The sequence below is a fragment of the Acinonyx jubatus genome, chromosome D4, assembly GCF_027475565.1.
Source record: "Acinonyx jubatus isolate Ajub_Pintada_27869175 chromosome D4, VMU_Ajub_asm_v1.0, whole genome shotgun sequence".
Taxonomy (NCBI): Eukaryota; Metazoa; Chordata; class Mammalia; order Carnivora; family Felidae; genus Acinonyx; species Acinonyx jubatus.
The window spans coordinates 43,827,818-43,899,906 of record NC_069391.1 but is presented as its reverse complement, the minus strand read 5'-3'; the positions used below and the strand labels follow the sequence as shown (position 1 = coordinate 43,899,906).

The 72,089-nt window shown below is 40.5% G+C and overlaps 1 long non-coding RNA gene across 3 annotated transcripts; it reads left to right on the top strand.

Moving 5' to 3' along the window:
• Positions 1–37,816: 37,816 nt before the first annotated feature.
• LOC113593650 (uncharacterized) lies at positions 37,817–52,846 on the top strand. 3 transcript variants are annotated; one of them, XR_008291155.1, is made up of 4 exons: positions 39,527–39,562; positions 41,594–41,660; positions 42,594–42,663; positions 50,292–52,846. It is a non-coding gene; the product is annotated as an uncharacterized LOC113593650 (long non-coding RNA). The 3 variants fall into 3 exon arrangements; XR_008291156.1 differs by lacking the exon at positions 42,594–42,663 and having other exon boundaries at positions 37,817–39,562; XR_008291154.1 differs by lacking the exon at positions 42,594–42,663 and having other exon boundaries at positions 37,817–39,562; positions 41,594–41,711.
• Positions 52,847–72,089: the final 19,243 nt, after the last annotated feature.

The following is a 72,089-nucleotide window of genomic DNA, read 5'->3' as shown; positions in this document are numbered from 1 at the left end:
AAAATCTCCTGTGACTTGTGTAGTAAAAGTATGCACATCTGGACTTATTGTGCTACCAAGACAGGCTCACATAATAGAAAAGAGAGAAGTTCTCAAAAAGAAATTGGGGTGGCAGATGCTGAGTAATCAGAACATATGCTGTTAATAACTGTAATGAGAACCATTTAGGTTAATATGGGGGAAATGAATTAGTAGTTGACTTATAGGTTAGTCATTTGTCTTTTCCTGCAGTGACTAGAATGGCTTTTGGACATGGTAGACTGCCCAAACACTGACTGATTTTGCTCTTTCATTTTAAGTCACATGTTTGAGCCAAATCCAGGAGCAGTTGGGGAATCTTGGCTTGTGCACCTAGGCTAGGTTGCCCCACAAAAACAGACACTGCAGGGCAGGCCCAATAATGAACCTCATGGAGAATAATTTATCCCAAAGGAAGAGATTGTCAAGAGACACAAGGACAACAGGCCAGAAACATCAATAAAAGACAATTTTGAGGAAAGCACCGTATCCACCACCAAAGTTGTCTTGAAGGCCAGCTCAGCCCCCTGGGCTCAGTCCTGAACCTTAGTAGAAATAGTTGCAATGTATCTAAAAGTAAAAGAGTGCTTCTAGTTAAGACCGGGTAAGTTCACAGTCGAAGCCTCCCCATCCCCACCACACTTTGCTCCAAACAAATAGCAATGATAAACATCTTTAAAAGAAAATCTAAAACACACAGTCATGTTTTTATAGAGAAAAAAGTGATCTAGAACACAAAGCAGTGAGTGAGGCTAAAGCTGCAGACCCTCTGGGTCCTGGGTCCAAAGTCTGTTAGAGGCTAAGAAGGGTTAGAATAACCCCACCACCATCAGCACCACCTCCTGTATACACCACAGGAGACCTAAGCTCGAAATCAAGAACTATGGTGAGACTCTCTCATCATAAAATAGTTTAGCCACGTGGCACTGTGCTGTGTTGGACTATGTTCTATATAATACAGCTGCATAACCAAGAAAGGTAGGGAAAGTTGAGACCAATACAGCCTCTCTGTCCGGTTCAACCCACCTCCAGGTTCAGTGACCAAACAGAAGCTTTAATAGAAGATCTGAGGCTGCCATATTTGGAAGGGCCCACTTAAAAGGCTGGGCCCCTGACTGGGCGTCTGGGAATTTGGCACCCAAATCACTCCTTAACTAATAAGAGAGGCTCATTGTACTTAGACTATTTGTACAATGTGATTTATGCCTAACATCTGCTTTCCTTCTGGGAGTCTGGAACTTTAGTCCATGCTCAGGAGAAGAGGCCTATGTAATCAGCCCCCAATAAAAGTCTTGAACTCTGATTCTCTAATAGGCTCTCTTGAGCAGAAGTATTGCACACATACTTCCACACATACTTCCACATTTGTTTGCTTTAAACACACACACACACACACACTTGGTATTTCTCTTTATGGGAGAAAAAGAGTATAAGGAAGCCTGTTCATAGATTTCTCCAGAATCTTCTTGTGTCTTTTTTCCTTGATGACCCTGTTATATATGCTTTCACTGTAATAGACCTCAGTTGTTAGTCCAACTACGTGCAGAGTTCCCTAAGTGCTTCTAAAAATTCTCCAAACATCTGTGGCCTTCAGGATCCCCAAAGTGGTGCTGGCCACACCACACTAGACCAGCTCCAATTTGCTCAAATATGGCTACAGAATTATTTGAGGTGGGGAGGGCAAGGGGGAAGAAGAACAGCAGGGGATGACAAAATCCTGGTGCATGGATGATTATGGAGTTATTCAGAGCACAAAAGAGCAGCTTAACTGCTATCTGTTGTGAGAGGTGAAACTCACCCGTGGAATTTGACAACAGATTTAAGCCCAGGAGACTTGACTCATTGGACTCCCTGACTTCTTTGGGCCCTGCTAAGCTAAAAAGAAGGAAAAAGAGAAGCCCAGGTGATGCCTTTGGTTTTCTTGGTGCTCTCCACCTGGTGGGAGGAAAAAGGGATCAAACATTCCCACAGGTTGGGCTTTCAATGGGCTAGAGACCATAAAAATTACCTGGTTAGTTGCTCTCACCTTCCCTTCAGACAGAAGAAAAAAAAGTAGGGAGCACTCAAGCCTTTCATGCAGCCTGTCTAAAGCACCCCAACTCTTTGTATTCCAGCAGTAGCTGTAGTTTTAACCCTGTAAATGCTGAATTTACTGCTAGGGCCTGGAGCAAAACTTGCAATGGGGGAAAAAAAGATTTGCATAAATACCCTTGTGTTTTATGGCTATTTCATCTATGTACAATTAAAATTTATTTAAAAATTATCATACACTTACAATTTCATGAATGCTAGAGAGGGATCATCACAATCATGGAAAGACTCTAAGAAAAAAAAATGTCAGTGGTACACAATTCCTTTGATTTTTGCCGTGAGTGGTTAAGTGAAATTTAAAGTCTGGGTATGAAAAACGGGACAAATCTCCATAACTGATGATTTTTGTTATAATTTTTGCTTATTGGAGCCTCTTTTTTTATTTTTTTAATGTTTTTATTTCTGAGACAGAGAGAGACAGAGCATGAGCAGGGGAAGAGCAGAGAGAGAGGGAGACACAGAATCTGAAGCAGGCTCCAGGCTCTGAGCGGTCAGCACAGAGCCCGACGCGGGGCTCGAACTCACGGAATGTGAGCTGAAGTCCAACGCTCAAACGACTGAGCTACCCAGGCACCCCTTATTGCAGCCTCTTTTAAAGGGGTCTCCAAATGGAAGTATGCTGTTTATTAGCTTTAAAAAGCAGTTTTTAGTTTGCTAATGAGTTCCTATTGAAACCAAATGCCGACCCTTAAAGACTGATGATTCTTTTCCTGCCTAATGTGCATATTTTAGAGTGGGTCAATCTGGACACTCAGACAACGGGAAAAAAAGGCCTTGGGAAAGCCTCATTATTTGGACTTTGAACACAGTTCTCTGGCCTTGCAGTGTCTCGGGTTTGCTACCGCAGAATAAAATTGGTTGCTGGCAGTTTTGTAATTTTGAATTCAAACTCCTAATTGCCTAGACTTAAGCTGAAATCTTACACTGTCTGCTATGGGCTATTTTAGCCTTAGTACTCAGCTGTGCTAAACTGAAATCAGATGAGATCTCTCCACTCAATGAATAAGACCAAGACTCTGGGACTGTTGCAAATTTAGAACAGCCCTCAGTGGGGTGTAAACTGTAAAATCATTGTAGATGCTGGCTGGTCTGAGTTAGATACAGATGTCCATGGAATGGGATTTGTTCCCTGATATCCATCTGATATTGAGCGGACTGACTCTTTAATCCTGATACAGAGACTAGTTGCATTCATAACTTCCAGTGCCTGCCCAAAGCTGTAAATTGAGGTAGGCATATCACTCAAGGAAGTCACCAAGCTTTCTAAGATCTTTATGGTTAAGTGGGATTTGTTTAACTGGCTAAATCTAGGACTCTGGAAGGCACAACTGAAATCAATATTGCAGGGTGGTCCCTAGATTGTGGGTTCCTAATGATACTAATTTTGCTATAAAGATATCTTGAATATCTTTATCAGGTGAAGTGGGTAGACTTCACAGAAAAGAGCTAATATAGCAGACCTTAGGTTGGCATATTTTGAAGGGCTTGCTTTCAAGATTGGCCCTGAGCTGGCATCTGGGAACTTGGCATTCAAACAGGTCCCCTACTTATGAGGGAGTCTCACTGTACCTGGACTGTTCATACAAACAGTGTATTTTATTGTGAACACTTGCTTTTCTTCTGGGAGTTTGGAATTTGGGTACATACCAGGCAGAAGGTACCTATGTGATCGGTGCCCAATGAAAACCTTGGGCACTACAGTGGGTTGAATAGTGGCCCCTCAAAATTCATGTCCAAGCCCTCATACCCAGAACCTGTAAATGTGATTTATTTGGGGAAACAAGATCTTTGTAGATGGAATTAAGTTAAGCGTCTTGAGATGAGATCATCCTAGATTTAAGATGGTCCCTAAATCCAAAGGTAGGTGTTATTATAGGAGAAAAAGCAGATAGAAATTTCAAACAAAGAGAAACACAAAGGCCATGTGAAGACAGAGGCAGAGACTGCTGTGTCTACAATACAAGGAACACTAAGGTTTGCCAACAGCCACCGCAAGCTAGGAGAGAGGTATGTAACGGCTTCCCCTTCATAGTCGTCATAAGGAACCAAGGCTCCCAACACCTTGATTTCAGATTTCTGGCCTTCAGAATATGAGAATACACTTCTGTTGTTTTAAGCCATCAAGCTGTGGTAACTCATTATGGCAACCTTAGGAAACAAATACAGGCCCTGAGTCTGTAATGGGCACAGCCTATTACACACATCTTTCTGCATTTGTTACCACTAGAGAAGGAAACATGCTAGGTGTGTCTCTTCACAGAAGAGAGAGGGTATAACAAAGTCTGTGCATTTCTCCAGACTCCTCCCATGTCTTTATCCCTTACTGATCCTGCCATGTATCCTTTAGCAAAAAGAAACCTTAGTCCTGAGTACGACTATGCACTGAGTCCCATGAAGCCTTCCAGCAAATCACTGAATATATGGGTGGGTCTTAAGGACCCCCAAAATAGCTGGATATATAACATCCTCAATATCTAACAGAACATGAGCTGTAAGTCATTATTGTAAGATCTAATGGTGAGCTAGAGAACCCAGTGGGGCAAAACATAAAAAACCCTATTCAGAATGAAGTTAGTAGAGAGAGGAGGAGAAAACACTAACTCAAGGAAACCTGCAAATAACGGTCCAAAATACATGTGAAAACTAATGCTGAGAGAGTGACTAGAAAATCAGCAATAGGCTGTTAACGCCCCTGATCTACCATACCAGACAAAATTAATGCAGAAATTACAAAATGATTTTAAAATAAGATTTAACATTCTTAAAGATATAAAAGACTGAATAAACCCATTAAGAATGAGACATATTGACACAAAAACAGGGAAAAAAGGAAACATTTTTTTAACGTTTATTTATTTTTGAGACAATGTGAGAGACAGAGTGTAAGCAGCGGAGGGGCAGACAGAGGGAGACACAGAATCTGAAGCAGGCTCCAGGCTCTGAGCTATCAGCCCAGAGTCCGACACGGGGCTTGAACTCACAGACTGTGAGAGCATGACCTGAGCCGAAGTCAGAAGCTTAACCGACAGAGCCACTCAGGCGCCCGAAACACACATTTTTTAAAAAGAACCAATCAGAAATGCTAAAAGAAATATAAATTAAGAGGATCCAACATGAATCTACAAACATTCAATGAGAGACCAAGAAGAAAAGAACAAAGGGAATGGCAGAGAACCAATATTGAAAGAGTAAAAGTCTGAGAGGTGAGCAGATAAATCTACATTAGCACATCCAGTAAAATCTAAAACAGTAAGGGGGAGAAAACCTTAAAGAACAGCCTTAAAGAACAGTAAGGGGGAGAAAACCTTAAAGAAAACAGCCTACAAACTAATGACCAACTGACTGAACATAGACTTCTAATCAGAAACAATAGATAGCAAAAGACAATAGAGCAAATCTCCAATGTACTGAGAGAAAATACCTGTTTACCAAGAATTCTAGATGCAGTTAAGCTAGTATTCAAAATATACATTTTTATATACATAAAACTAAAGGAGCTTCTACAGTCTCTTGCTTAACAATTACTAAAGGAAGTATTTGAGCAAAAAGAAAAGATAATCCAGAGGGGAAAAGAAAGATGAATGAGATATGTGGTGCACAGATATTAGGAAAATAAATTGCTAAAGTTAGGTAAATTTTGCTATTAAAAATGATACATTTTTGTATTGAAATCAAGTGACACTAAAACTCCAGACAACAACAAAGAATAAGTGAAGATTTATCAATATCTATGTAAAGTACACTGAAGCTCTTATACTATTAAAGAGAAGAGCAACACTGAATGACTTCATATCTTGTTAGGAAACTTTATAGTTAAGTGTGTGTATTAAACATTTCAGAAAACTATGCCATAGAGTATATGTCATACATAATGCAAATATATATTTAATACAAATAAACGTATGTGTGAAATACATAAATATGTATTTAATGTATTACACACTAAATACATAAAATGTATATATGTATTCTATACTTATGTGATAAAATACATAGCTTCCAACCTAGCAAAGAAAACCAAAGAGGAAATAGAAAAAATATTAATAATCCAAATAAAGGCAGAAAAGTAGAATAAAGCAATCAATAAAAAGATTGACTTAAAGACTAGAAGAAGACAATAGAAAGAACTCTAAATATACCAGTAACATAAAAAAATAAATGAAAGCAAATTAAACTCACCAGTTAAAAACCAATCCTTGGATTTTGTCTTTTTAAGAACAAATGGGATAAAAAATGATGATAGACAAAATAGAATTTAAAGATGAAAATCATTGATATGTGTCAAGCAAGACAGTAAATAATAAACCTTTGTCAGGAAGTTGCAAAACCATGCAATAATGTATCTATCAGTATATCCCAAAATATACAATACAATATATGACAAAAGTTACAAAAAGAAAATGACAAATCAATCATAAGAGCAAAAGATTTTACTATACCTATCATAGAAACTAATATAATATGCATAACTGATATAGCCTATAGAACATTTTTTTAAAATATAATTAATAAGCTTGTTCTAAGAGTGATACACAGAACTCTACACTCAATAACTAAAGATAATGTATTCATTTCCAGGACACATGAAAATTCACTATGTACCAGTTCACAAGGAAATTTTCAATAAATGTTGAAGAATCAATATCTAACTACATTCTCTAACCACAACACAATTTTGAAGCTATGTTTTAAAATAACTAATCTTATGTTTGAGAATTTAAAAATACACTTCTAAACAACTTTAGTGAATGATTGCCATTCCCAAACATATATAATTAAATAATAGTGAAGGAATGACATATCAAGACTTGCATAATCAGGCAAAAGCAGTAGTTAGAATTAAACTTATAGACCTAAATTAACGACTTACAAAAGAAAAGATTAAAATTCAATTAATTAAATGTTCAATTTAACAAGCTGGAAAAGAAACAACAGTATATAACCCAAAGAAAGTCTTCCATGAAAATGCTAATAAAATAGACAAATAGTAAGACTAATCACATAAAAAGAGCAGAAAACAAACAAAAAAGTGGTATGGGCAGCATAAATCAATAATATTAGGACCAAAAAGAAAACATAACTAAAGAGACTGTAGATTTTTTAAAACATTCAATAAATACTACAAATAACTTTATGGCAGTAAAGTCTCTAGAAAAAGTATAAATTATAAAAATTGACTCAAGAAATAACTGAAAAGCTGAAGAAAACAATAACCATCATAATGATTGAGTCAAGAGTCAAAAATCACCCCTCCCCACAAAATAATAGGCTAACAGAGTTTTATAGATGGATATGACCAAACTTCTTTGTCACAAATTACACCTATACCCTATAAGCTATTTCAGAAAATAATAAAAGAAAGAACTTTCCCAAATTATTTCCATTAGGCTAAATAACCTTGAGACTAAAACTAGACAAGAATAGTACAAGTGTAGAAAAAGCTTACATATGAAAACAGATGCAAAAATATTACATATTAACAAATGGATGGTGTTATGGGTTGAACTTGTGTCCCCAGAAAAGATATGTCAAAGTCCTGACCCCAGTGTCTCAGAAAATGACCTTTGGAAATAAGGTTGTTTGTAATTAGTTAAGATGAGGTCATACCGAAGTAGAGTGGGTCCTTAGTCCAATATGACTGATATCCTTATAAGATGATGACCTGAAGACAGGAGGAGAAAATGCCATGTGATGACGGAGACAGAGACTGTAGAGTAGAGCAGCTACAGGCCAAAGAATGCCAAGAATTGCCAGCAACACCAAAAGCTAAGAGAAGGGCATAAAACAGCCATTCCCCTAGAGCCTTCCCAAAAAACTTGGCTTTGCCAACATCTGGATTTCAGACTTCTAGCCTCCCAAACTGTGACATGATAAATTTTTGTTACTTGAAGTTACCTGGTTTGTTACAGCAGCCCCAAGAAATTAATACAAGTTGCAAAGTAGTAAAATAATTTGATAAACATGGGTTATAGAAATACAGAACTAGTGTATGTTATAGGATATTCTACATATTTATTTTCTAAATAGTTCATAATGTTAAAAAAAAAAAAAAAGTCCACTCTAGATAATAACCAACGGTGAGAACACAGGGCAGCAGTGTTTGGAAGGAGGGCTAAAAGACACTTTTCCAACTTGGGGTGACTATAGGGACTCAGGAAAAAAGCAGTAACCTCAGCCATGAGCCATACCCACAATGTATGGAATGACAGAAGCAAATGAGAACCCAATTCAAAGGGTTTCATGGCACAGGCACATGTATCAATTATATATTTCTACCATAACATTGCAAAACAACCAAAATGCAGTGGTTTAAAAAATTAACATTTATTTAGCTCAAGAGTCCAGTGAGTTGACAGAGTAGTTTTACTGGCCTGGGCCAGATTTGGCGGATTTTAGCTAGGCTCACTCAAGCAATCTGCATCCTAGGATCTTAAGCAAGCCCCCAAAATGGCCTCAGCTGTAATAAACTGGCTTTGTTCTATATGGCCTCTAATCCTCCAGGAGACTAGCCTAAACATGTTCTCACGACAAAGGTAGAGGGGCCAAAGAAGAAACAAAAACATTAAGGTGTTTTGTAAGCCCCCTTGGTCAAAGCAGGACACATGACCAACCTCAGAAGCAGAGTGGGAAGAGCCTACAATGTTACAGGACCAAGAAGCCAGGGGAAGGGAGTAGGGAGGGCAGGCATTAAATGGGTCATCAATGTAATCAATCCACCACTACAATTTCCATTATATTAATATCAGACAACCAGAACAGGAAAGGAGAGAAAAAGTGAACACATGTGGTAGGTTGAAATGATCACCCAGAAATACCCCCTAAACGCATCGGGAGAAATGCAGAAACAAGATTTCTGCAGAGTATGGGGATTGAGAGAGGGCTGGGCAGAAGCAGAGCAATACTCATCTCCATTACTGCTATCCTATTTTACCCCATCCAGATAACTCTGGAAACATTAGTGACATTTCCACTATTGAGTCCTACAAAACTAGAGGCCTAGAGATCTTCCCAGTGTTAGGTCATAGTATTTCCCAAGGTTACCCAGAAAAATTAACCATCCCCAGCAATGACCACCATTAATGCTTCAAAACTAAGACTAATGCCCAGAGAAAAAATTTAAATACGATCTTCTGACGTCTTCATTTCTTTTCGTCACTACTATGACTCTTCTGCCAAGTGTCAAAAAAACACAGTTCACAGGGAAAATTTGTAAGATACGAATGAAAATTGTGGCTGGCAATTAATAAAAGAAAAAAAATGACAAAATGACACAATGACAAAATATCAAACTCAGACTACCAACTAGCCTTGTGTCAACTTCCATAAGGAGATATGACAATTATTTTAATTAATGACAATATTCAGAAATAATTCACTCTGTCTCAAAGAAAGCCCTGTGAAAAATTTCTCCATCCAATGTGTCCCTCCTTTATAGAAAAAGAAATGTGGCCTCTCCCTCTTCGATCCACAACTTGACCTACTGGAATTCCAGGTGAGAGATACATTCTAATTGAGAAGCAGCAGCTGATAGAAGTAGAATTGCCTATGGAGAACTATTTACTCAGTGGCCTGCATTTGGTACTTGGTGGGAGTGGTGCAGAGTGACAGAAACAAGAGAAATCTACTTTTATTGATCGCTTGACTCCCATCTAGAGTCTACTAGCCTTGACCCCATTCTTGTCCCATTGTCCACACAGAATCTATCTATCAGAAGTGGCTGATTTATTCTGTACTATCTTTATTCAGTACCACACGTATGTACTTCCTGGCAAAGTAGATATGATCAATCTTTATTTTGTAAGTTAGACCCTCTCTGCATATCTTCTTTCTTAAATGCGTAACAAAAAACAATGGATTTTCTTTCCTTATGGCTCCATCTTATACCTTTGTGGACCAAAACTGGCAAGAGTTAATAGCAACCAACAATAGTTAGTGGCCAACTAATGAGTCTTGCCCTCATTGACCAGTTGGGACTAATTTAACTAAAATGGTAAATTAATCTCTATGATGCAGTTAATTTCTACCTCCTCCATAATAGTTAATTTCTGTCTGTTATAGACTCTTGAGGACATACATCCATTTTGATCCATCCAATGGAATAAAAGATCTGCTTATTTACATGGGTTTACTTGCTTTGCAACAGCATTGATAGTATGGGATTCTTTCTTGAGGTTTAACTTATATCAAGCACACGTGTCTTAAGCATAGAGCTCAATTACTTTTTACATATGTACACATGCATATAGAATCACCCAGATCAAGATAAAAAAATTTCCAGCATCTCAGAAGGCACCATTATGCCCCTCCCCTATTACTGTTCCCTAAAACTAAATACTATTCTGGCCTCTGTCATTTTAGATTTGTTTTGCCTACTAAGAGGTCTTTTGTATATTATACATGTCTCTACTTAACATGTTCAATCTTTTATCTTTTTGAGCATACAGAATAAGGTTATAATAACTGTTTTCATTTCTTTGTCTACAAATTCTATCATCTGTGTGATTTTTGAATCAGTTTTGATTGATTTTTCTCATTGTAAGTTATATTTTCCTGGGTATATAAATATATTTTTGCATGCCTGATAATTTTTCATCAGATGCCAGATATTGTAAATTTTGCCTGTACATGCTGGGTATTTTTGTTTTCCTACATATATTCTTAAGCTTTGTTCTGGGACATGATTGGAAACAGTTTGATTATTTGGGGTCTGTTGGTAAACTTTAGTAGGTGGGACCAGAGCAGTATTTAGTCTATGGCCAGTTTTTCCCAAATCTAAGTTCTGAGTTACAACTCTACCCAATGCCCTGAGAATTAGGAGGTTGTATATTCTGGGTGGTAGGAACAGAAACCATTCTGGCCCTGAGTGAGCTCCAACGATTCTTCTCACTAATCCTTTTGGGCGATTCTTTTCTTACATGCAAAGAACTCACTGGTACTCAGCTAGACTCAAAGGGGACCCTCTGTAAATCTTAGGGATTTCTTCCTCTGTCCAGATTTCTTCTCGTACTTGGCCTGAGAATTCTAGCCACTGTGACAATCAGGTTCTCAGCTCCATCTGCCCTACGATACGAGGCTCACTGGCAGTCTCCCCCCTAGGACTGCAAACTAGAAACTCTCCTGGAGGAGACTGAGGTTCAACCTATTTTCTTTTCCATCTCTCAAAGATCCCTGTCCTTTGTTGCCTGACATTTAACATCTTAAAAAACATTGTTTCATACTTTTTGTCTGGATTTTAGTTGTTTCAGGCAGGAGAGTAATTCTAATCCCGGTTACTTCATCTTGGCCAGAAACGGAAATCCTTGTTTTGCCTACTATTGAACTTCATTTGCATGCAATCATATTGCAGGTTTTCTTCCGTCTCTTACTTCATTGACTGAACATTATGTCTGCTCCATGTCTCTGAGTGCAACAGTAGTTTCTTTTTTGCTTGTTTTATTTTCTTTCCCAATAGTATTTCCAGCAATAATATTTTAAAATTGGGATTGAAATCAATAATTACTCACAAAACATTTTATAAGAATGATGTTAATCATGGCCGTGGTGTTCAAAAATTATGGATTTTAACCCTTAGTTAGACATTTGTTTAGTTAGAAGCCCTTGAACATATCACTGAGCCTCCCTGCACTTGCTGGCTCAAAATTAATGATTTGATTCAAGTACTTTATAAACTGTAAAGTACCCTAGAAATATAAAGAAACTTTAATGTATGAAATCAATGTTTCCTGGTTTGTTTGTTGTTATTGCTTACATCAAATCAAGAATTCTGGTATTTACTCTATCCAAATAATTGCAGTTCTCATAAAAGACTGCATTGAGTGATGAGTGGAAATAAGTACTTTCCATATACACAGTACAAGGAAACTCTACAATGATCACATAGAGTAGCCCAGATATTATTACTCAGTTATCACAAAATTAAGAGACTTAATTTGTCCCAGGAGATCAATGAGGGTAAAGAACAGTATGTTAGATTATGAATACCTAGATTGTGAATGAATATCTTTTAAGTTCGGAGGTATATTGAGTAGGCACCAAGAGGTTGTTTTTTGGTAACATAATTGGGCTTCAAAGGGCAGCAAAAGTAGAGTTTATGCATTTTCCTTTCTGGATAAAACTTTCATTATATTAATGAGGTAAGAAATTTCATTTATATAAAAGATGAGTGTGTTCTGATAATATGGTTATAATGACACTGAGTTTGGTAAAGATAAATACACTGCAGGAATCTATGCTGCAAATATAAATTTGATTTCTCTCAATGCTCTCAGTTTTTCTTTTTTTCTTAATTTAAGTGCCTGAACATTAATTATTCCAGTATCAGATAACATACTTTCATCAGTTTGAGGACAAACTACTCCCATATCAAAGTGTTTTGAGAAAACTTCACTTGATTCAATGTATTCATTGAAAACATATGAGGTCTTAGCTTTCCTTGCCAGTGAGGATCCCTCAGGATTTTCAAAGGCACTGGTCTTCTGCAGAGATCTACTGCTCATCTACCACTATCAGCTCTCCCAACTGGCAGTCAGTGTGGATGAGCTACAGCCTTTTTTTTTTTTTCAAGTGGTGGTTAATTTGGGACAGTGATTGTTTCTGCCACATGTTAGCTAAGTGATGTCGGGAAAGTTACTGGCCCTCTGAGTTTATTTTCCTAACTGTAATAGTAGTAGACTTACATAACAGCAAAAAGATTAAAGTTCTGCAAAAATGGCTTTTGTTACCAAGCCTAGCACACACAACTAGCTCTGATTATTAGCATTAGTAAACTTGTTTGGCATCTCCATGAATCTTCCTTTTGAGAATTGTTGCCCAACTATTGTGGCCAAGAAGGGAATCTCCCTGATTCCCAGGTAAATCCAGCTGCTCACCCACAAATCCCACATACACTGAAAGACTACTCAGAATGACAAGTCTTTGGGGCACCCGGGTGGCTCAGTAGGTTAAACAACCAATTCTTGATTTCCACTCAGGTCATGATCTCATAGTACATGAGTTTGAACCCCACGTTGGGCTCTGTGCTAAGAGTGTGGAACCTGCTGGGGATTCTCTCTTTCCCTCTCTTGCTGCCCCTTCCTCTCTCTCATATATATATATATATATATATATATGTATTATATATATAATATCATATATAATATATATAATATCATATATATCATATATATAATATATATATAATATCATGTATAATATATATATCATATATATAATATATATATCATATGATATATATAATATATATTTGAAAATATATATATGATATAAATATATATATGAGATATATATATATATCTCATATATATACATGATATATATATATATTTGAAAAAGAAAAAAGAAAAAAAGAATGACAGTCTTCCTTCAAGCAAAATTTTCCCGGTTCCAAACTTTGCAGTATTGCTATGTGGCTTCTTCTGCACCCTACTTGTCTTAATTTCCTGAGCATTCTCACATTGACTTTGGAAAGCAAATTCTGGAATCCAACTGCCTGAGTTTAATCTACATCTACCACTAAGCATCTGTGAGACTCGAATAAGTTAGCTACTTAACCTTTCCAATGCTGTTTCCCATGTGTAAAGTGGGGATAATAAAAGTACCATGTTGGGTGACTGTGAAGACTAACATTTTCCAAGTAGTAGGGACTTAGCACAAAGATGGCACTCAGTAAGCACTCATTAAATAGTATCTTCTGTTAAGAGATGCTTACGATTCTATGCTACAACCACAGACAGGATTGTTTCCAGGTGGTGTATTATCTGAAGGTAACAGGAAATCCCCTCCTCCAAGGTAGTAGAAATAAAAGCTCATTAACCCAGAGAAAATGGTCTACTTAAAATATCCTGGTCCTCTTGCTCCTATTTTGAAGACATTCTCCTTCTACCAATGATACCTTCTATCAAATTTATATTATTAGTAGTATATTATCATATTTAGATATATAGATGTATGTATGTAAAGATCTACATGGTAGTGATGGGAAAATTATAACATGTCAGTCAGATGAACAAAGTCTGTACTATAATGGTGGCTATCCCTATAAGAAGTTAACTACCTCAAGCCTAAACATTCAACTGAGGGTAATCCTGGGGTCCACCTTCCTTTGTAGAAATATAGAGATCAGTGAAAAACAACTTCCTAGCATCCAATTTTGAGGAAAAGTGGACTGGTATGATGCCATTATAACAACCCAAACGGACTTAGAAAAATCCCACTATCCAACTGTGGGTTTTCTGCCAAGGTCCCATCCAGAGAGGCATCCCAGAAAATTAAAAACTGCTTTTGTATCTTAAAATTTATTTTGTCAGAGGGTGATGAGGAACCTCCTCTGTTATTCTTTGGCCCTGTTGTTTAGTTTTTCTGTAATCATTTTGCTTATCCCCTAGATCCATTATTTTCTTCCAGAATAATCAGATGGGCATTTTTGGTCTTAGTTTTAATAGAGATTCAGAGATCCCTGGAGGGCAAAACATCATGCCACTGACTCTGTGTGGTTCAAACTTTGGGAGAGCAGGATTATAGGTGGACCTTCTACAGGTTAGCTCTCTCCTTTCCTATTCCCCCATTACACCCTCTCTTCTTACATAAATAGATGTGTAGCTGAAGGAAAACTTGGAGTCTGGAGCAAGAGGTGCAGTTCCCCTGCCTTTATTCTGACCCTGCCAGGGACCTCCCACTTGTCAAGTGCTCTCTGCAACAGCCCAGGACACTGTTGCTCCTATCTCCATACAGGACTCTACTGTACTCTGGATGGGATGCCATCCCAGGTCTGTGTGAACTGCCCTCTGTCTTTGTGCTCTTACTACCTCATACTCTCTCACCCTGTCATCAAAGTTCAACCTAGAATTTTAAGTTGAACCAGATTTCTGTTTGCTCCCTCTCAGCCAAATGATCACATGCCACATGGAGCTCAGTGACTTGTGGGTCTATGTTTTTTAAAGAGTTTTCAAATTCTCAGTAAAAATACATTATTTGAATATTGGATTTGTTATTTAAAACAGAAGTTGGCAAGGAAATAAGAGAAGGGCAGGAATGCTTGATTCTGTAGACTCAATTGTTGAAACTTTACTTCCTATTAAGCCATTGGTAGGAGAGAGACAATAAGGGCATTTCTAAGGATTCCCTACATACATACAGGAAAGGTATGTGTTGCCCAAGACAAAAGAGGGGACAGGAGAAGGTGGCATATGGGGGATAAAAGTCAAGGAAATTAACTACCAATCACTCACCTTAATTCCATGTTTGTGAACCTGAGTTTGCCTGTTTGAAAGAGACCATTTGGGGCACCTGGGTGGCTCAGTCAGTAAGCATCCAACTCCAGTTTGAGTCATGGTCTCATGGTTGGTGAATTTGAGCCCCACATCAGGATCTATGCTGACAGCTCAGAGCCTGGAGCCTGCTTCAGATTCTGTGTCTCCTTCTCTCTCTGCCCCTCCCTTGCTTGTGCTTTGTCTCTCCTTTATCATTTTAAATAAAATGTAAAACAAAAAATTAAAAAAAAAAAAAGAGAGAGATACCATTTGTTCAGCCATTTTCAGACCACCCTACATATTATACCCTCTCCTTCATGGCCAGAAACCTACTTAGCACTCGTGGCAACTGTAATAAATGACAGATTCAACACTTCAGAAAATAAGTTGGGAAAATATTCCAAAGCCATAAAAACATTCATTTCCTTCGACCCAATAATCCAACTCTAGGGAACAAAATCAAATGAAAGAAGCATTATTTACAAAGATGTTTATTTTTTAATATTTGTAATAGCAAAAGAAAAGGGGGAAATAAACAATAGAAGAAACCAAAATATGTTATGGTTTATGAAATCAATAAAATCCTATATTGTTGGAAACATTCATTTGACGACCATAACAATACAGAAAATGTTTAATGAAATCTATTAAAACAGCAAAATTGTATCCAAACTTTGATTGTAACTACTTAAGGGTCATATCTACATATTATCAGATATCATAAACGACAATAGAAAATGAAAGTGGAAAACTTTTCATGATATTTTGTTTTTATTATGTTAGAATAAAAAAAATTAGTGTTGGGAGGATATAAAATAAATGTTCATTTGTAGATCTAGTTACCTGAGAAGTATACTGAATGGGGATAACCTCTGCCCTGGTCAGTCATTTGTACCTTCTCTGACAAAAAAAAAGGTTGGGACTATATTGGAAGTAGAAAAATGACAGACTGATCTTCCCAAAAGAAGGAAACTACTTATCCTAAATGCAGCTATATAATGAAAGACATCAAAAATGGGCCAGTGGAGAGAACTTTTCCTTGGGGGGAAAAGGGCATTATTTGGGGAAGTATGAAGTGAGGACCTTATACTTCTGAGTCTACTCTGGAGTTCCAGAGAAGATTAAATACTTTTTTTTAAATTTTTTTTAATGTTTATTTAATCTTTGAGAGAGAGAGAGAGAGAGAGAGAGAGAGAGAGACAGAGCGTGAGTGGGGGAGGGGCAGAGAGAGAGGGAGACACAGAATCCAAAACAGGCTCCAGGCTCTGAGCTGTCAGCACAGAGCCTGATGTGGGGCTCGAACCATGAACCGTGAGATCATGACCTAAGCTGAAGTCAGACGCTTAACCAACTGAGCCACCCAGGCACCCCTAAATACTTTTGAGAAGGGACCTGCCAGAGTGGTTCTCAGGAGGGCTGATGCTGCCTGGTTCACTGAGAGGGGAGCCCCCTCTCTCATGATTTGCTGAGTTCACCTCAATGTCAACTAAGTGTTTGAGCACCAAGAACACACCAAGCAAACAGACAAGAGCCCCCAGCTTTAAGGGATCATCCTGAGATATACTTGGTCCCAAACATGAAGAGACTTAAAAAAGCATCTGGATCATGAGGAGATCAGAGAAGCTGTTCAATAGGGTAGGGGAAGGCATGGAAAGCCAAAAATGAATAGATGGGGGAGTTTTTCCCTCCAAAGAAAACAGTAACGAGAATCTACAATTGCAAACTTCAAAGAGCATAGAAGAGAGCCACAAGAAGCTCTGCTGTCATTGACTTTCAGTAGGGGATCAAACTGAGGAAGCACAGATCTCACGAAGGACTCCCTCCCTAATGTTGCCTGGATCTGCAATCCATGCCTGTATATATGCCACAAGAGTGACTCTTTTAACAGACACAAGAACTGTGGCTTAGTTAAATGGCAACCAGGGGAGCAAAGATGCCTAACTAGGTACGAATCAGTATCATTCCCTTGTGTTTAAAGAAGAAACTGAGGCATAGAAAAGTAAATTCCTCTATGAAAAAGGAAACCACTCTGCACAAAAGCTGACTGGCCAGGTCAGAGGAGCATGGCCCAACAGTGGTCTGCCTCTGGCAGGGACTGAGAGCAATCTGATGGATGCCAGCAGCCATTGAGAATGCTAATCAGGTTTCCTAATTTCTTTTTTATTTTTGCTAATTTAGAAAGGCAACAGAAAACAAGTAAATGTCCTTCTCCAGAGTTCCAGATATAATGAGATCATGGAGCTCTCTCCATTCCCTTGCAAGGAAATTGCTCATTGTAGCTCCACAGTAGCAAGGAGCCTCCTAGATGCATGATGCTGGGACAAAATGGGAGAAAAGATCAGGATGCAGTGGGTTGGAGCTAAGACCAAGGTGGCAGAGGACAAAAGAGAGCTGAAGAGGGCTAGACAGTAACAATGGAGACCACATAAGCCACTGCCACCCACCCAATGACCGTGAAGTGGAGGTAAGAATCAGGCAAGATCCAAATTCTGTGTAGACTCCAATTCCAGTACAAACCTAAATCCTTCCCTCAGGGAAATGGAAAAGGTAGGAGGAGTAGGGACCTATCTAGAGGATCTCTTGGGGTAATCAGGAGACAGCATCAGAATAGTAGGTGGCTAATGCCTCTTGTTCAGCAACCCTTGATGTGTCACAGCAGAAGTAAAATCACCAGAGGTGAGATTAGCATAGGAAATTCCAATTCATAAAGGCCACTATATAAAAGCACTCAAAAAAAAGTGTGTGTGTGTGTGTGTGTGTGTGTGTGTGTGTGTGTGTGTGTGTAATTCAGTTCTCAGGGGTTCTGAGGGCAAAAAAACCTAAGGATCCCCCAGCCAAGATGTTCAAAGGTCACAGAGTCAAGATAGAAAGGGGAATCCCTACACTTCAAAAACCTTCCTTTACTTGGGAGAAGCCTTGTGGTTCACTTCTAACCTGTCCCCCAAGAATGGGGCCTGGAAATGTGCTACATGTATCTACAAAGGAAGAAAAGGGACAATTTGAACACGTTTATAAGAAACTGTGGGATTTGCTTACAACGAAGACTATGGTAATTACCATCTGATTTCCCATTACCCACCACAGACTTTTGACCAATAATGAATACTGAAAGCTACTGAATAAGAGACAACCAGAGGAGCCCGCTTAATGACCTAATAATGTGCCAAAAGAGATCCAAGACAAGGATCTCCAACTCTCTAACTCCTAGTGAGAGTGGCCCTCTTAGCAGGACCTTCAGGCTTCTGTTCTCCAATCAGAAGCACAGTCCAGCCCTTCTGGAGCACATAACACAAGGTGAGATGAGGCTTAACTACGTAGGATAAAAGTTTGGGCACCATCAAGGCAAAGAGTATGGTGAAGATAAGTAGAACAGCTCCACCCAAGAGGCCAGTTCCTGGGAAAGCCTTCAGGAAGTGTCACTGTGATGTGCTTGAGCCCATATAGAGCACCCTAAACAGGAAGAGTTCTGAAATGGAGAGTGGCTTTCACAGCCCAGCCACTCCAGTCCCCAGAACACCCCCACCAATATCCAACAGCCACACCAGTCATGCCAGGATTGAAATATCTCCATTCAGGCCACCCACTGCCCTCACAGAAGGTGAAAAGACCAGATCGTCCTAGAGAGAAGCAAACCCTCAATGAGGTTATTTTTTATAAGAAACATAGTCACCATCTCCATCTCCATTGCTGAAGGGCCCACCTCATTGCCTATTCTGTGGGCAAGAAACAAAAAAGCACCAGGAACAGTAAGAAACCCTCCTTAGAGGCCCACAGGCCCCTAAATGGAGCAAGCAAGGGAGGTCCATCAGCAGAAGGTTCCAGTGAGGTCCCTGCAGCGTCTGGGTCACCCACCAGCGAGAACCAGTCTAACTGCCCTAAGAGCCAGCAGATTCACATCCTGGGTATGGAATCCTATATAAACTTATGACTTCCTTTATAATCCAAAGGGATATACACAAGTCCAAGAGGAAACGTTCCACAAATGGATTGGAACTGCCTTTGGAGATTTTGTTTCTATCTTCGTACCATGAGAAGATTGGGATGAATTTTGTAACAGAAAAGAGGTATGTACACAGGGCTATTCAGGCAAGATGCCTGCTCAGAGTCATTTTCCTCTCTTGTGCACCCTTTTGTGCCATCTCTGGTATATTTCATAGTCATTGGCATGGAGCATATTGTTGAATAAATGAAACCCACACCAAATTTAACTCTGATTTTTACATCCCATGAAAGATCATAGAAACCAGGAAACCTAGGGGAAAGTAGGGGGTGAGAGGACACAATCTGGAGCATTTTAGAGCAGGACAGAGTATAGGCCCAAGAATAACTAAAATCTAGACATAGAGAGTGCAGGGCCTAAGCAAACCATCCAATCAATAGGAACCATGCAGCCAAAAGGCTTTGAAGACCCAGAACAAACCCCTCCAATTACTCCTCCTGTAACACCCAACTCCACATAACTGGTATACATTGAAGTTTGGTTAATATTAATTTCTCAGACAGTACCATAGGGAAGGAACCCAAAAGTTCTATGAAGACAGGTCCAAATAGAAATGTCACTTAGGTCTCAGTCTCAGGAATGACTGTGCTGCTCCTGAATCACAGGTCTGTGATAATGATCACAACATCCTTCTTTAAGTTATCCCTCTTGTAAGTGGAATAACTTAATGCATAGAGCTAAATATGTATCTCCTCTTTATAATGAGATAGCAGTATTCACCTACTTAGCGCTATCTCTTGGCGCCAGGGTTACTATGACCTTTGTTTTCCCTTTGGCACAAGTTCTTTACCTGTTTTTAATGTCATGTATCTCATTGTATTCTAGTATCTTATCTATGTGTGACACTTTTGATCCTTTTTAGAACAAAGCAATGGCATTTTCTAAAGAAGTCCTAAAGCCCAACATGCAGTCTGAGGGCACTTGGGAAAAGGTGATGGCAATTCACCTTCTTCATTCCAGTAATGCAGGGCCCATGTGTTCACTCCGCATGAGAGCAGTGGCCTTTTCTAGCAGTGGCTGGGGTAACCTGACCTGTTTTCCTTACTGGATGCATCAAAAATTTTCTGTCTTCCCAACCTTCAGCAGAAGGAACCCCAAACCAGGTTGCCCAAGAAGATGGACAGATATGTGACGGACCTAGAAGAGTTCTGAGTAGCTGAGAGACAGTGACTGCAAAAGGACACGTGGAAGTTAGCCTAGGATGGAAAAAGATAATGAGCATCCCAATGAAAGGGAACAGAAGGCACAAAAATTTGGAGACACTGTATGGTAAGTGTGAATCCAAAGTCCATGGGAAAAGCAAAGATGGGACAAGACATAAGAAAGGCTGTGCAGGAGTCACATCAGTAACATCTTTGCTAAGGAATCTGGATTCTTACCCTGTAAGCAATGGGGAGCCACTGAAGGGTTTTAGGCAGAGGAATATCTGGATCATCACTGAACTTGAGAAAAAGGACTTTAACCAGGGATTAAACATTGATATTTTGTAGTAAGGGCTGGAATCAGAGTCACCCAAGCAAGATTTAGTGAAGGCCTAAATTAAGGCAATAACATTGGGGTGCTGAGCAAACTCCAGGGATGTTTGTGATGTCATAGAATTGGCAAAACTGGACAGCCACAGTGAAACAGAGAGTACCAATCTGATTTTGGGAGTAGACTCAGGTTTGTCAGACTTAAAGAATTTATCAGGTGGCGATGTCACTCATATTGGGAGGTGGAGAATGTTGAGCAGAGGATGAGTGGAGCAAGATACTGAATGAAAATAGTTAAGATGAGATGCTCAAGATGCCTTCTATGGAGAATGATAGTGGGCAGATAAACTGTTATCACATTTCTGCAAGAACAGTTATATTTATTTGCACTAAAAACCTGGAGAAATAACATTAAAAAGAGAGCACAAGGGTCTAGAAAGGTACATACAAAGATGTTAACAGTAACTGACTCCATGTCAGTATTCTTTTTGCTCATCTGCATTCTCTGGTCTTTCCAGTAATGACAGTGTTTTACTCCTATAATACAAACATGGCCTTAGATTTTAAAAATTAAAGGAAATGTCCTACCCCCATCTAAAAAAACAGACCTGCGGATGCTGAGCACAAAGCACGTAGAAGTCACCATGGTTGCACCCATGGCAGCCCAGAAAGCATATGCAGGGTGAGATAAGAGCTATGAATAGATCTCGTAGGCCCTTGGAGGGGCCAAGCAGGTATAAGGACCCAGGAGAAAATCTGGAAGAAAGCAGTGTCCTAGAAGCCAATGTTCCTGAAGATGTTATTATTGTAGCTTCTAAGTTCTTGATTGTGGGACAATTTCTTTTTCATAATTGGACTCTACCTCACTGGAACTCTCCATCTGCTAGCCAGAATCTACAGAGCAGTGGCTGAATAAATGCTTGTAAATAAACGTGATCCTAATTCCCTCTTAGCCTCTCCATCCTCTGGACTCTTGTGGAATATGCTCTCTGGGACATTTTCTCTTAGAATATAGTTAGAAAGGGTTTGCAGAGCCCATAAAAGGAGAAGGAAAATGCCTCACCCCTTAGGAGACTCATTCTCCCTAAGAGAGACCACTTAAAGCTTAAGTCAGATGCCATATCACTGATTTGGTGGTCAGACATTGGAGCACTAATAGTAAGATCCAGAGACAGAGTTTAAGAGGCAGGTATCACTTCTAGTCTTATTAAAAATACCCCTCGTACAAGTGACCATAGGCAGAGAAGGGCCATGTGTCTGATCATCAATATTGACAACCCCTCAGTCACCCCTAAAGTTGATCCCAGCAGCAGCAGATTATACAGGACTGTAAAAATTGTATTCAGAAAAAAAAAATGCATTCAGGGATCAGAACTACATAAATATCTCATCCACTTACGAACAAGGGAGAAAAAGAACATGAAAAAAATGAAAAAATATTTCCGGGCTTATTGGATTTATATCTTCTCACTAATAAAATATTTTTAGTATTATAATGTTGATACAATATGATTTAAAAAAAAAACAAAAACATAAAAGTTGAAGGAATCATGGCAGAAAAGGGGAGTAACTGCACCCTGGGGAGTCTAAGCTGCTGGAAGGTAAGAGTGCGTGGGAAGGGCATCTAAACTGAGACACACACAGAACATGGCTCAAAGGATTAAAGGGAAGGTGGAGAGGGGAAATCAAAGTTCTTTCTTTCCTAATACCAGGAAGCTATTCATGCACACATCCAGTAATGGCTCAGAACATGGAAGTGTTCTCCATGGAAGATTTCCCATTGATAAAAGGGAACTCCCCCTGCCCCAGGACATAATTTTATCCCCATGGAGACTGCTACTTTTGTGTGGTGGGTGAAAATCATCTCAGTTGGAGGTACATCATTACCAACTAATTGTCTGAAAGTCAAGAACACACCAGCTATGGAGATAAGCGGACCCTCATATGAGGAGACTTCCCAGAAGCCATTCATGTCACTGCCCACAAAGCTTCACCAAGAGGAAGAGCCTCAGAAAAATGATGCTGTGAAATGAGCTGAGCCACAAGCCAAACGGAGGTAGTCAAGACACCTTTGGGCCAGAGGGCTAGATCAAGCTTTCCAAGAAGAGTGAAATGGAGAGATCTCAGCATTCATGTTGGAATGAATGGGGCCATATAGGTGACTATTTTGTCCCTCAGAAAGCCTCCAACCTTGCCTGAGGATTTACAGAGCTTACAAAGCCTCCAGTACCTGCTTCTTGAAGGCTTTTCCAACACTGAGCACCTCAGGGGCTTGTGCCTGACCTTCACGACCAGCACAGTGCTACTGGCTGAGCAGAAACTAAGGAGCTCCTGCTGCTCCTGCTTCATTAAAGTCAGTCACTGCCAGGGACCACCCAGGCAGCAAACTGGGACATAAATACTCCAAGTTCAGTCCTTAATTTTTCAAAGGATAAAATCAAGACCCATTATAGGAAGCCCTGAAGATTTAAACAAAGGAATGGAAGACCCAAATAGTGGTTTCTCTTTGACAGTGAGAACTCAGTGGGGCATTCTAGTCTGTGGTGATAGGTGCCACTGTGAATCTTGCTGGCAGGCTCTGGCAGCTCCATGTTTCCTGATCAAAACATAGATTTTTATATGGGATAATTACAGAGGACAGATGGATATGAGGCACTGGCCTTAGGAGTTCATGGCTAGTTCAGTATTCTCTCGGGAGAAAGGACTTCACTGATGACTCTAGTTTGTAAGTAGATGCCTGGCAGGATCCCAGGGTAAATGTAGGTAAATGGGGATGAACAAGAGAAAGAATGAGACTGATAGATAATGAGGAACCCAAGGACACAGGGGCAGTAGCTATAATAAATTATTAGAAGAACCAGAGTATTCCCACAGGACAGTGAAAATGTCTGAGTTATAACAAATGATCTTATAATTGATGGTTGGAGAAAGGACAGGTAGTGGGTTGTGGGGGGGAGTGATCTTGGACCAGAATGAGGAATATTGAAGGGTTCCTATTGAATTCTGCTTTATCATTGGTTGAAATAGAGCAATGGTGATACCAGGCTTGCCAAGGAGAGCACTGCAAACTCCCAGGGCAGACTACCAGTGTGGAAGGCCAAAGACAGGGAATGGAAGAGAATGTCCCATCTCCCCAACAATCTCTAAAATTCTAAGGCATGAGGGAGATGATCACAAGAAGTGAAATAACCAAACATAGTACCTAGTACATAAGAGACACTCAAAACATATGAACAGTTTATGGATGTATATAGAAATCAAAGACCTTCTATTTCCTTCCTCAGAAGCTTGGAGAAAGGGAGAAGGTCCCTAGGCTCTTTAGAGAGTTCAGCATATACCCAGAATCCAAATCCAGAAGAGAAGAGGAATTCATCTTTCTGAATATTATTGTCTCTCAAATTATGGTCCCTGAAAATCCTTTCTGGTTATATTCCAAGAGGAAAAGACCCAGCGATACATTACAGGTCAGTTGAGGACAGATAATGAAAGGTGGTGTGGCCGAGATTATATCAAGTCACTTTATGAGGAGACCACCACAGATTTCCCTCCCTGAGAAGATGAAGGTTCAACCTCTAACATCCTTAAAGCCAGTGAGCCCCACAAGGAAGAGGAAGACATCGAGGTAAGAGCATCTGTGAAAACACTGCCCTGATGCTGACTTGACAGGTCTTCCTGAACGGTAACCCTCTCCTGCATGCTTAGCTGCCACTAATGGGTCTTCCATGCTGAAGGCACTTCTGGTGCCCTCTTAGTTCCTAATCAGGTGAGGACTTTCCCTGCTCTGTAATTCACTTCATTAAGTGATAGATCAGATGGACCAGAAAGAAGGATGTATCAAGATCAAGACCTTTACCAGGAGGTCAGAGGGCCAGTGCTGTGGAATGACCACTGTGAGTGTTGGTCCTCTTTGTATGAGCCTCCCCAGGGTAGCTCATAAAGTAGAGGTGTCTTTTCAACCATGGAGACCTGACTTTCTAGTCTCCCACACACGTGTCACAGAACAATAACATCCTTCATATCAAACATCCTTCAACCATACTAAGATTGAAATGCCTCCAGATCCAGTCCACAATATATCTATAATAAAAGAAGGTGAAAGTTACAGAGTTCAGATTATATGGAGAAGCACATCTTTTCTTCAAGACCACAGGTACCATCTTCACCTCAGAGTGCCAAGAAGTGAGAAGGCTGCCATTGTTGAGAGCAAGAAGAGAGAATTGTAGGAACAGTGCAAAACCCTTCACATGGCCCCTGGGCCATTGGTTTCATAGGCTTTAAAAACCTAGCAGTCAGAACCTCCAGCGGAGTTTCCTTCCTATTCATGTCAGATATCAGTAGAGATGGTCTATCTACCCTAATGCCCAGCTGAGTGTCTTCCCATGTCAAGGATCCCACATACCTAGGTTTCACTTATGACTAGGCATTAGGCTGATATCATTCTAATGAAGAAACATTACAAATTGATCAGAAATGTCTCTTTCTTCAGGGACTTTTACTGTTTCTTCACTCCTATCAATGCGAGAGAAATGGGATGAGGTTATCAACAGAAAGATGAGCATTGGCTAGGTAGGACAGAGCCCCCCCACCCCCACCCAGGGGTTTTGACACCATTCTTTGGTAAATTATTCTCTGACTCTTAAAAATGCTCATCAAATGTGTCAAATGAAAGCATTAAGGCAGCTCCTTCTCCCCTACTTACTGATACTCTCATGTCCCTAATTTGGGGGTTCCCACATTTGGAGCATATAAAATGCAATTATGACAAACCCAAAGCTAGTGGAGATCACGGTGAGGAATACAGTGGTCAGATGAGTCTTATGAGCTTACTTAGGTGGAGAGATTTCCCTGGTTGAAGGCCAGAGGCCAGGAAGGAAAGGAATGGTAGTCTGAATGCCTCATACTCCATGAGAGGAGGCAGGCCAGTGTTCACATTTCCATGTCATAACTCTTTAACAACATGACTTGTAAACAGGAAACACTAAATTTCAGTTGCTACATTAAAAAATTCATATTTGTCCTTCTTTTACTTAGGAACACAGAGACTAGAAGATGGTCCTAATCTTGACTCTCTAGGAGTGCAGAATGTAGACAGAACTCAAGGCCAGAAGGGAAGGGAAATTTAATCTTCTGACTGTTACTGCTTCTCAAGTTATGGCCTCTGCAAATCCTTTCTAGTTATATTCCAAGAGGAAAAGACCCAGCAATACATTACAGGTCAGTTGAGGACAGATAATGAAAGGTGGTGTGGCCTAAATTATATCAAGTCACTTTATGAGGAGACCACCACAGATTTCCCTCCCTGAGAAGATGAAGGTTCAACCTCTAACATCCTTAAAGCCAGTGAGCCCCACAAGGAAGAGGAAGACATCGAGGTAAGAGCATCTGTGAAAACACTGCCCTGACGCTGACTTGACCGATTTCCCTGAACGGTAACCCTCTCCTGCATGCTTAGCTGCCACTAATGGGTCTTCCAGGCTGAAGGCACTTCTGGTGCCCTCTTAGTTCCTAGTCAGGTGAGGACTTTGCCTTCTCTGTAATTCACTCCATTAAGTGATAGATCAAATGGACCAGAAAGAAGGATGTATCAAGATCAAGACCTTTACCAGGAGGTCAGAGGGCCAGTGCCGTGGAATGACACGGTGAGTGTTGGTCCTCTTTGTATGAGCGTCCCCAGGGTAGCTCATAAAGTAGAGGAGACTCTGTCAAAGAATGAAGACTTGACTTTCTAGTCTCTTACCCACCCCCTGCCACAAAACAATAACCTCCCCTACATCAAATAGTCAGACCAAACATACCAAAATTAAAATGATTCCATATCCAAGACACAATTATTTCTAACTCAAAAGAAATGAAAAATTTTGTGGAGTCCAGATCCTGTAGTATGCCCTCCTTTACCTAGACCATAGGCACCACCTCCATCTCCAGTGCAGAGAGAAGAGACAGCTGCTATTGTTGACAGCAAGAAGAGTAGATTCTAGTGGTAGGAAACTGTAGTAGAGATGTCCTCCATGTCCTAAGCACCCAGGAATCCACTCATTGATGAGAGCTACTCATTCTGGTTCTGGTTCCAGGGGATTCTCTCCCCCAGTTCATTAATTCTGGAACACTGGAAACCCATCCTTTACAATTCATATGAATACATGCATTTAAGTCTGAAAAGGAGACATTTAATAAATGGATTTGGATCATTCCTCTTGCCTCCACCAAGAGAGCAAATAGAATGTGGTTATCAACAAAAGAAGCCCTTAATTTTGGTATCTGGAGTAATGTCCTTTGGTCTCAGACATGAGGCCGCAACACAGATATAATCTGAGTTAGAATTCAGTCTCAGATACAATCTATTTTATAAAAAGAGATCAAGACTAGATCACACAGTTGGCCTCTAACAAAGAAGTAATGTACAATAAATCTGGGCACTCCCAAAAGATGACAAGAATAGGTCCTTATATCTTAGAATCAGGGCTGAAATTCTTCCAACATCTGAATTGTCAACAGAACACGTAACAGCAGTAAGGGCTCCCTCACATCTACCTGCTTCCTTTCTTGCAAGATCAATGCCAAATCTTTGTGTTGGTAAAGGTAAAGTAACTTGCTGGTAATATTAAAGCCAACCTTAAAAGGGGGGAAATTTAAAAACAACAGCTCAAGGAACTCTAAGAATTGCTGAACAACTTCTCTATATACTTTCCTTGGAGGGTTGCTAAGGCTGTCTTTACAGGCTGTCTTTGTGTAATTTCAGTACTTTATCATTAATACCAGCTAGAGAGAACTAGTTCCTTCTCCCAGTTGTCTACCTCCTTGAACTTCCACCTAGTGATTAGTGACTTTTTTAATTTTTTTTTTTTGAGAGAGAGAGTATGTGAGCGGGGAAAGAGGAGAGAGAGGGAGACACAGAATCTGAAGCAGGCTCCAGGCTCTGAGCTGTCAGCACAGTGCCTGACGCGGGGCTCAAACTAATGAACTGCAAGATCATGACCTGAGCTGAAGTCAGACGTCCAACTGACTGAGCTACCCAGGCACCCCTGATTGGTGACTTTCAATTGCAAAAGAATCTAGGATTAGAGACCTGGAACAGTGGTTCAACTGACAGAAGGGAAGGAAGGAAGGGAGGGAGGGAGGGAGGGAGGGAGGGAGGGAGGGAGGGAGGGAGGGAGGGAGGGAGGAAGGAAGGGAAAGAAAGAGAAAGAAAGGAAGGAAGGAAGGAAGGAAGGAAGGAAGGAAAGAAAGAATTTGGTCAGTTTGCCTCAAGAGAGTGACTGCAGAATGAGTTATAACGTACAATGAAGATAGTTCTAAGGGATTCCTACTAAGTCTATTAGTAGCACAAGAAAACAGAAGAGAAGATATTCATTCCCAACCACTGAGAACAGAGGATATTAGTGCATTAAGAACAGCAGAAAGAAAAGGAACTAAGCAAAGGAAGTAAGAGGAGAGAAGCAGAAACACAAGGATTATATCAAGGGGAAGGAAAGAGAGGAGCAGTCAAAAGGGCAACTTCAGAATTTCTAGGGAGAAGTCTAAGTTGGACTGTGACAGCCTCCAAGGAGAAATGTTGAAGGTCACAGGGGCTATGGAGAGAAGGACAGAAAATGAACGTTTACACAGCTTTATATGGTTCATTGCCTGGGATAGACACAGTCTCCTGAGAGGAAGATACCAGAGGTACCCATCCTGTGCTCAGACTCCCTGCTCCCTGATGGGGCTGCAGTCCAACCAGAGTTAAAGCCTAGCCAAATATCTCTATGGAGTACTTTTCAAAGGGCAGATTCTAGAACCACGAGTATTCAACATGACTTTGGTGATATTCTGTGGAAGTGCACATTGTGGTAAATGTATTGCAGACAGCTTGCTGAAATAAAATCCCCAGATTTTTCCAAATCACAGGCTTGCATCTGGATTGAGAGAAGAGAGGAGCAATGAAGAGAAGGCAGAAAACAAACAGAAGAGGAAAGCAAATTCTCCAGCAGTTGCAAGGGCTCTTCACAGGAGGAAGACATGCCAGCCCAGCTCAGGCTAGATTGGAACCTTCTGACCTCTCCAAGGTCACATGACAGAACCCTCAGTTAATGCTCCCAAGTGAGCATGGAAAGAGAGGATCAAAGGACCTCTTTAGGATGAAGTCAGATTCTAGGCTTCTCTTTACATAATGGGGAATTTCCTCTGAGATAGGAAACCAAATGGTAGTGAATGAATGAATGACAATGTTTTTTCCCCAAACTCAAGAGCTGGTGTGACTGAAGACAGGGAAGTAGACTTCCGCACAAGAGTTAAACAGAATGGAGGGGAGACAGCATCATTCCCAGAGAAGTCACTCACGGAAGATCCCTTCTCAGCTAGCTCTCAGGATAAGGCTATCCTAGGAGGCTCATGTTAGATCAGACCAAGTCCTCCCAACAATAAGGAGTACCTGGGGAAAGGGATAATCATGATTCAGCCCTGGGTGTGTGATCGCAAAAAACCCAACTATTTAATGGATACCACTATTTTTCTGTGGATACTTGCCAAGATATGGACTTGAAATCAACACTGGAGACTAGTTTCCCAGAAGTGCCAACTATGTTAGGAGTGAGATGGACCATCAGTGGGGACCTTTCACTCAGCAGGGTTGGTCTAGGAAACATGCAAATTTCTCAAAACCCTTTTGTCCTCTTGGCATCAAAAGAGGTATCAAAACTAGGAGTGCCAATTGCATCACCTAGAAGAGGGGAAACTGGAAAGCACTAACTTTGACACACATGAGACTTTGGCCTGTGTTGACAAATAAGATAATTAAAGAGGGAAGAATTAAGAGCTAGTCCCTTGGCATGGGCATCAACCTAGGACACAAATCCAGCTCTCAAAGATGACACCTGACTTGGACTAGTTGTTCATGTGTAATAATAACCTTTGGTATTTGAGAGGTCAAAAGCCTGGGGGTATGGTCAAAAAGAATTAATATCATCCTTCTTTTATCAAACCCCATCTCTTCTAAATATCTATGACCTGACACAAAGAGCAGAGGAGGTCCAGAGATTCAACGTTGAATACAAGGTCAGAATTAAGGTCCTGATGTATGCCCAGAATTGGCCTATTAGATTGAGCCCTCAACCACTTGAGACATTTTTTTTTTCCATTCTTGGCCATCAAGACTTACTATAAAGTGTCATCTTCCTGAGGAGTTGCTGCATCTCCCCAACCAACCCTGGCCAGTTTACAATCATCACTAAGAAATACCAGAGCCGTGCCCTTCTACTCCTCTCTTCTTAGGTGACCCTCTCCTTCTAAGAACCCTGAGTTACACTGCAACTGGGACAGGTGCAGAGGAACCAACTGATACATGGGATTCCTGCAGCACCTGTCCTGGAATCCTGCCCAGCCCTAACCCAGAGATCCTGTGATTGCAGATCTTTTGGGAGCCAGTAATGAGACCTCCAGATTCTCCTTTGGCTCTGAGAAACTCAAATGGTGGAACAGGATTTATTTCCAACATGGGAGGAAGTTATAAGGAATCAGCTTTTAGCTCAGTATCTCAGACGGGTATTTGTCAGGGCTGGAGCTGTTCTACAAAAGACTGAACAGCCAAAGAGAGGGTTGTGGGAAGGGACTCAAGCAAAATCAGTAACCAGCATCAGGGATGCCAAGAGAGGATTTCTGCATTAAGCTGTTGGTTTCTGTGTCTAAGATCTGCATTACTAAACACTTAGGGCATGAACCATGTCTTATTCATCAGCTGCTAGTGTAGTTCCTTAAGTGTTTTCATTAATCTGTTCACAATTGTGTGTCCAGTGGACAGGTCATTGAAAGTTGCTCATCACAGGCCTGTTGTACCTAAAAGGGCCCAACTATCTCATGTCTGGGCCTGGTCTGTGAACAGAAGCAGTTTCCAGTGAAAGAGCCCCAAAGAAGTTTCTGATTCTTATAGCCTTGGTAGGAAATATATTCCACCTACAAATCTAAAGTCTCAGCCTTGGAAGAAAAAAACAAAGGAGGACAAATTCATTTATAATAGCACACTGACACTGGCATGAGTAAAAGTAGGGAGTACAGGTGGGAAGACCACACACTTGGGATGATTCCTAGTTTCTGGAAAAGGGCCCTGACCCACTTACATCTCTAGCTCCCCACATTCCCAGTGAGTGACATTCCTTGACATGTAACAAGGCTTGTTATTCTTCCATGAGAGATCAAGCTTCTGGGGTAACAGGTCCTTGGTTAAACACATTCATGTTTCTTTTTTTTTTTTTTCAATATATGAAATTTATTGTCAAATTGGTTTCCATACAACACCCAGTGCTCATCCCAAAAGGTGCCCTCTTCAATACCCATCACCCACCCTCCCCTCCCTCCCACCCCCCAGCAACCCTCAGTTTCTTCTCAGTTTTTAAGAGTCTCTTATGTTTTGGCTCTCTCCCACTCTAACCTCTTTTTTTCTTCCTTCCCCTTCCCCATGGGTTTCTGTTACGTTTCTCAGGATCCACATAAGAGTGAACACATATGGTATCTGTCTTTCTCTGTATGGCTTATTTCACTTAGCATCACACTCTCCAGTTCCATCCACGTTGCTACAAAAGGCCATATTTCGTTCTTTCTCATTGCCATGTAGTACTCCATTGTGCATATAAACCACAATTTCTTTATCCATTCATCAGTTGATGGACATTTAGGCTCTTTCCATAATTTGGCTATTGTTGAGAGTGCTGCTATAAACATTGGGGTACAAGTGCCCCTATGCATCAGTACTCCTGTATCTCTTGGGTAAATTCCTAGCAGTGCTATTGCTGGGTCATAGGGTAGGTCTATTTTTAATTTTCTGAGGAACCTCCACACTGTTTTCCAGAGTGGCTACACCAATTTGCATTCCCACCAACAGTGCAAGAGGGTTCCCGTTTCTCCACATCCTCTCCAGCATCTATAGTCTCCTGATTGGTTCATTTTGGCCACTCTGACTGGCATGAGGTGATATCTGAGTGTGGTTTTGATTTGTATTTCCCTGATGAGGAGCGACGTTGAGCATCTTTTCATGTGCCTGTTGGCCATCCAGATGTCTTCTTTAGAGAAGTGTCTATTCATGTTTTCTGCCCATTTCTTCACTGGGTTATTTGTTTTTCGCGTGTGGAGTTTGGTGAGCTCTTTATAGATTTTGGATACTAGCCCTTTGTCCGATACGTCATTTGCAAATATCTTTTCCCATTCCATTGGTTGCCTTTTAGTTTTGTTGGTTGTTTCCTTTCCTGTGCAGAAGCTTTTTATCTTCATAAGGTCCTAGTAATTCATTTTTGCTTTTAATTCCCTTGCCTTTGGGGATGTGTCGAGTAAGAGATTGCTACGGCTGAGATCAGAGAGGTCTTTTCCTGCTTTCTCCTCTAGGGTTTTGATGGTTTCCTGTCTCACATTCAGGTCCTTTATCCATTTTGAGTTTATTTTTGTGAATGGTGTCAGAAAGTAGTCTAGTTTCAACCTTCTGCATGTTGCTGTCCAGTTCTCCCAGCACCATTTGTTAAAGAGACTGTCTTTTTTTCATTGGATGTTCTTTCCTGCTTTGTCAAAGATGAGTTGGCCATACGTTTGTGGGTCTAGTTCTGGGGTTTCTATTCTATTCCAGTGGTCTATGTGTCTGTTTTTGTGCCAATACCATGCTGTCTTGGTGATTACAGCTTTGTAATAGAGGCTAAAGTCTGTGATGCCTCCTGCTTTGGTCTTCTTCTTCAAAATTACTTTGGCTATTCGGGGCCTTTTGTGGTTCCATATGAATTTTAGAATTGCTTGTTCTAGTTTTGAGAAGAATGCTGGTGCAATTTTGATTGGGATTGCATCAAATAACACATTCATGTTTCTGTGACGGATGTTGCATCCCTTTCCAAGGAGAAGGATGTTACAGGAAAGGGAACAGTGAGGGATTAAGAAGGTGACCTGGCTACAAAGGAAGAGAGTATAGATAAGAGACACTGAGGAAAAGGAAATCTTGGGACTTAGGGAACATTTTCTCCTCGATTTTACTTGGACAACAATCAAAATGTCACACATTAAGTTTTCTTCTTATTTTTTAACATGTATATTGAAACAAAAACCACCATATAGCAGAAATAATTACCCTGATGAAGATCTATCTAATCAAAGTATCTTTGCAGTAAGTTAGTATTTTATTTATGAAATGTCATGTTCAGCACACAAGGATCCTGTTTAGACACCTGCAGGGGGACCCAATACCCAAGCCATTAGGTCTAACCTCCTTTGACTTTGATCCCATTTCCTCCCAGCGCTCCCCACCCTCCTTGGACCTCCCGATCTCTTTATTTGAACATCTTTATCTTGTTGCTGAAGCAAAATAAATTTTCTCCTTCCTTTTCCTTGACATTTACTGCATTAAGTCCAATTGGGGCCTTTTCCTCTCCCAGACCGATTTGATCTATCCCAAGTCCATATTCAATTTTCCCTCCTCTGACTTCCCTCAAGCACTTCATTGATACCACCAAATTCAGCACTCCATTTGAGGAGCCTGACTCCTGCCCTTCCCTCTGTTCAGGGAGGTCCACCCACAGCAAAGACCTGGCCTTAAGATGAGAATGGATGTGTTCTGTCTTTACTCATCCCGCGTTAAGTTGTGCTCTGAATCTGTTCAAATGCTCTGGCAGATAGTGAACTCACTGTTAACACTTCAGTATGCAATACGGAAAAGAAAATCCTCCCCTGGAAGCATTGAGACAATGTGGTATCCATGGTCTCACTCATCCTTAACAGAAATGCCAAATATTTGCAGTGGCATATTCTATTTTAAATATGGCTAAATCACAGTGGCTCCCCCAGGGGAACATCACCTCAAAATGGGCATGTGAAACCCAAGCTAGTGAATAAAGTCACTGAGAATATTCCATCTGGTCATGGAAATAAGCACACTCAAAACAAAATGTGACTTTGGGTACCACACATTCTTAGGAACTGCTCTTCCTTAACACAAGCTTATGCCTATTAATTTTTTTATTTAATAAGTTATTCAGTGAGTGCTGGAGGTGGGAAGAGTTTGGGACATGCTTTATCACCCAGCATCCATTTCTTAGACCACTGGTTTCCAAAACTGTGCTGGGAAGACCTAAAACAAGTTAGTCTTCATTTAACTGTATTGTATTATTGGTCTCCTGCCAACAACCACAATAAAACCACTCCAATCTCATTCACAGAGAAAAAAGTCTCTTAAAGTTTCTAACCCAGAATGTCAACCAAAGGACATTGCTGTCTGGCCTTCTGTAAGGTTATTTCTAACAGTGAAAGACTTCAAAAACAAAGCCTCTATGCCTCTATCCAACCTTTAAGCCCATACCCAAACAGATCCACACTCTACCTTTTGCTATATTGCCAACTACTTTCCCACGATATCGCTATTTGTTCTATATACCATAGGGCAAAAGTCTGTCTCAGACCCCACAACTGTGGAGTTAGTTCTAAGCTCGGTAATTTTTCTGCCCCCCACCCACTTCCATCGGCTATGCTTAAAATGCAGAAAAGGGCAGGAAACCCCAATGCAGGATTTTTAATATAGCAAAAGACAGCTAAAGAGGAGGAGAGACACATTCATACCAACCCTCCCACGTGGACGCATTGATCCTTCCTACAGGCATATTCACACAAAGGTGTATATGCTACAGTTGTATTTCATCAATATCAGCAGTAGTTATAAATTACTTCCTAGAGTTATTCAAAATACACCCCTTTGCCCTAGCTATGAAAGTGAATGGATAAAATACAAATAGAACAATTAAATTCCATCCCTTCTGCAACCCAGTGTAAAATGCACATAAAGAAAATTAGAAAAAATATTCACTAGAGAAAAGCAATCCCAAAAGGTCAGCTGCAACAGAATATTCATACAGCTATTATTTAACACAAATTTAAGGTTAGGAAGAGCATCCAAATGTTGTACTGAACTAAATCAACTCCTTTCTCTCTACCTGGAAACGAAGTAAAGCAAAACAGGAAAATGTTTCTTCCTAATACAGGATAGCTAGTTTTTTAAATCCTGTGCCATTTTGGGGAACCTGGGTGACTCAGTCAGTTAAGGATCCGACTTCAGCTCAGGTCATGATCACAGTGGGTTCCAGCCCCACGTCAGGCTCTGTGCTGACAGCTTGGAGCCTGGAGCCTGCTTCAGATTCCATGTCTCCCTCTCTCTCTGTCCCTCCCCCACTCATGCTCTGTGTGTCTCTCTCTCAAAAATTAAAATTAAACATTAAAGAAAAATTAAAACCTTGTGCCATTTTTTGTAGACACACAGCATGTAATACACAAATGGAATCACTCTTTAAGCTCTCTTCATCAGACACCACACTACATTATCTTTTTAAATTCCTGTTTCTCTACTGCTATGAAGTTTTATACAGTCATGATGGTCATTTTTATTCTGACCTTGAGTTCACTAGGAGGCCAAGAATAAAGGCCAGAAAAATATCACATGGGAAAGGTGGACCATCTAAACAACATGATATATGATGTTTCTTCACATAACTGGAGGATATAAATAAAGGCTAATCTTCTTCATATCCATTCTTGTTCTTCTTGTTCTGTTTAGAGAAATGCTTTTCAGAAAACACTACAAAAGGAGTGTCTCTCTCACTCTCTCTCTCTCTCTCTCACACACACACACACACACACAGAAAGTTCACACAATTTAAGTCCATATCCAAAGACATGTGACCTCCACAAAAAGATACACAGCCCCATACACAACGTTAAACTTCTTCCAAAACCTGGAATTTCTGCCCAAGGCTAGGGTCAGTCTTTGAGAAAACAGTATTTCTTAGTGATCCAGAACCATGTGTAAAATTAAGTTGAAAAAGGGGACAAAGCAGTTTCTGAATCAGAATATGGTAGAGATACTAAAAGGGGTACATCAGGACACAGGTAATATGCTCTTTCTCAGGAATAAGACTCAGCAGCAGGGTGGACCTGATAAGGGAAGCCAGAATGTGGGAGCCAGACCAGCTGTGGGAAGAAAACACAATATAGGAATTTCCCAGCTATATGCAGTACTCAGAGACATAATCATAAGACAGGCCCAGTGTCCAGCCACAGGTGAATGAGCCAGCATGAGGGCAGAGCATTGCACCATGGGAGACTGGCAGCCTGGGCAGCAAGGGGAGCACACTCAGCTACGGCATCTGAGGCCCAGGGTCAAGACTCCCACACATACACCAAGGGTGTAAGAAGATCCTGGCAGATCATATGGTGATGGGGAACATTAAGGGTACACAAAGATAAGGAAACAAATCAGTAACCTGTTATTGGAATGTGGACACAAGGATAAGTAATGAGAGGAACACAATGAGTCATCTACTATGAGCAGTAGCTGACTTGGGGCTCGGCTATTAACTGTGAACTCCAAAAAACTAAGTAGTTCCAGGTTTAACCCCCATGGCTGAAGGGCAATGAAGAGGGTACTAAAATAATGACTGCATAATAGTATTGTCCACTGAAAAATGCCCAGATCATAAGAGTCACTAGGAGAGTCCCCCACATGCACATTTTTAATGTTTATATGCAATAAATATTCCTTGAAAGCCTTCTCTGTATCAGATGCTATGCTCGTGCTGTATATTCAATCCTGAACACGACACAAGCCCTACTTTGAGAGTCTAATGACAGAGGGTGCTGGGACTCCTTCATTCCTGTTGTATCTCTATTGTGACCTTCATAACACCAGCTCCCATTACTGTCTTAAGAGGTAGGACTTTTTAGACCTGATTGTCCTTTAGGAAGGAGGGAAGGAATCTCTAAACCAAACCCTAATCTCAGCTCCTTCTCTTGAGTAAGAGCTCTGATGGAGGGTAAGGGAGCGGCAACTAACCCCAAAGTGAAGGCAGCCATCACCTAATCTCAGTCATCACCATTTGGGGCAGCCTGAAGCCCTGTCAGGATGAGGAATGTCCTAACAGGTCTCCCAGATGGAAAGCAGCACAGGCTGTCAAGGGCCAGTTAGGTATAAACTGGTTACCACATCAAGACAGAGTAAGCACACAAGACTGACCAGGACTGGGTCAAGAACACTGAGTAAGTCATGTGCTCATCATCCTGGGAAAGATGGCTTCAAGGAGGATGGCTGAGAAGGAAGAAGAGCTCAGAAAGATCTGCTTCTTTAGAAAGGCAAAAAGCCATGTGGATTGTTCAAGTGAGGTCTTGACAGTTGGGCCTTTCTCCCTCTGTGGAACCTCTTTAGGCCTAAAGATTCTAAACCAACTGCAGTGAGGCCCCTTAAGAAGGAGCCCTTCTTAGCAAAGACCTGCCTCCACTGTTGATATCAGAATTGGGAAACTATGATCTCTGGGCATATTAGTCACTTGTGTGATGTGGTAGCTAATCAGCTGGTCCTCCTTCAGGAGGAGACTGAGGGTTACGGCTGAGATACATACTTCCCATATATTCTGCTCTCACTTTGGCTGTTGAAAATTTGGAGGACAGAGCTAAACACCTGACATAAATTGTATAGCAGGAATCCCAGAGGAGGAGACATTTGGGGCCAGGATGGGGATGGGAAGAAACATATAACATCCTCCCTGACCCCTTCAGATGTTCACAGAAGCAGAAATTCAAAATACTCTCTTAATCCACTGTGCACACATTCATGTAGTGTAACTTAAAACCTAATAGATTTGCTTTCCTTGGTTCCTTATTCTAAGTTTGGAAAGGCAAATATCAAAAATGAGATTTCTAATGATTTTTTTTTTACTAAAATGTAATTTTATCTTCTTGTCAGCTTTTTTTTTTTGACTACTACTTTTGAAATTATCCTGACATTGGTTTACATTTGATCATCATCTCCAGTTTTAAGTTTCCTTCATGTTACTGTTTGCCATCAGCCAGGTCCCTTTCAACAACATACTTGTAGCCACAGAGGAGTTTATTGGCCAGTAAAAAAATACTCTTTGAAAGTACATTCAAACCACCTCCAATCCATATTATGTTTCAGATTTCCTAAACTTGGGGGTGAAATTTTTTCTGAAGGTCAAAAGTTATCATAAAAACTGAAGCCATGTTAAGATTACAAAGCTGGTTGGTTCCTGTGCTCTAGGACTTGCCAGAGAGATTCATGATCCGATTCAGTTTGAAATCTGAGTGAAGGAATGCCACACCCAAATGAGCTTTCTTCTCTCTGTTGTCCCCATACAGAAAGAGGTCAATTTCTCTGCAATTCTTAGCACTTCAATCTATGAAATCATGGGGTTTATTTCCAGGGTACTAATAAAACCATTACTTTAAGGGAAGGCTGTTTCCAACAAGACTATATGAAAACTTTCTACAAATAGGCCAATGTGTTCATTGTTCAGAGCACTACTGATTCATTTCTGTCTCAGGGCCTTTGCTGTCTATTCCCATGATATGGAATGCCTTTGCCCTGGTCTCCTGCTGAGACCAAACTCTATTTCAACCTTCAAGGCCTAGCTTAAGATGCACCTTCTCCCAAAAAAATTCTCTTGGTCTTTATCAACCTGCCCTTCCCCTCTTGTCTCCACCCCTAACCTGCTCAAATATATTTCTTGTGGCAGGTGATATCCCATGACATAGCATTCAGTACAGAAAAGGGCTAGGAGTACAGTAAGACAGCTTGATTGAGGAGGTCTCGGATTCCTGACAATGGAAGTATGGCCAGGTGCAGCTTAGTTCATGTAGTTTGGGGAAAAACAGACCTGCCCAGGACTGAATCCTCACTCTGACACTTACTAGCTATGTAGCCTCAGGCAGATTACTTTCCTTCCCTGGGCCGCAGTGTCCCTTTCAAAAATGCCATGGGGTTGCTTCCAGGCTAAAATTGGTTTAGATGACGACCACTTTCCTAAACATTGGAGCTACAAAGATGAGTAAGGTAAAGCCCTGATCTTGAAAAACAGCTCAGAGTCTACAGACAAGCTATTTGCAATAGTTTCAGGCTCTTTGAGGGAAACAGTTAAGAGGTGTCATGGGAATAGTAAACTGAAAGCAGTAGGGAGTAGGGGAGAAACTGTGGAGTCTGGAGTGATACCAGAATTGCAGATCTGTGCTGAAAGCTGGAGAAGAGTGGCAGTAGTAGGAATGGAAGTGGAAGGAAGGAATGGAGAAAAGGAAGATTTGAGAGACATTCCAAGTAGAGCAAAATTACAGGCCTTGGCGCATTTCAGACTTAAGAGGATAGAGGAGATTGGTGACGAATCTTGACCAAATTTCTAGCTAAGGAGACAGACACAGGCACCGATAGAAATGGAGTTAACTGGTTTGGGTAGTGGAAGAGATCAACCTCTGCAGACAGCAGATATGTCTCACAAACAACTGATGCCAATCTTGAAGTCCAACAGCTTCTTTTTTCACAAGCCTACTGAGTCCTCTTCCTCATCCCACCTCCATCCCACTTGATTTTACTGAGAAAGTTCACTGGTATGTTGAACAGTCAACTAGGTTTGCGAGACCTAGGCAAACAGCATGAACAACTAATAAGAAGTACACTCCCCATGCATCTTTTTTATTGGCTCTACTTGACTTTTAAAGTTAAAATGACGTTAGCCTAGGATAGCCCAGGTGTCTCTTGACCATTCCTCCAAGATTACAAATATCCAACTATCCTCTGAAGCTGCCCGTGTAGAGCAAGGCAGTCTGGTCCGTTACAATTGGAGGATGGTACTTCCACATTCTGAACCAGTAACTGTCACCCAGGACCAGCCAGAACCTGCTTTCTGTGGAACCCCCAACCTCCTCCTTTCCACCTCAGACACTGAGCATGCTCACTGCAGATTAAGAAGGTGATTCCTCATATAGTCCCTAGTTTATAAAGATCAAAAACAAAAATGTAATGCATGCCTTTCCTTTGATCCAACAATTATAGAAATGTATACTAAGGAAATAATCAGAAGTGCACATAAATAAATGGCTGCAAAGATATCTTTTGAGGTATCCCTTTGGATTGGGGGGGGACAGAAAATGCAGGGACATTCTGAATGCAAAACAATAAGGGAGTATTTCAATAAGTTGCCACATATCCACAGAAGGGAATACTATACAGAATTTAAAATATTATAAAGACATTTTAATGGCATGGGAAAATATTTAAAATACATTTTAGTTAGCAAAAAAAGAGAACTACATATAACTCTGTTCTCAATTTTGTAACATACCCTCCCACACACACACATGCCTTATATACATAAATAAACACAAACACATACATACACACACATAGCCAAAGAAAAATAACCTGGGAGGTTATTACTATTATCTCTAGGTGGAGATGACTAAATAATTTTAAATGATTTTTTATTTTCTTCTTTGTACTTTTCTGTATTTTCCAATTATCTTTGAAATCTTTTGTAATCAAGAAAAAAAATTCTCAAAATAAAGGGAAATGGGCCATGAAATAGGCCATGACTTGAAGGGAAGAAACCTGTAGAGATGATATGTAAGCCATGGAGCATTTATTCCTTCCATACTTCAGGGGATATTTTTTTCTTTCCTGAACACTGAGATGGCCAGTCTTTCCATCTCTTACCATAAAATGCCTGACAGCTTAGATTTCAAAGCTTTTCTTTAAAGCTCAGATCTTCTCTTAGTAAAACCTATATTCCTCCATGCCTAGGCAATAAATGGCCACAAGAATCTACTAGGTATTTGGAAACAATCATTTCTCTTTTCTTTATATTGACTGGATTAACTTTTGCCAAGAGACAAATGATCTGCCTGGATCACTCAGTTCCTTATTCTTTGATTTAATTAGGGATTAGATGGTAATAGACTGGAAATAAATTCTCTTTTCATTGACCCAAATTAACTTGGCTTTTGAAATATGGCATAGTCTCAACAATTATCTGAAAGGAAAAAATACATATATAATAACCCATTACATGCAGGAAACTGTACCAATCCAACCACTTAAACATGTCTCATTAACACCATCTGTAATAAATACTCCCAACTCTTTGAGTAATGGAAGCCATTTCTGTCCATACGATATAGGAATAAGGAAAGGTGGTGGGAAGGAATTCCCTTCCCAACAAGTATTTTTGGGTAGGAATCTATTTTTGTTTTTTTCAACGTTTTTTATTTATTTTTGGGACAGAGAGAGACACAGCATGAACAGGCGAGGGGCAGCGAGAGAGGGAGACACAGAATCGGAAACAGGCTCCAGGCTCCGAGCCATCAACCCAGAGCCTGATGCGGGGCTCGAACCCACGGACCGCGAGATCGTGACCTGGCTGAAGTCGGACGCTTAACCGACTGCGCCACCCAGGCACCCCGGTAGGAATCTATTTTTGTAGCAAGATCATTTGTTGGCCAAGTCTTGTTTCTTGTTTGACAGACCTACTTCCCACCATGTGCCTCTGTCCTCTGCAGTATAGCTTCCACACAGTGATGGGATTTCTCTCCCTAAAACCCTCCATTTAGTATATTCATCTCTCCTCACAACTTACATTTCTATAGAAAATTGTGGTTTGCAAAGGCTTTCACACAAAAGATGTTGTGTGATCTTAACAAAAACTCTAGAAGACAAGAATTTTACAGATGAAGAAACTAAGTTCAGAGAGATTGTTACTTGTCCAGATACTCCTGCTAGTAAGAAGTGGTTATCAGATGAAAACTTCCATTTTCTAACATGTGATTGATTGAGTGTTTCATCTGTCAATAATCCTGATAATACCAATTTGTCTTGATGTTGAGTTTTAAGACATTTTTCTCATCCATATGCATTTAACCACTTCCACACTGCCTCTCGATAATGATTAGTGTGTATGCTGTGTACCCTAATCTCAAATTCATTTTAATGAAAATCATTCTTGGAGGATGGCACAAAGGACATTACCTAGAACAAGCCAGCGTGTAGACATTCAACCCATTAAAGCCGTCTGGGTAAGATGTACTTCATTCGCCAGAACTGTTGGATAACCTAGGGAGCTTAAGGTACCTGATCTTGTCTCCAGACATAGCCTTTGCTCTCCCAGCCCTTTTTTCTTTTCTGAGTTCTGACTCTGGTATGGCCCTTACTGACATAGTTGGTATGATCTCCTGCAGCAGGTAACTTGCTATCCTGTAACATGCTATTTTTAGATTTGTAATAATCTCCCCACACCCCACTCACTTACTCCATGTTTTGCCCACATCCTACTACATGCACACATACACACAAAGACATGCCCTAGACTATATAGCTGCCCTGAGAGGAGATACGGGTCTTACTCTTCTTACTGTATCTTCCTATTGCCAATAGATGCCTAAAATTTTTTGCTATGTTAAATTGATCACTATATTTTTAAATTAGAGTGTCTACTAAAAAGTACAGCTATGCAATTATAATTGTATATTTTATGACCCACTCTTTCCCCTACCTGCCTCTATTTCCTTTTTCTTACACCACAAATCCTTTCATTTATTTTAATACCTTTCAGCAAATAACTTTATATTTTATTTCATGGGATGGTGATCATAAGGCCTCTAACTTATTTCAGCCTAAGACTCTAACATTTGAATTAGCCTGGGAAAAGTTTGGGAAATCACTATTTATTCTATGCTTCTCATTCAATTTCTCTAGGCAAAATATCCTCTACTCTTTAAAAAGTGTATTCACTTCTAAATGAGGATACAAATTTCATTTTTTGAGGTCAAACTAGCCCAATTCAATATTCTTTGTTGTTGTGCTCAATTATAAAATGGAAAGATTGGAAGAAAATACAATTTTATTATATAACATAATAACATGAGCTAGGCTAAAAATATTGTTTACCATGTCCTGATCATGTTTTCAAGATTTTTTTTAAACACCTTGACAATATTTAATTTTGTTAGTAGAACGCGTGGTCTGGATTATTTCTTTTTTGAAATGTGGATGGATCTGGTAACTAAGGCATCTTAGAAGGTGAGTATTACATTTAAAGTCATGTTATAGGACTAGGGAAACAATCTCTTTGACATAGGACCCCATATTTTAGATACCACTATACAGGGTTGGTTGGGGACAACTTCAAGAGGGATGCTAGCATGTGTGTTCCCCCCTAATACACACTCAAACACTCACTATCTCTAGGTAGAATGAGATTCTTTAACAAAACATGGATAAAGCACTTAATGCAAACTGTAAAATGTTTAGCCTATAATTTTCATTAATTACTGTCTCCAATACAGAGTGCTGCTGGGAAATTAAAACGTAAAAGCAATGCTTTTTTTTCCTTGTATTTATTGAGCAAGAAAAAGAAATGGAACAATAAGAGATACACTAAGGAAAAGTTAGTTCCCTGTTCGTAATATATTAAAGGCAGTATTTTAAGCAGGCTTCCTCATTCCTTGTGGGCCAGTCCTTTCCCTGAACACAGAATAAGCACAGCCCGCACTTCCATAAATGTTCTCTAGCTTTCACCAATTGCCCCCACATATCTCGGCCTATTCTGCCACAGCCTTTCTTTTAAAATAGCTAAATTCATTAGGGATTTCGGGAGGAAGTCATGTCACATTGAGACAAGTGAGTTTATGGTTTCCAAAAATAAAACAAAGTATGGACAAATGTGTTGGCAATGGAGAAAGGGTTATGTGCGGTACAAGATTTCCAAGGTCTGAGCCTGAAAACTATGAACTCTAATTATACTCTGATTGCCACCCAGGAAAATTCATCTTTTCCCCTGTGTTTCACTGATACTCTAAAATTGAAGTATTGTATAGACAAAAAAATACTGACTTGCATGAAGTAAAGGGATTATATAATTAACAGTGCTTGAGAAATTATTATTACATTCTACCCCTCCCCCAAATCACGGATCCCAGGCATTTCTATGCCCAGTCCCCCTTAGTAACTTTACCACTTGCTGTTCACATCTTCTAAACTCTCTGCCTAGTTTTCCTCCTGGCCATGACTGATGTTATTTCTTTGTCCTGGAGGCAAAGAGCCATGTTACATATTCCTTTAAACTTCTACACCATTTTGGGGCCCGGCAATTTTTTTTTATAAGAATCTCCCAAGTTTCTTCATTCTTTGCCTCATTGTGACCTCTTCTTGGATTCATGATCTTTTCCAACCCTACAGAGGGAGCGGCCTCCTTCCTTAACATCCATGTGTCAGTTTTGGTTTTTGTTTGTTGGTAATACTACCTTTTGCTCAATGTTCCTTGACGTCTCCTTGTGAAGAGAATACACAGAGCCCAGACAAGCTTCTACTGCTGTACAAATGGTTTCAAAATCTGAAAGATCTGGATTCAAATCATGGTTCTAAAACTGTAAGAAACCTGAATAGGCTTTCTGAACTCCACTGTCCTCATCTTTGGAATGGGAATCCCAGTATGTACTTCATAGTACTGATGTGAGGGTTCAATGAGATTGCACCTGTAAAAATATCAATATACTTCCTGGCATCTCCTGAGTGCCTTCCACAACACTTCTTCTGCCCTCATAAGTTTTTAATTAAATATTATATCTGACCACACATTTCAGGAGTTAAGTCACTCATGCTTCCTATAACTCTTTGGAAATTGCTCAGAATGTACTATTGGTCTCCTCTAACTTCATCTCATTTATACATTTCATGCAGATTGTAAATCTATTCTAACTGTTGGTTAAGACTCAAGATGTTGCTTACCACAGCAAAGAAAATCATTTCTGGGTTTTAAATACTCTCTTCTTTTTTCTTCTTTTCCTAAAGTTCGGTCAAGTGCAAACATTTCAAACTTGAATTCAGCACTTTTCCCAAGTAAGGCAATCAGGATATACCAATACCAATTTGGCATACCCGTACACAATGTGATATTCAATATAAAAAGTGGGCTATAAGAAGCAAAGAATCAGAAATTGTAATAAAGTAGAGGAGGGGGAAAAATTCTAATGGCATTCAGGACCAAAATTGAGCTGTCCGAATCTATTGTTTATACGTGGGCTTAATTTCACCAGAACTGCTTGCTCAGCTTAACATAAATCCAGGAGGAAAAAATCCACTTTCACATGAAGAAATATGAACTGGAATTCATAGATACAGCAAGAAAAAAAGTTCAGCTCTCATCCGTCTACATGAGCAAAATTATTTCACTAATGCTCCTTCTGATTCATGGTTTCTACTTTGTGACAATTTTAGATGGAGACCACATAAACTAAAAGGTCTCTTTTGTACCAGAAGAGAACAAGCAGTGTGCTCTTCAGATTAGGCTGAAGGATGATGCCTGAGTCACCAGTGTATCCAAAGATGGGATGCTACAAGTTTTGCAAGTCTGACCCTGAACACCAGCCCTGCCTGGGTGGGGCAGAACCAATATATTTAGAGATCTCTGCAAAGAAAGCAGGGAGTGTGCAAATTCTTTCTGATAGGTGCTGTGTATCATTCTACTTTAGATCTTTTGAGTTGTCAGTTCAGGAAATACAAATATGCTTCAGTGAGGCAAGGCATTCAAAAGGGATGCTGGACATCATCCTCCCCACATCCTGCCTTTCACTTTTCCACCCACCTTCTCTGAAAGTTCAAACTATTCAAAAAATTAATACACTTCTAATGCTACAGTAATCTTCAGTGAGCTGGAATACATGTTCTTAGACTGAGAAAGGCTGCCTCAGACCGGGAACAAATTTTCCCAAATGTCAACACCCAATAGAATTCCCAGGAGAAAATATGGGGAGATTATTTCCTCCCAGAGCAGCTATTTCCTTAGAATGTCCTATTGAAATGTTCTTTGTGGGGTGCCTGGGTGGCTCAGTCAATTGAGCATCCAACTTCAGCTCAGATCATGATCTCACGGTTCGTAAATTCGAGTCCCACGTCAGGCTCTGTGCTGACAGCTCGGAACCTGGAGCTTGCTTCGGATTCTATGTCTCCCTCTCTCTCTACCCCTCCCCTGCTCACATTCTGTCTCCCTCTCTCTCTCTCTCTCTCTCTCTCAAAAATAAAGATTTAAAATTTTTTTTAAAAAAAAAGAAATGTTCTTTGTTACTGTGAGCCATAGCCTGCTAATGATCTGGGCTAGCACTATGGGTTTTGCCCTATTGAGCTGTAGAAAAGAAGTTTCTTTGTTCCCTATCACAACTCTTGAAAGTCTTGAAGTCTCCTCTTAGATTATTGTGTTCTTTATTAAACAAGACACCTTCATTCTTTACACCAAATCTGTTCAAAAAACATCACAGTTCTGCCATGACTACCAAAATAGCAATGATATCTTAAGTAGCACCAAGGAAATCTATCTGTAGGGAACAGACAGACCTAATCCTTTCTTCTTTGTAAATAGCGGTTTCCAGTGCACCTGAAATGTAGACTCATTTGTGGATGTCCAACAAGAACACAAATACTAGAAATACTCTCCAAAAGAATCAACTTTCATGGAGTTGAGCTTTATCCCCATTGGCAGATATCCAAAAAGGAAACTTGATGTTCTTACTTGATAGCCACACCTTCAGAATATAAAGCTGTTCTTTGTGTCAGATAAGTCAGTTGGATTTTTAAGTGGGGTCTACAAAGGAATTCAGCATAGTGAAAGACCTAGATGTATCAAGGGTGAACTTAAAGCACAGAGCTACACATTAATGCAACTGTTGTAAATTAATGGTTTCCCATAAAGCGTGATAAATTGTAGAGTGGCATCATAGATTCTGCAGCCAGATGTGCTATGTATTCATGTGATAATGGAAGATGAATGTTTGCTGCATATATCATCCTGAATTTGGTTCTTTGTGAACAATTTTTCCCTTTGTTTTTGAATTTATCAAAGCCAAAATACCTAATCCATTCTTCAAGTGAAGAAACAGAGTTGGAATTATTATTGACTGATTTTCTTTTTTTACAAATGGTTAGGCTTTTCTTTTTGTATTCGATAAGTCAAGATAGACTGCAGTGTTACCTAAACCAAAAAGAGATAATTTCAGATACTGACATGTAGCTACTAAAAAAGCAAAGAGAGGGCTTGCTTCTTGAAAACAAGTTGGTGCATTAATTTTCCACAAAGTTCCCATCAGATGTCATCAAATTCAACGCACTGTGCAGATGGGAAAGACTGACTATTGAAACAATTAACTATTGTGAGTCATTTCCTCAATCTGCTTTTGTTTTAGCCAATATGTCAAGTGGTGACAGACACTGTTAAATTTCACAAGCTCTACTGTCTTCTTGGAAACGGCATAATACAATTGACATAGCTCAGCTTGATAAATCTGCCAAACTAATGGTGGGGCCTCTTTCCTTCTACTTTTCAATGCCAAAATCTAAAGATATTATGTAGAACCTATTCAACATGAAGAACACAAAGTCCATTTTATCCTCTCTGAATACTCCCATTTAATCACCTGCTGGCTCTTAGTTTCCCAATCCTTTTGAATTGGCACTAAAATGAATATGGTAAAAATTTTATATATTCAGCCTCCACTATCTCAGAAAAATGCTGTCATGGATGCTGAATTTTCCTGAAGTTTGCCACTTGCTTCAGCTTGGTCTGAAAGTCTATTACTTTAGATGACCTAATTCACCACTTAACACTTCAGGTGACTCTTAGACAATCAAAAGCTACTTGTCCTAATCTAACTAAAACATTTTCTAATCTTAGAGGTATGACTTTACTATTTGTGTGCACCATGTCACTTGCAGGTCTAAGGAAAGTAGGGGGAAACCGTTGTGTTGTCCCATGATGGTCTTGCTCCAATCAGGAAAAAGATCTCTAGGCAGCTTCTCTTGCACAAGATTCAAATTCACTAACCATTCCTTTATAACTCCTCCATTCGTATGGCACAGTAGCTCACCACCTTCTAGAAGGCAGCTCTGACTGTCTGTCTCTAGGGGAAAGTACAGTGAGTCCTCAGAAACTCAGGTAAGCCAGAAGCCAGGCCATACCTCACTCCCTAAAACTAGGGAGATTGCAACTAGCTGCAGTGGCCAGCGGTTAAGGCATTATTTAACAGGAATGACCAGTCAACTAATATCTGACAAAGGAGTCAAGAATACACAATGGAGAAAGGATAGTCTTTTCAATAAATGCTGTTAGGAAAACTGTATGATCACATGCAGAAAAATGAAATTGGATCCCTACCTTACACCACTCACAAAAATTAAGTCGAAATGAAATGAACACTGAAACATAGACCTGAAACAGCAAGACTCCTAGAAGAAAACATAAGGAAGAACCTCTTTGACATCGGTCTTGGCAATGATTTTTTGGATATGACACCAAAAGCACAAGGAACAAAAGCAAAAATCAATAAATGGCAGTACATCAAATTAAAAACCTTCTGCACAGCAAAGGAAACAATCAACAAAATGAAAAGGCAGCCTATTGGGGTGCCTGGGTGGCTCAGTCGGTTAAGCGGCCGACTTTGGATCAGGTCACTATCTCACAATCTGTGAGTTCGAGCCCCGTGTCAGGCTCTGTGCTGACAGCTCAGAGCCTGGAGCCTGTTTCAGATTCTGTGTCTCCCTCTCTCTCTGCCCCTCCCTGTTCATGCTCTGTCTCTCTCTGTCTCAAAAATAAATAAATGGTAAAAAAAATTTTTTTTAAAAAAGGCAGCCTATAGAATGGGAGAAAATGCTTGCAAACCACATATCTGATACTTAATATACAAAATATATAAATCATACAATAGCAAAAAAAAAACAAACAAACAATCCAATTTAAAAATAAACAAGGAACCGAATAGATACTGGTCCAAAGAAGACATCCAAGTGGCCAACAGATACATGAAAAAATGCTCAACATCACTCATCATCAGGGAAATGCAAACCAAAACCACAATGAGATATCCTTCACATCTATTAGAAAGGCTGTCATAAAAAAAAAAAAAAAAAAACAAGTGTTGGCAAGGATGTGGAGAAAAGGGAAGTCCTGTGCACTGTTGGTGGGAATGTAAATTGGTAGAGCCACTACAGAAAATGGTAAGGAGGTTTCCCCCAAAATTAAAAATACAACTATGATATGATCCATCAATTCCTTTTTGGGATATATATCCAAAGAAAATAAAAACAGGACATTGAAAAGATGTCTGAACTCCCATGTTTACAGCAGCAATATTCACAAAGCCAAGGAAGAGAAACGATCTAAATTATTGTCAATAGATGAATGGATAAAGAAGATGTGCCACACACACACACACACACACACACACACACACACACAAATTATGTGATGTGACAGAGGGGTGATCATATTATAATACATAAGTGTATCAAATCAACACATTGTACACCTTAAACTTACACAATGTTATAGATCAATTATATCTCAATAAAGTTGGATAAAATAAGCAAAATGGGTGGCCATTCCAGATAGTTCAAAGGCAACAACTGACCCAGGATTAGACGAACACAGAAGCTAGAATGCAAGCAGAAACCACTAGTTGGGATTATGGCCGTCGTCAGAAAGACTGTCCAAACTCGACAGGACCCCCATCAGTAAAATGCACACAATCACTGACCAACCTCAAATACACTCTCACTATCCCTTGGCAGTCATACCGCATTTCTCTAGTGCATGTACTCTCCATTCTTATAGATGACTTTCACACCTTCCCTCTCTTAAAACCTCTCCCAACACCTTCTTTCCCATCCCTTCTGATGACCTTTCTTCTTCATGTTAAAGAAAAATTGGAGCAACCAGAAAGACAACCTCTGTGGGTTTCTACCGCTGCATCCACCTACCTACCAACTTCTGCACCCATACAGTGTGGTTCCACACCTGGGAACATACTCTCCATGCTCTTACGTAAAGCCAACCCTTCCATCATAGCACTCGGTCTTTTGCCTCCTCGAAGATGGAGAGGTGTCTCCACTCACCCTCTTCTGTATCGCCAAACTTCTCTCTCTACTGTCTCTTCCCTTTTTGTACAAATGTGATCTTAATTCTCCCACCTTTTTTTTTAATGTTTATTTATTTGAGAGACAGAGAGAGAGACAGAGTATGAGAGGGGGAGGGACAGAGAAAGAGGCAGACCCAGAATCTGAAGCAGGCTCCAGGCTCTGAGCTGTCAGCACAGAGCCCGACGTGGGCTCAAACCCACCAACTGCGAGATCATGACCAGGGTCAAAGTCAGCACTCAACCGATTAAGCCACCCAGGCACCCCTTAATTCTCCCATCTTAAGAAAAAGATGTCTCTTTAGAGACTAAAGAATCCTTACACTGAGGCTAGTGGTTCTCAAACCTAAGTCAACGTAACAGTCTCCTGGGGAGCCTGAATAAGAATATCAGTGCCAGGGGGTCCTGCTCTTCCAGAGATTGAGTTCGTCGGTCTGGATTATGACCTGGGCATTAGAGTTTTGTGCATTTGATGTGACTCTAATGTGCATCCAAGGTAGAGAAGCACTGATCTAATCTAGATTCATCATTAAATGAGGTACCAAAAGTCGAGAGAGGTGCGCAGCAGCTCACCCAAGCCCAGACAAATCATTCGTGGTAGAGCCAATACAAAAATCCAGCAAGGCTAATTCCCAGTCCAGTGCTCTTTTGACAACATCAGGCAAAATGTCATATACAAAATGTAATCTCTGGCAAAGAACCATGAATGCCACCATAAGTAATGAACTTGCTTATTGTTCATCTCCACAGAGAATACTGGCCTTTCCATCTTTGGTCACAAAAGGAGAGCTTAAACAGAAATGCTGAGAAGGCAAGTATAGCAGAGAATGTGAAGAAATCCCCGCCATGGTACCCACAGCAGATGTTTTCGAAGTTTGGGGATGGTGAAGGACCCAGGGGACGGTGCCAAGGAGCAGCACGAGGTGCCGTGTGATAAATGGAGCTGTCTCTTTCCCATTACAGGAACATAGCAAGTTTCAAGAGCAAATCAGAAACCTAGAATGATTAATTGTGTAGTCTACAACGAGTCCTGTTGTGTTTGTCTATGAATCCCTTTGCTCTGAAGATCAGACACACCAGGTGCAGAGAAACACCTGGCTATGATGAACCCTGTGAGTTTCTTAGTAACCCACTCCAAAAAAAAAAGGGGAACAGTGGTTTTGTTTACAGGTGAACAGTAGGAAGGGGATCAAAGCTGGTGAGAAAACTGAAATGGTGGAGTAAGAACAAAAGCATCTCTCTAACATCAAGCCAAGCGCTGTCATATCTCTGGCTTAGCTTCCTCTTTCTCTATACCTGCTTGGCATCAATGAGGAACAAAGTATTTTAAGGAAGTCATAACTTCGTTCTTACTTATTGCCACCCACCGATTCCACTGTCACCTCGCAGTCACCTTTGCATGTGACCTAAGGCAGTTTCAGCTAAGCGTTAGCAGTGAAGAGCATAGCCATTGAGCACACTGGTTTCTGGGCCCAAACCCCACATTTTACTACCCATGTGACACGGCACAAATTATCGAAAGTCTCTGTGCTTCACCATCTGCCCAAATATGATATAACGTTAATAATACCCACCTAGGAATTCTTATCTAAGTAAAGTACACATGAATGTAAGATGCCTGAAACAATCAGTAAATAGTAGCTATTGTTGTTAAACAAGATGGCCAGGGAGATTACTGTTATTTTTCTTTAAAGTGTAACCAGCACGTTAACAATACTGTTTGCATACTAAATGAGTGTGTCAATTACACATAGTTATTGACCCTTCCTTAAAGCTGATGAGGTACACTAATATTTAGTTAGCTAATTTTGTTGAACTGTAGAGGCAGCATGGCTTGGTGGAAAGATCTAGATTCAAATGCCAGCTCTATTGTTCACTAATTGCAAGCCTTAAAAAAAAAGAAAGGTGTTTAATCTCTCGATGCCTCATCTGTTCTTTAAAAAGTGAGAAGAAAAATACTTCATTTTCAGGGTGGTAGTAAGAACTAAATGAGAGAATGCAAATGCCTAGTGCATAATAGGTGTCTGTAATAAAGGATCGTTGACAAGACAGCACACATTTACCTTACAGCAATAAAAGTGCTCTCCATTTTTAATACCCTTTAATTGTTTTCATGAATTCATAGCAGCATTCCTCCAAATTAGTCTGAATTTGTTATGTTTTGTCATGTGGTTTAATTCCAAGTACAGCTAAATGACAAGTGACCACGTAAGAATGGTGCTGGGGGAGGGTATCATCTAAAACAGATTAATGTGGATGCAGCTCTTTTAAAAATATCTAGGGGGGAAAACTCTAAAATGTCTCTTGAACACACCTCAAGCTGTTAGAGAGAGGAAGCTTTTACGTTTATCTTTTCTAAGGGTAAACGATTGGGTTTAGATTAATTGAAAACAAGGAGGGGAAAAAATGCACAGATCTATGTAAAACAGAGAGTGTCTATGACAAGTGTTTCCAAATACGTGGTTTCCAAATATGTAATTGGTACATTACATATCTCTGGCTTCTCTGATTTCTAAAAAGCCATGAAAGTTAAATTAGGTTGATTTATTTCCGAAAGCGGTCATTTGGATTATGTATCAATAATGGGGCATCAGTATCCCTGAAAGCAAAAGATTTAAAATACATAAAGATATTTTTATGGCCCGCCGTGCCTATTTCTAAAATACTCTAAATGTGATACTGCCTTAGGCTGGCTTCCTTGGAAGGAGACACTGGGACAACAATTCATGTGCACGTGTGTGTTCTTAAGGAAGGGCTCCCCATGGGCACCTATTGGGATGAGCACTGGGTGTTGTATGGAAACCAATTTGACAATAAATTTCACATTAAAAAAAAGGAAGGGCTCCCCAAAAAAGAACTGGTAAGGAAGAGGGGAAAGCAGGACAGAGAAGGGAAAGAAAGCAAGCAAGGCTTTTTCCATGGAGGACGGCTTTGGACCTGGTTCTGCAGGAGAACTCCGGAGGATTCGTTATGCTTAGAGTGGTCCCAGCTGGAAAAAAGCTGGAGCCTTTCTACAGCTGTGCCTGCTGGTCACTGAGCAGGGTCACTGGGAGATGAGACATGGTTCCCAGACACTTCCTGCCTTCTGGAGCAACTGGCCAGGGAGAGTCACAGGTGCTGGCCCTTGGAGGTAAAAGCACAAGGACACTGGGGGAAAGGCACATCGCAACAGGAAAAAGTAACTTTTCATGGAGCAGGGAGAGGATGAAAAAAATAAAGTCACAGCTTTCCTTTCAATTATTCCAAAGCAATTTTTTTCTTTCATTATACCCCAGTTTTTCTCTTATGAGTGTTATAAATATGAAATATAGCAACAGTTGAGAAATACATGATCTCCTATAAATGGTATTGCATCAATCCAACCTAGATTAGATAAATTAAGCAAGAAGCAAGCTAATGTGTTCACGTAAAAACATTTTATACTGGGACACCTGCATGCTCAGTCAGTTAAGCATCCGACCCTTGATTTCGGCTCAGGTCATGATCTCATGTTTCATGGGATCCAGCCCCGTGTCCAGTGGCACTGTTAGCACAGAGCCTGATTGAGATTCTCTCTCCCTCCCTCTCTCTCTGTCCCTCCCCCACTCACTCGTGCTCACTCACGCTCTGTCTCAAAATAAATAAACATAAAAAAAAGTTTTAGGGGCACCTGGGTGGCTCTGTAGGTTAAACGTCTGACTTCAGCCCAGGTCATGATCTCACAGTTTGTGGGTCTGAGCCCTGCGTTGGGCTCAATGCTGACAGCTCAGAGCCTGGAGCCTGCTTCAGATTCTGTTTCTCCTTCTCTGTGTGCCCCTCCCCTGCTCACGCTCTGTCTCTCAAAAATAAATAAACATTAAAAAATTTTAAAAATACAATTAAAAAAAATTTTATAACAGGGTTAATTCAAAGCAGGCATACAAGTAGCTTCATACAAGGGAATCGCTATTAGTTATGGTTATAGGGCAACAAAACTTCACAAGTATAACAGTTATTCCTTATATTAATCTCCTATACATGCACTTTTAAGAACAATCATGTGGTTCTAGTAAATCTTTTTTCCAATGTTATTTTGTTTTGATTACATGTATTAAAATGTAATGTTATACCTGTTGTAACTACAAGTAATAACATCAGGCTTGTATTTTGTATGTCTTTTTAATTTAATTTTTCTAGTTACTCATTTTTGTTTCATTTGATGATATTGTCAGCCCACAACATTGGAAATTTTAATGAACTTGGTCTGGCACCACAAGCTAGTTTGAGAATCACTGCTCTTCCCCCAGGCTGCCTCCCTGATGCCTGGGAGAGTGAGTGGGGCCTCAGAGGCAGAAGCAGGGCCTAGGAGGAAGGGGGGGGGAGGGGAGGCACATCTACATTAATAATAATGATACCACAATAAAAACAGCTCTGTCTGAAACACACTAACACATGATTTGAGATAGCATATGAAGTCAACTTCATAAATTATGAATCCTAAGTCAAGACTGCATTTGTTCCATGATGATTTGAACAAGTTTTTCCTCAAGACTGGAACTAAAAGCAAAGACTAAGAAGTAGGGGCGCCATCTTGTGGAGAGATCAACCAACACAGGTCCAGCTATACCCTCATTCTCCCCACCCCCAACAGCAAGACTTTGCCCTCTCCCCCCTGGCCCCCCACTTTCCCCCACCACCCCTCAGCGCCCCAGCGTATTTTTTGGAACTCCAATACTCTTTTCTTTCAAAACCAAGACTCAAGAATAAGAAAAACTTCCCTGCCTGCTCCATTTCCCTTCCCAGCAGGGCTGCATGTGGTAAGATAGGCTTTAAGTCGGCCTCTTTAATCATGGGACATAAAGATTCCACCTGCTCATGGCTGGAGGGAGCCCCTCTGTGGAGTAAAACCCCTTTGTCCCCCCCACACACACAGCTGTTTTTCTCCATCTTTTACCTGTCACAGAAAGCTGATGAAGCAGGCAGAAACCTGGGGGCTAGCCCAGGATTAGCTTCACTGTGTGCAACAAATAGATGGTGTATGGGGAGGGCTTTTAAGTCAAGTGCTGCCACAAACAGTACTATTTTGAGGAAATGATGGTTGTAAGGGATTTAGGAAGTCATCTGTCATTTGTTTTCAAGCAACACCGCACAAAGCAGGCTGGACATAAGAATGGCAATCCCATTTTCAATGCCTTTTTCCCAACCATTCCTGGAAACTTAATGATAAAAATCATTCATATCTAGAAATACATTTTTATATCAAACACATATATCTCAACTTCTGCTTTCGGTACTCAGGGGACATGAAGAGAAAAATTCATAAACACAATCTCCTTTTCAGACTTGAATGATCACTTCATTTACTTTTTCCTAGATTTCTAATTTTTCTAAATTTTTAGTCATAATTTCCAGAGTACCCTTATTAGACTTTGGGTTGTAAATGATAGAAATACAACTCCTATACCCCAAGAATAGAGAAAAAGAAATATGTTGACTCATATAACTTGAATTCTAGGAGGTTTCAGGTACAGCTGGATCCAGGGGCTTAAACAATGCCATTGAGTGTCTTTCTCTCTGCCTCTCAGCTATACTTCCTTTTATATGTGGCTTTATTCTGAAGATAGGCTATCTCCACATGGGAGGGGTAATGACAATCAGCAGGGTAATATTCACATCTCCACCCCTAGCACCTTGACCTCAAAAAGCACAAACTAGTCTTCTATGGTCACTCAAGCAGAGCGGTCTCAGAGAAAACTACTCTGGCCCCATTTGTGTTATATGTCAGTTCCCAGAACCACAAAAGATTGTCACAACAGAACCACACAGGGTGGAGGAGAGGTGGTTCCAAATGGAAAGACCTATAATTTGGGGTAAGACACCGAACACACTCTACTATGTGCCTGGATTGATCTGAGTGTAAGAATCATCCCATGTCCCTGCATTCTTGGCCCCAATTTCTACATTCAGGGACCAGGTTTGGCTTTTGACAGTCATGTTAGTGCAAGGTCATATTGGCATCCACTAGGACCCTTGGATCTCCAATCTGAGCAACAACATGGTAAACATAAGTTAAGAAGGGCTTGGGGATGGGGCTCCTGGGTAGCTCAGATGGTTAAGCATCCGACTTCGGCTCAGGTCATTATCTTGTGGTTCGTGAGTTCAAGCCCCGCATCAGGCTCTGTACTGACAGCTCGGAGCCTGGAGCCTGCTTCAGATTCTGTGTCTGCCTCTCTCTCTGCCCTTCCCCTGCTCACACTCTGTCTCTCTCTCTCTCAGAAATAAACATGAAGAAGAAGGAGAAGGAAAAGGCAGCCCTGTATGAATTCTCTAGGAAAAAGCAGGGATTCAAGGAGCCAAAATATCACAATCTGACACCTCTTGGAGCTGGTAGCACAGGCTATAATCCAAAGGAAAGCAGAGTGTCTGACTGTTTTTATCGCACACTTCATGATTTACCTCATATATAGTGGAGGTGAAAAATAGGAAGTTTTCACATTTTATGGGGAAAAAATTGAGTAATACAGTAACAATGATAAAAAGATCCCAGAATAGATTTTCTTCTAGCTCTAGATCTGTTCTCATCTTACTGAATGCCTTTAAGCAAATAATTTAGACTTTCTGGTTAAAAAAAAAAAAGATAAGAGAAAGAAAAAGGAAAGAAAAAAACATATGTGGGCAAAATTCTTTGCCAGGATGTCAAAGGGGAAGGCTTTTTTCTGTTGTCCTTATAAATAAGGCCCAAAGCTGAAGACCTAAAAAAGCAAGCACTTCACATTCTCAAGAAGATATTCAGCTCGGGATCACCTGCCCCTCCAGGGCTCCCTGTGAGGCAGGGAGACAGACAGGTCAACCGCCACCCACACCACCACCCCATCCTTACAGGGCTGAAAGGAAAGGTAAATAAATCTCACGGGTAGTCCAGGCTTTGTGGGGAGCTGTTACTCCCTCCTGGAAGTCACATGAGGGAAACACCAAGAAACGTTTGCAAAGATGGCCCCATCCCACCCCCATTCTCTGTTCCCTTGGAGGGTACAGATGAGCAGTTTCCTTGTTTCTACATGAAGGAGCCCAGGGGCTGGGGGAGGGGTGTGGCAGGAGCCTTAGGTCTGCCCTGACTGGCACTGGGCCAAGTGTTTACAGATGATTAACATAAAAAGTTGCTACTAAACTCACAGTTGTTTATTGTTTGCAATGATAACTAGGAAAATTATGAGTGAAATCATGATGTCCCATGTTAAGCTGCCCACATGTACACTTGTATACACGCACTTGTCTAGATCAGTAAAAAGTCTGAGAACGGGGTATGGTGAGTGCATCCCAAAAAGGACACTGAGTGCCCTCCAGGGGGCTGTCAGAGTCCAGGGTGACAGCAGAGTCCAGGGTGATGCTGAAAACCTCCTCAAGGAAACCCTTAAAAGCCCAAAGATCATGGTGACAGCAGAGGCCACCGGCATTCGATGGAACTTGATGGAACCACCTGAACCAGGGTCCCACAAAGCCAGATCCCTTCCACTGGTCTCTTGGCAGTCACACGAAGGGATTTCTACCTCCTTGTCCCTCTTTCCTGTCCCCAGGAGCAGGAGGAAACCAGCTTGACACTGAGATCCGCCAATAGAGCTAGAAGCTGTGGCTCCAGGGCCGGAAGTTAGGGTGACGGCAACAGCTGTGGTGCCCTCAGCAGTTTCTATTCAGTCTCTTAGAGCAGCAGGGCTGGACTAAAGAAAGCCCAGTTGAAGGAGCCAGGCTTTGACTTGAGCCTGGGCATGGCAAAGAAATTTCTGAAGCAATCCTGCAGTTTGGCATCTTTTTTGGCCAGAGGCACCCCTCCACATGTACAGGGATCAGTATAGAAGATGGCTCCTGGGCCTATGGCTAGCTGTGTGTTCTTGCGCAAGTTGCCTGAGCTCTCTGAGCCTCAAGTTCCTCATCATAAGATGAAGACCATATTAGTACCCAACTCAGAGGATTGTTCTGAGAATTAAGTAAGTCAAAATGCTCAGAACCATGCCTGGCACACGGGAACTCAGTAGTACCAACTACTTAGTATCACCTGTTCCCCAGAGTGGTTACTCTCATAACTAAAAGAATATGATGGTTTCTGGGATAGATTTAGTTAACGACCACCAAGGACTGAACTATCATTTTGCTATTCTAACTCTATTAAATACTATATATACTAAATATCTAACTATATTAAATACACAGTTTGGTCTGACCTATTACCAGCTAAATTAGTAAAACTTTAGTTCAGGTTAGAAAGGGTTTTTGAAAGGTTTAAAGATTCTATGGGACAGAAAATAATGCAGTACCTGTATTATCTAGTGTCTTATCAGAAAAAAAGGAATATCTATTCCTTTAACATTTCCAAAAATGAACAGAACTGAATCCAAAGGACCACTTTGCCCTACTCCACCATTCTCCATACAGCAGCCAAAACAGTCTTCTAAAACAGAAATTAGATTTTATCACCTCCCTGCTTGTAAGCTCTCAAAGGGCTTCTTCCCATCACAGAGTAAAATCCCACCTCCTTCCTATGACTTGAAATGCCTTAGCACATCTTGCCCCAGACTCCTGTCCAGACTACCTCTGCCCCTGCCCCCTCCCAACCATGCTGACCTTATTTCTCAAACCTGTCAAGTTCTTTCCCTCCTCAGTTACACCTGCCATTCCCTGTGCCTGAACACTTTTCTCTGCAGCCTTACTCCCACACTGCATTTGGGACACTACTCAAAGGCCACCTCCTTAGAGAGACCTCCAGGATCTTTCTTTTCAAAAGAGCTCCCCTATTTCCTCCTCACTGCACCCCCTTAGCTGACTTTATATTATAGCACTTATCAAGAATTCCATCTGTTTCATTTTTACCCCAATGGAGCATAAACTCTCGCTAGAATAGAACTTGGTATATCTTATCCACTGCTAAATGTCCAGTGGCCAGAAAAATCTCTGGCACAAAGAAGGGAATACAGCAATCTTTACTGAATGAAGAAAGAAGAAAAGATGAGGAATTCACTCTCTCCTGAGACAGCCTGTTCATTCCATCCCTCAACCAAAACGTGTCTGCCTCATTTTTCATGCATTGGATCCTAGTGTTCCTAGTTTTGCGGTAAAAGAGAACACCTATACACCCTCATTTGACATGATAAATATTTGTTGAATAAATGCATGGATCAATTCATGGATGGATGGATGGATGGATGGATGGATTTTGGTGTAAATCTATGATATATCAGAGTCCATATACACTGTTCAGCCATTTTTTTAAATAAACTAGTACTCAGAAACAACTACAATTCCTTTCATCCTTCTATTCTTCATCTGTCATCTCTTTGTGACACTTTTTTAAATAAAAAGACATACTTTAGGTGATCAATGAATGGCTAGAGGTCTCCCATGAATATTAGACCTTAGGAAAACATGTCTGAGTATTCTCTATGTTACCAGGATGCTTTGCCCCGCCCCCCACCTATAATATATTTTACTTGCATCAAATGAGCTTTCTAATTTCATCTCCCAAGGAGTAGAGTCACGTAGAATTGCCCACCTTCTCCACAGTATGCAGTCACTGCCCTTACCACTTCCAGCAAGTCATCCTGACTTCAACCCCTTTGTTCTCATCAGATGTGACCTTCTACCCTCCCTCTCGCTGGTGCCCTCCTGCACCCTCTGTATAGCCCCCACCTGGGCCCTTTATCTGCCCAAGCTGTCATTTTGACACAGCACAGCAGAAGTGACAAGTCCTCATCTCCTCGCCCAGGTCCCACCCACTTCAGAGGCTGCATCAGCAACATTGCAAGTGACCAGAGTTCCATGGCTCAGTGCCATCCACCAACAGCCCATCCATATGCCCCAGCTCTGCAGAATGATTTACGGTCATTTTGCTTTCACAAGAAAACTAACCACATAGGGTATCTGAGGGAAGATGAAAGAAGAAAAATGAATGGTTTCAGATTCAGTCCCAAAGTCTAATCAGGGAAGGTAAGGAACTCCTGCCCAAGAAAATTTGACACTGTCCAGTGACTTTCTTGATGTAAGACACTGCTCAAGGGTGACACTTGAGATAGTCAATAGTGGCTCAGTCAGGGCTGTCCTTGAACTGTAGTTCCTGCACTGTTGTCTCAGCACGTCCCAAACATATCCCTGATATACACACCCCCACAGGTATACACACACACACACACACACACACACACACACACACACACACACAGGTACACACATGCACACACACACATACCCACATACACACCCATAGGTACACACACGTACACACATATGCACCCACACGTACACACACACTCATAGGTACACACACACAGGTACACACATACACCCACAGGTACGTACACACACACACACACACACACACACACAGGTACACATGCACACACAAGTACACACACATGCTCCCAAGGGTACACACAAACACACACACACAGGTATACACACACACACACAGTTAACATACACTTATATCTTGCTCCCTTCCTAGCCCTCTAATTCTTAGCCCATCTGGCCCATCATCATAACAATCGACATTTATCATCTATCAGACCCTGTACTAATAAACATTTTACAAAAAGGATCTCATTTAACCCTTCCAACCACATTATGAGTAGAACTATGTTATCTCCAGAAGAGGACGCTTCCACAAGTGTCTCTCTTATTTACTTCTCTTATTTACCTAGCAAACTGCACAAAGAAGCTGTTATTGACCACATTTTTTGGACAAGGAAACTAAGGAGCAGAGAAATTGAATAATTGAATAATTAAGTCCACCCATCTGGTAAGAGTTGGGTGATGGATCCAAAGCCAGGACTCTAACTCTGCCGCCCATGCTGTCTCTTCTTAAGCTGCCTGCTTCCCAGAAGTAGCCTGCCCTACAATATGCAAAACCATGCAGTGCAATGACCAAAAATATGTTTTAATGAACAAACAAGTAGATGTACACAGACAGCTGGGATGAGTTAGTTGCCAGAATTGGGTATTAATCGAACTCTGACCTTCTGCAAGCCACTTAGAGCAAAAATCATCAAATCTGGCCTGGTCCCATGGGTGAGCCAGCTTACAATGACCACTGTGGAGCCAACTTCCAATTGGCAGATTCCATCTTTAGCCACTTAAGAATAAATGTGCAATGCCCTATCCTGATATATTAGGAAGGATGTATGTATTTGAAGCCCATGTATCTGTGTAAAGCTGCCAAAACCAATATACATGTAGAATATAGGGGTGATTTACAAAAACTGGCCCTCATGGCAGGATGCCTCCCTCCTCAGAGCATGCCAAGCATGCAACAGTGGAGTCAGAAAGGGGTCACAACGGAAGGAAGCTTAGGAAAAAGAACCAGTGATGGCTAACTCTACCATCTCATCCCACCCACTCAGCAGCTCTGTGAAACAGGCACTAACACTCACCATTCCACACTGGACAATGCCAAAGACCAAGTGATAAGCGGCTGGTACAACTGAAGCCCAGTTCTGTCACCCCCACTTCTTACGACTGAAAAGACAGCCGAACATCTCATCCCAGTTCCACCCCCTTCTAGTTTGTGACCCGGGGCAAGTCACAAAAGCTCTCTCGACACCTAAGTCACCCATCATCTGTCATCTGGCAAAAGGGCTCACTGGGTTGGTGGGAGAGTAAAAATGACATAATGGGTAGAAAACATCTTTGAGAAAGGACAGATCATCTCATAAATGTTTAGACTCGCTATTCCTTACTCATCTTCCACAGCTTAGCTTAAAGTCTTTACATTAGGGACACCCTCCCCACAAGGAGGACAAGACTGTATTCCCAGAGCACACCTACTCCTTTGTACACCTTAGCAAGTCACAGTTTCGCATTTGTGCACTTGTTAGATGGTCTGCCTGCCCCTCCAGTCTGTAGCTCCGTGAAGGTAAAAGCCACCTGGTTTTGCTCAACATTATCAGAATTCCAGTGCTTAGCACCACGTCCAGCACTTGGTAGGCCTGAAATAAATACTCGCAGAATAAATGCATCAATATATTACCATTAAAGTAAAAGTATACATTTATATAATCACAAAGCATACAATTATAATTTTTAAAACTTAGTTTAAAAAAAGAATAATTAGCACCCTATTTATTACCTAGAATCCGCACTCGTAGTCACTCGCCATCTAGAACTTAAAAGTTAAAAAAAAAAAAAAAGAAAAAACATGCTTACCGTGTGGAAAATGACTGTCATAAAGTACACACATTTAACTCCTGAGAAGAGGTGGATCCATCCTCGAGCCATCATTCTGACAACTGGGTGTAAAATAAGGCAGGGGGTGAGAGCAGCTCGGACCCCTGACAGCTGGTGAGGTGACAGTCAATAGCGTCAGGAGGAGGCAAAGTGTAAAAGTGCAGGCTGGCTGTCCAGCACAGCAGTCTGAGGTAGTTACTGTGAAGGCCATCGGCCCCCACAGCCCCAGCATCCCCCAGAGGCACCCCATCACCACAGAGTGTGATGGCTGACGTTCAGGAAAGGGAACTGCATCTTCAATAAAGGGAAATAGTGTCTGAGAAACTCAGTAGATAAACAAAGGGACATGGTCAGAGATCCCAGCAAGATCTCCATCTGCTAGGGTGAAAATGAAGACTGTTTCAGCTGTAAGTAAACTTCCCTAAAATGGAAAATGTCTATGTCATCCCATGACCGCTTTGCATACCTGAGGTGTCGTTGAGTACATGCTTTTCACCAGGCACACAGGTTGGGACCAGTTATTTGTGTGGTACACCTCCTCTCTCAAAAGTCTTCTCACCTCCTACTAAGATCTTATAAGTGATTCCCCAAAACACGCCTCAGAGCATCACAGTATTTTCTTAGATGAATGACCCTAAGATATAATTCCGTCCCCATCCCTCCTTACCAGTTGGGGAAACCTAATGCCAACTGAAAAGGCAACAAGGGAGTGGGGGGGAAGACAAAGACAGAAGACAGAGGAGAGGGGTAAAGTGATAAAGATGAAACTATGATCATTTGCAGATTTAATGGAATGACGGTCTGAAGCTAAAGACCCAATCCCAATACTGACACACCCCAATTGAGTCACAGTCTCCTAGGAGCCTAACTTAGAGGATGCACGGGGCTCCTTCCCAACCTCCCCGCTGCCCCCCGCTTTCCCCCTCTCTTCATTTAACATATCTGTGAATGTGCCAGCAGTATCCATAATACAGGACCACACCTAGGGGTAATTATTATACTATTAACCTTCTATCTAAATTTCTTAAATAAATAATATGCTCCTAAAGGGCAACAGATATTTATGACCATTTTGTGAATATCATATTTAATTCTAATGAGAATGGGTTAGGGAAAAGAAGGGTATTTATCCAGCCCCTTCTGTGCATCAAGCACTGTTAATAGATATGTTAAATCATCTCATCTCACAGCAACTATAAGAGGAAACTATGTGCATTTTGCAGGAAAAGATACTGAGCTTGACACCAGAGATGTTAAGTAACGTGCTCAAGATGGCCCAGCAAATGGCAGAACTTGGATTTGAACCTAGACCTCTCTGGCTCCATTCATTCCAGCAGCAGCTATTCATTCACTATTAAGCACTTCTCAGGACAGATGTCATTTACTCAGTTCATATCCATTTCCCTTTGACATTTGACATTTTACCTTTCTTGTGACCAGGAGCATTGCAGCTGAGAGCTAAGACACTAGAAGGCCCAGCTGGCAAAGGCTGATGCGAAGTTCATCTGTTGTCAATAATAAAAGATGCCACAGAGAAGATCCATAGGAGCTGTTCCACTTGGGACTTCTTTAAATATAAGCATTTTACTATGAAAAGAGAAGTTCAGAGCTCTTGAACACCTTGCAAATAGAAAACTAATTTGCCTTATCAATTTTGTCCACTGAGCTTGATCCCTGGGATAATTTGTGAGCCACTATATCAGCCTCACTTATATTGTAGTCTTTTATCATATGGATGCAAGATATATTTCTTGCTGTCAAAACTAATCAAAGCATCTAAAGAAACCAAAGCAACCTTATTTACTTCCTCAGAGATCAGAGCAAATGCCTTCCTGCTATATATATATATATATATATATATATATATATATATATATGTATATATATATATATAATTTTATTTTGGCTGCACATCAAAGCACTTAAATTAAGAACAATATATCTTCATTTCAAATGTTGGTTGCTGCCCCTTAAATGTTTGCTTAAAAAAAATGAATTCAAGTCTAAAGCTGGCAAAAGTGGGCACTGTATTATTAACAATTTAAATCAAAGTTTAATGCTTTTGTCATCACAAAGATACGGATGCCACATTACAATAACCTTTGGCAAATGAATAGTAAACTAAATGTAGGCTTCCGAGACAGCTAATCCTAAAAGGTATGTTACAGATGAGAGTAGTTAAATGTAGCGATTATTGATATATGCTCTCATTCCAATATAGGGGAGGGATCGAGGTTGTTTAATTTTAATGTCCCCAGAGGTTGACTTTGCTCGTAACATTTATAAAATATTGAAAGACAAGAAATGGTACAGATGTGAATTCAGCAGTTGGGTTTTTTTTTTTTTTTTCGGTTGCCCTTGAAAGCAGCTGCCATAAATCTTAGATGAAGCCAAATAAGGCTGATGATTTTGATCTTCAATTCATTCTTTTCTATCCTTCAAAAGGTAAATGATCCTGATGGAATTAGAGCTAAGCAGAATGGCTTTCTTCTGTGATGTGCATAGCCAATGATGCGCTCTGCCATCATTAGCAAAGTGGAGCCAGTTCCCTGGTGTGGATGTGTATGTGCACTCGAGCTTGAACGGCGTGTTGAGTGAAAAAGACACTTAAACATTGAGCTCAGAAACCTTCCATTTCCCTTCCCCTCCACGCCCCCCCCCCCCCTTCCTTTTACTTCTCCCTTCTGCGTCGGCTCAGCAGAAAGCCAGTGTGAAATAAACGTGTGAGAATCAAACACAAAGCTCTGCCACCAATTCCTGGGTTGGTATTTGAAAAAAAGTCTCAGCAAAAGATTTTTTTTTTCCAGTCCGACTCTGAAAAGAGTGCTACAGAAAAAAGTTGCAGGAGAAGCGGGATTTCAAACAGTCGGAGGGCTCCCTGACAGAAGATACTGAGGCTTTCCGCTAAAACGTGGAAATCGCAAGAGTCCTCCTCCACCCCTATGGTAAAACGCGATGTCATTTTCATAAGTCCTACTCAGTCATACAGAAGACATTGTATCCTGTCATTAGGGAGGGCAATAAATGTATTTGTGTGGGTTTGCTACTCTGCTTCAGACCGCAAGGCAAACCCAGTTAAAACAACCACAGAGAGAATCATCTATCTTCATAATTCAGTTGCAAAGAGAAATTCATCATGTTTACTGTCTTTAAGAAAGGAGCGAGTCTCGTAATAAAATGTTCTTTGGTCCAGATTCCTTGTATTTATAGGCTTCTTTCCTTCCTGCTTTTCAGAGATCACGGCACATTCTAAACCACGGCTGTACCTTCATTAACATAACATAATAAGTAAGTTATGTATCTTGAAATGAAGAACGTGCTTGGAGAGGGTGAGGAAGGGGTGTCCCTCCCGTGGTAAGTGACATCCTCGAAAAGCCTCATGTGCAAGAAACTGCAGAGCTGAGCATTTTGAACCAAAATGCAAAAAAGACAAAGGGCCTTTGTGAAGATGTACCCCACCCTTTCCTCCTTCCCCACTCCAAAATACATAGGATCCTAGGGGGAATTTTTTCATTCACTCAGCAAACATTTGTTGAACACTACTACATGCCAACCATTGCAAACATAAGAATATAAAAATAATGAAATGACTCAGGAACCATTTTTTGTTTGTTTTGCTTTGAAATGTAGTGCTATAGCAGACATGCACACTCATACAGTCTTCCGCTCTGAAACTGATCACTTTTCTAGAAGTGACCCAGAAGGGTCATTTTAGGCCCATTGTGGTCTTTTTTTTCCTTCCTTTCCTGGGCCACAGAAAAGTAATAGCAAATGTTGTAAGCTACTCTCAGAGCCAGCGAAGTTCAAGGGCCGGAAGGATGTGTCTGAGCTGCAGTGGTCTTTGAGCACTTTTACAGCCCATTTGTCAGAAGCGTTGAGAGGTGTCCCTTAGCTCTGTCCTTTAAATTGTGTAATTCCATCAATTCCTGCTAGCACCCTAGAAAATTTATATTACCTTTACTTTATGGCCTAACTTTAAATGATCTTCCAGGAGGAGGAGGAGTATTTTTGAACTCGACTTCTTGCAGGTATATTTTTTTGGTGTTACAGGTTTCAAATGGGGATAAAACTAAATTCTGAATGTCAGTGGGACAGGGTAAGGACTCTGGAGTCCAACTGCCTGGGTCTGAATTCTATCTCTACCTTTTATTAGCTCTGAAGCTTTGGGAAAGTTACATAACCCATGATAGCTCACTTACTTTACCTATAAATAGCAGAACCAATCCCTACCTCACAAAGTTACACTGAGGATCAAACAAGATAAAACTTGCAAAACACTTGGATTAATACCCAGGCATACAGTAAGTACACAAGAAGCCAAAACTATCATCACAGACTCGTAAATTTAAATTTAGTTCCTGATAAGAAAAGGAAAAAAACTTGGATTATTTGAAAATATTTAGAAAAATGCATGAATACTAGGGACAATGGGAAGATTAAGAACAAATGCAGCAAACAACTCTCATTTCATTGTATGACAGAGCTAGTAAACTGGAGGGTCCAGAGAGCCCAGAGAAAATCACGTTTCTAGAGTTCCTCAAGTGGTTTAGTGTGATCCCAGACAATTAGGGTAACCATACTTTTCACCCAAAGCAGAATACTTTGAGTGTGAAAGGAGGGACTCCTCAATTAGGGGTAAACAGCAGGTGTAAACCAGAACATAAACTAGGATAGTCCTGCACAAACCAGTCCAGATGGTCAGCCTGTCTATAATGAGGCCATGAGCTTGGGTGGCTAAGTTGACTTGTGTCTAGTTAAACACTCATACCCCAAAGGAGACGATTTGTACAATCCCCTAAGGCTCGGTCCTCCTACCTATCTCTTTAGCATTTTTATCAATGACCTGGGTAAAGATATAGACAGCATATTAATCAAGTTTACAGATAGCACAGACTGGGACAGAATAGCTAATATGAGAGATGTCAGAATGCAGGTTTAAAATGAGCTTTAAACTGGAACATAAAAGCAAACCAAATCAATAGAATTTTAAAGGAATAAATGCAAAGTCCGACTTTTAGATTCAAAATAATCAATTGCACAAACGGGATGCAGAAAAGGCTTGCAGCCTTTGGTATGAATAATATTTTTTAAATGCCTAGAGGTTGAAGGTGACCACAAGCTTAATGGGAACATTTAAAAGGCTGTTGAGTTAGAGAGTACATATACCCTGTTTTGTACCAGACAGCTGTAATAGAACCAGCAGACTAAAAAATAAAAATAAGCAATGCAAATCAAGATTCTGTGACGGTGGCTGTTCAGGAGATTCTTGCACTGAGGAGACTCGACCTGACAATCCCCAGGTAGTCTTCCAATAGTAAGTTCTTAGTAATTTCTATATCTTGTTTCACACTACATCTCTCCTGCCAGGCATGCAAACATGCAGATCTATTACCATTGGCTACATTTTAGGACTTCACAAAGACCCGCTCTAGCATCTTTCCTTCCCACTTTAAGGATGTATCCTCCTTCTGAGTGGATCATCACCCCTTCCTCTTTGTTCCCAAAGCACTTTGTACCTGCCTACATCTCTTAGCCCCTTACCACCCAGAATGGTAAACATTTATTCCCATTCTGCCTTCTACCATCACACTGGGAGCTCCCCGAAAGGCAGAGCCTGGCTTTTGTGGGTACTTACGTGTTTGAAGAATAAATGGTTGGATAAAGGAACAAATAAATGAATGGATGAACATAAATCTATACTCTCCTGTCTTTCCTAGACGATATTTCTACCATCAGAGTTAGAGAAAGCCTATTTCAGAAAAAGAAAAAGAAAAAGAAAAATGTACAGTGGACTTAGGCAGGCTTCTGCTTAAAATGTCCCCCTGAACCTGGTATAATTCAATCTAAGTGTTCTCCTCTACGGAATCAAAAGTTCAATTCTCTCACAAATTACAAACTAATGCAACTATTTCCCCTCTATATTGGATCTCTTTTACCAAGTGAAACAAACGCATGATGATAGGAAAGCTAATGTTTCTGTTGTATTGCTTTTTGGAATTTAAAGCAATGATGACCAAACACACACTTCCCTTAGAATATCGGGAAAGGGTCATACATACACTTCCCCAGTGAGTTAGTTATTGTAGTTGTAAAAACCAGACCCTCTGCAACCTACAGTAACACTGATTTAAGGCCCAATTCTCTGAGCACACAATATAAATCCTTCCAGCCAAATGTCCACTGATCTGGAACTAGAATCCACAAGACAATCATCTTCAAAGAATCTTATAGTGCAACTAATGTAATGTAATAAATTTAAAAGACCAGCTTGCTTTTTCCTTCTTCTGCCACAGTGGAAAAGAACAACTGCAAAATGGCATGAACCAAGAATATTGCAAAATGGAGCTCAATCAGTAATATACGTTATTTTTCAAATTCCACTAATTTGGATATCTGAATTTTATTTTTTTTCTTCTCCAGCTGTTTTTCAGGAGAGTTAGAAAATTACACAAGTTTGCTAAGACCCCCTATATCCAGGGTCCTATGATATACACAACAATATTGATATCTGATCATGTCAACTATCTGTCAAGCACAATTTCTTGGGTTCGGTTACCATCAAGCATCTGTTAAATTTTTCACATGCCTCACTGACAAATGAATGATTTGATCCCAGTTGCTTAATTTTAACTGATCATCAGTGCCATCCTTTTTTCTACCTAATCTATCTTTCTTTCTTCTTTTCTTTCTTCCTCCCTGCCTCCCTCCCTTCTGTCTTCCTTCCTTCCTTCCACCCACCTACTTCCTTCTTTCTTTCTTTTTTCTTTTTCTTTCTCTCTTTCTTTTAAAAATTCTAGCCAAGAAGAAAAGGGCTTTAATCCTCCACTTAATCTTTAAATAAAATGTTCAGTGATCTCAGGCAAACAATAAGTCATAAAGTAGACACAGTGATTCAGGCAGTAATCTATGGGCACATAGATCATCCTGCAATGGTACATTAATCATTACACTTAAAGACAGGGCAAAAGGGATGACGTTTTTTCAATTGTGTCTGTTGCAATGCAGCAACATTCAAGTATTTTTAATCTGGGCCATTTCTGGAAACAGAAACAACTGTTATTCTAGAAACATTTTCAAACCACACCTTGTACAAGAGAAATGCCGTACCAGAAAAGTAGAACTCTTCCTGCATTTAAAAAAGGTTTAAAAAAAAATAGTTAAGAAAATGATAAGAATCATGTCCCTTCCCCAAAAGATTCAATCTTAAAAATAAAAACATTCTATGACAAAACTCAAGGTCAGCCATCGGCAAACAATGTGATCTTTACCAAGTTACTTAATTTCTCTAGCCCTCGATCTACCTATCTGATAAAAGTAAATAACTGAGTCAATCCCATAGTATGCTAGTAAGAGTTACTAGTTATGTGTGCAAAGTCCCTAGTAATGTTCATGGCACATGTTAGGGACTCAAAATATAGTCCCAATTATTGTTGTTTCAGAAGTTTTTATCTTAGACATGTCTTGTGCTTTTGATATGCTTAGAAAGGTTGATACAACAATGGACAGCATACACGAGGACAGCAGAACACCAGATGCTCCTTGCTATCTGGAAGGGTGACTAGGTAACAGCCCCAACACCCTTCACTAATGCACCCTGGTCTTTTCACAACAGAATCTAAGACTGCATGCCAGCACCTGCATACCTGCCCCAATCTGATAATTGCAAGTCTTGTAGTAAACAAAAAGTGACTCCTCCCCACAGAAAGTTCAGGAACAGCTAACCCACTCTATGCCAAACAGGTTCTTTGTTCCAAACACCAAGATGTCATGACTCATGTAGCTCCACCATATCAATAAATAACCAATCTCTTTGCATTATGTGGAGAGACCCTATAATTATGTAAATACACCCCATTGTAAGCATTCTGTCAAAGATAATGAGATTTCTTTAAATTGTTCTTTTTATGCTGCAAAATACTTGGTCATTGCTTCTAATGTCACCTTAAGATTATAAGGTTATATATATATTTTTTTAAATATGAAATTTATTGTCAAATTGATTTCCAATCAACACCCAGTGCTCATCCCAACAGGTGCCCTCCTCAATACCCATCACCCACTTTCCCCTCCCTCCCACCCCCCATTAACCCTCAGTTTGTTCTCAGTTTTTAAGAGTCTCTTATGTTTTGGCTCCCTCCCTCTCTAACCTTTTTTTTTCTTCGCCTCCCCCATGGTTTTCTGTTCAGTTTCTCAGGATCCACATAAGAGTGAATAACCCAGAAAACCACCAGAAGACTAGTATAAGGTGATATTTTTTAAAGTTAGTGAATTCATAAACTACAGGGTTTCACCACCATTTGGACTAGAATCCCAGCTTCTGGAACAATCTCCAACTTTTTGGTAAAATAAGAAGACTTCTGTGGCTCCTAATTATATGGGATCATACTGTATCTCCTAGGTCTGACTTAAAATAAGTGTAAGTCATTCAAGACTGACAACTGGCCAGTCATTGACCTATTGAAGCACAAACCATACCATTTTTAAGTTTCAAGCATAGAAGGGATGGGAAACACAGCCATATCCAGGCCTTGGAGGGCTACAAGCATTTAGTGGTTGACCAAGAGAAGGCTTTGCAGATACTGAAAATAGTTACCATAGAGAGATGTGAGAATTGCTGGATAGGGCTAAAGAGAGCAAATAAAATCTTGTGGTATTGGGATAAAAGTATGGGTGACTCTAGAAAGAGGATCCTACAGTGAAGTGAAATGAAGTGAAATAATGTATGCAACATGGTTAGCACATGCTTGACTCAGGGTAGGTACTCATATACAACAGTGATGATGGTGGTGGTGGCGGTAATTCTATGCCTAACAGACTATAAGGTTCCAAGGACTTCCAAATATAAAGACTATATTTTACATATTTCTGTGCTCCTAGTGTCTAGCTCAGTGCCTGGACGATAAAAGATGCTTATCTGTTGAGCTGAACTGAATAGGACTAAACAGAGAATTGTCACTGACAAGGAATTAAGAAAAGGGAAAGGCCAGAAAAGGAAAAATCAAAGAGCTCAGGTTAAAATCAAGGTGTGTGAAAAGAGAATGGAAGAGGCAAATATCAGGCCCCTGTTGAGGAATGTTCTAGATAAACACTGCCCACCAGGTAACTAACTAAGCATCCCTTCGAGTTCCACAGTCCAGTTACCTCAAAACATGACATAAAGCGTTGTTGAAAAGTGGGGGAGTGGGAGACACCTGGGTGGCTCAGTCAGTTGAGTGTCAGACTTCAGACTTGGGCTCAGGTCATGACTTCACAGTTCATGAGTTGAGCCCCACTTCAGGCTCTCTGCTGTCCGTGCAAAGCCCACTTCAGACACTCTGTCCCCCTCTCTCTCTGCCTCTCCCCTGTTCATTCTCTCTATCTCTCTCTTCAAAAATAAAAATAAACATTTTTTAAAAATGCATCTTTGTTTTCAAAGTGTGAAACTAAATGTCCTCAAACAGGATAAGTCTTAGTAACCAAATAGAAGCTTAAAAGTTGGGGGCGCAGGGCAGGGGCTGGGCATTCACAGGAGTATTCAAGGGTCAGTTTCCCTGAAGATAGCAATGATAACTGACAAGCAAGGGAAGAAAGGATGCCCTGCCTTAATTGGTACTGAAAAACACTCCCTATCATGAACAACAATGCCAATCACTAATATTTTTTAGGGAAGGTTGTGTCCCAAGCCTTAGGCGTATCTCAGCAACCCAATAAGGTAGATGTTGTTACCCTCTTTTAAATGAGGAAATCCAAGCTTACACTGGCTAAATAGCCTCTCACACAGCTAGGAAGTGTAAGAGTCATGTTTAGTCTCCAGTCTCCCTAATCCGAGACCAAACCTTAGCCATTACCATAAAGCAGCAATCTGTTATTATTCTGCCACAAAATGAACTCACAGATCCTAATACATACTTTAATTCCTCCACTGTTTAATAGGCACTGCATTTGACCACAGGTTTTGGATCTGGGACCACGTACTCCAGAAAACAATTGCTTTAGAGTGTCTGTGAATTCCCTAAAATCAGAAGTATAATGGCGTGAGTGTATTGGTACGTACATTTTCTGGGGAGACGGTTATTTATGACAGCAATTTTTTTAGAGAACTGCTGTTAATATATTTGTGTATTTCTTTTTTAATTTTTTTAATCCAAGTATAATTAACATGCAGTGCTATATTAGTCTCAGATGTACAATATAGTGATTCAACATTTCTATATGTTACTCAGTGCTTATCAAGACAAGTGTACTCTGAATCTCCTTTATCTATACCATCCATCCTCCTCACTCCATTCCACTCTGGCAACCACCAGTTTGTTCTCTGTATTTAAGAGTCTGGTTTTTTATTTGCCTCTGTTTTGTTTTGTTTTTCCCTTTGTTCACTCATTTGCTTCGTTTCTTGAATTCCAC